This window comes from Amaranthus tricolor, chromosome 13 (assembly GCF_026212465.1).
Source record: "Amaranthus tricolor cultivar Red isolate AtriRed21 chromosome 13, ASM2621246v1, whole genome shotgun sequence".
NCBI classification, from domain to species: Eukaryota; Viridiplantae; Streptophyta; class Magnoliopsida; order Caryophyllales; family Amaranthaceae; genus Amaranthus; species Amaranthus tricolor.
Window position 1 is genome coordinate 746113 of NC_080059.1, and position 55972 is coordinate 802084.

A 55972-nucleotide genomic window follows, 5' to 3' on the forward strand; every position below is an offset into this window, starting at 1 on the left:
TGACCAAAATGTCTCTCAAAAGAAGAATGTGACCAAAATGTCTCTCGACAATGAGATGGATGTCTATGATATTAAGACATTAATGTTTAATCACTACCTAGTAAAATAGTTTTTCTATTTGAGTATATTTTATTTGAACAATATAGAGTTTATAAGAAAATGTGGCAAATTTAATGATATGGCTGACTTAAGAGTTACTTGGTTACTAAGCATTCAAGTAGTTGTGTACAAAGAGGTGTAGGAGTCAATTTTTATAATAAAAAGGCGTGAAGTGAGGCATAACAAAATTTAATTTTAAAAGTTTCAATTTTCTATGATTATTTACAGATTTGATTTTTATTTACGGTTTAAAAATTTTGACTTTTGTATTACTTATTATTATTTGATGATTCGATCTTTAGAACATTTAGAATCAAGTTCTACACGAATCGCTCCACATCGATTATTGTGCAATAAACCGATGCACGCAACACATCGACCACACACCCTAGTCGTGATTAGGGACGGCGACATTTTAGATTTGGTTGGGTTTAAATGAACCCGAATCCAAATCCGCCATTTTTAAGTGAGTCATATTCCAACATCTCTTTTTTAAGTGAGTTTTGGATTAGAGCCTCTTCTCAAGATTTTGTTAAATTATATGGAGTAGTAATTAATTTTCTTATTAATTATATATATATTTTAAATAAACCATATTTACTTGGAGTACATTTTATTATTTCCAAGTAAAGAAAATTAAATAAAGCCTAAATTATAAAGTTTAGTCAACAAAGTGTATATTTATTGAGTATTCTTGTTTTGAAAAGGTACTAAAAGATTAGATTGTTCCACTTTTCTTTAATAGTGGCCTTATTCCTTTATTTTCTTATAAAAAATTCGCCCATGCCCTTAATGCTTTACGTACTCTGATAAAAATTTTCTTTTTACTATAACAATAAATCAAATTTATAATCTAATGAGACATGTAAGATTAGCTAATACTCCGTATACTCAAAAAAAAAGTCAATACTTAATTTTACATTAATTAAATCAAAATTTAACTTAAGTACTCCTCTGTCCCCCTAGTCATTTAGCTTTATTGTTTGTTTTTTTTTTGGAAAAATGAGATTTTCTTTAAACTAAACAAATAGTACAAACTAAAGCAAAGGCGAAGCCTTCAAAGGGCCAAAGGAGCCTATACACTCTCCAAGGCGGACAAGTTAATCAAGCAAACCCATTGACAAGGGGTACAAACTTTGCAGCCGATGCTTTACACGAAATTTAACATCACTAATAAGCTTCTGAACAGACGTAAGCTCTAGGTTCCAAATACAATCATTTCTCACTTTCCAGATCATATAAATAAGGCTGCATACTGAAGCAATGATAATCTTCCTCTTGAACCTTGACTAGGGCTGCACACGATCCGGTCTGGTCTGGTTTGACAGAAAAATCAAACCAGACCAGAAATTCCGGTCTGAAAATTTTTCAGACCATACCAAACCAGTCAAGACAATAGACCGGACCAGACCAGAGACAGTTCTAGAATGATCTGTTCTGGTCTGGTCTGGTCCGGTCTAGTCTACGATTTTTTTCTTTATATGTATTTTTTTAATTGAGAATCTAAGATAAATGATAATTTGTAAACAAAATACATCACCAAATCCGAAACATTACAAATTTTCAATAGTTAAGTACATCACCAATTTTATAATATAGAACATAAAGTAAATTTATAGTAGTCACTAGTCAGCGCTTAGCAATAGCGACTTCATTCATGAATAAGCATCATTACATTAAGGAACGTCGATAACTGAAGGAGCCAAATTGATCTTCGATAACTCTATACAATAAAAACAAACATCAAAAAAATATGATTTTATAAAATAAACATAATACTAATCATGATATGAACGATCACATACCGTTCTCTAGTTGTGCTATATCCTTCAAGCACTCCTCAACTTTTGAAGAAGAAGCACGAAGCCAATCTTGACAAGAAATAAGAGTTTCCGCCATCTTTGGACTTAATGAACTTCGAAATGAATCTAGAACTTGACCTCCAGTGCTAAAGGCACTTTCCGATGCAACTGTGGATACAGGAATGGCTAGCACATCACGAGTTACAAGAGAAAGAATGGAAAACCTTGAACTATTGTTTTTCCACCAGGTCAAAATAACAAAGCCATCTCCTTCTTCTACTGTAACCTCATCTAAATACTTGTTCACCTCTGTTTTAGTCAATTCCTCATCCTCACGAGACTCTTTGAGTTTTTTGAACTTAGATCTCATAAGTCCTTTTTTCGGAAGACCAGATTCTACATCTTTGCTAGAACTTGAAACACCATCACTTTGGTTCGTTGTTGCGGGTGTGAAAGCCTTTGTATTCATCATATAACTCATAAAGGACATTCTTTACCCGCATACAAACAACAGAAGCATCATTATCTTTTGTGTACATTTGTCTTATCCCAAATTCCACAGTTTTCCGTTTATATTTAGGATCAAGTAGAGCAGTAACATATAACATAACATTTAGTTTTTTAGGATCCTCCCAATACTTATCACACTTCTCTTTCATTTTCTTTGCCATTTCCTTAAACTCATAATCAGGGCTTTCACACCATTTTTTTTAGCAAACAATCAACATCAGTTATATCATCAAAACTACCATTACAAGTAACATATTCTGAACCAGACACACGCAAAGTTAAATTATAAAACACTTCTTATAATTGAACTAAGTTCTTCACTTGGTCCCAATCATCAGTAGTAGGCTTTCCTAAACCATTCCCATAACCATGGGGATCTACAAGAAGCTCATGAAAATTTGGATCTTCCCCATCATACCTCTCAAATGCCAATATAAACTTCAAAGCAATGCTTAACATCAAATAAGTTGAGTTCCACTGTGTGACCACATCAAGAGACAACATGTTTTTTGATGGAATCTTCTCATCCGAAACACACCATGAACCCAACGAACCCAAATAGATTCTTGAGGCTATTAATATGCCAAGCAATCTTGCCTATCGCAGTAAGTTTCCAAAATTTCAAGTTGCAAATACCCAAACCGACCCCCTTCTTTTTTAGGCCTACAAAAAGCATTCCAATTCACATTCCCAGGTCTAGGGTCATTCTCATTATAATGCCATAAAAAGCTCGACAAACACTATTGACTTGTTTAATAACCTTCTTTGGAAGAAGAAAAATTTGGCACCAATAAGTTGTAACACTCATAAGAACACAGTTAACTAGTTGAAGCCTAGTAGCATAGGATAAATTTTTGCCTTGCTAACCACGAGTCTTACTAGTCATTTTATCAACCAATTTCTCACAATCAAAGGCTGAAATGCTCTTGGAATTCAAAGGGACACCCAAATAACGAAAAGGAAGCTTACCAAGAGGTAAATCAATCCTGCTAAGAATATCAGATTGCTGCTCTTTATTAATATCGACAAGATAGATAGTTGATTTGGAGGAATTAACATGAAGACCAGAAGAATCAGCAAAAATCTCAAGCCCTTGGAAAATAATACAGATGAATGTATAATCACCTTTTGCAAAAAGTATAAGATCATCAGCAAAGCACAAATGAGTAAGCTGAATTGGCTTGCATCTAGGGTGAAATTTAAAGGAATCATCTTGACTGACACACTTCAGAATACAGGAGAGATATTCCATTCCCGAAGCAAATAAGAGAGGAGACATGGGATCTCCCTGTTGGAGGCCTCTCTTAGCCTTCAAGAACTTGAGGGGGGGCGGGATCTATTCAGAATCAGAGAAAAAGTTGTAGAAGTCAGACAAGCAGTAATGATTTTCACAAAGTGATGAGGGAAACCCAAAGAAACAAGCATGTCTTTAATGAAGTCCCAATCCATAGTATCATAGGCCTTCCTAAGATCCACCTTAATCAAACAACTAGGGGAACAATGCTTCCTAGAATAATGACAAATGATATCTTGACACAACAAGATATTATGAAAGATACTTCATTCCGAAACAAAAGCCCCTTGATTTGGACTGATCAAATGACGACGAACAACAACAAGTCTAGAACAAACCAATTTGGATATACATTTATAAATGGTATGACAACAAGCTTTGGGCACAAGGGTTATAGCAGTATTACTCCAAGCTTGAAGAAGTTTACCATTTCGAAAGAATGATTGAATGGCAGCTACAACATCCTCACCAACAATAGACCAAGCTTCTTTATAAAATTTACTATTATAACCATCTAAACCCGGAGCTTTCCCATCAGGAATACTCCACATCACCTCTCAGATTTACTGTGAGTGAACTGAAGGCTAAGCTTTGATCTCAAGTCATCATTAAGAATAGGGCTAGAGTTTATGATGTTAAAATAATCTAGAAAAATCTAGGATTTTAATTAAATATAAAAATATCTAAACTAAAGAATTTAAAAATAAAAATATCTAAGATAATATAATGGAAGTAACTAGAAAAGTAATTAAAAAATTAAAAATATCTAAGATATTTTAGTAAACTTGCACTATAAATACCCATTGATGTAATCAATTTTTTGTGCAATGAAGAACAATATCCATTCTACATACTCACTCATCTTCCTCTCCAAATAAATCCATTCACTATTTTACCATCTAAATTTTCCTACATTTGGTATCAAGAGCTATAAAACCAAGACCTCCAAACAACCTAAACACATTAACCAACATACTCCACAATAAAATAAACCTCTAACCACAAAATAAAAAATGACCTCAACCACTAATTACCCCCAAGTTAATTGGGTTCCCACATTTAAGGGAGAAAAATATGAACAATGGGCTATGCAAATGAGGTCAATATTTATCTCCCAAGATTTATGGGAATTAGTACAAGAAAGTTACGAGCAACCACCCAAAGATGACACTAAAGAGTCATCTTGGGATGAAACAAAAATAAAACAATATAAACAAAATAGGATAAGGGATAACTATGCCCTATCCCTATTATATCGTGGAGTCGACGAGGCAATACTTACAACGATCATGCCTGCAAAAACAGCTACGGAGGCTTGGAGGATCCTGGAGACAAAATACAGAGGTTCCGAAGAGGTAATTCTTTTTAAACTCCAATCACTATGGAGAGAATTTGATAATCTATTAATGGCAGAAAATGAAACAATACATTTATTTTTTGACCGAGTCACTAATATAGTTTATCAAATAAGATCAAATGGTGGTAAAATAGAAGATGAAAATGTGATTCGAAAAATATTAAGGAGTCTTTCACAAAAATATAACATTGTTGCCACAACAATAGAAGAAGTTAACAAGAAAAATTTATCTCAATTAAGTATGCCCGAATTAATGGGATCACTACTTGCACATGAAGATAGATTAAAAAGATTTAACGAAGAACCACTAGAACAAGCATTTCAAGCTAAATTAAAATTTTCTAATGGTGAAAATAAAAATAGTCATTGTAAAAATTATGAAAAAGGACAAACATCAACTAATTGTAGTAAGGGGAGAGGAAATTTTAAAAATCAAAGGAGTCGATTAAATAATCAAACTGACCTTTATTGTAAATTATGTAAGAAAACTAACCACAATACTAATGATTGTCGGTACATATGTAAGAGCTGTAAAAAACACTCTCACCTCGAAAAAGATTGTTGGTATCGACAAAAAGAAGAAGCAAACTATTCCGAAAACAATAATTCCGGAGAGCAAATATTTTACACTGGATTAAATGCACAAGAAAAGTAAGTGACATATGGTATATTGATAGTGGTTGTTCAAATCACATGACCGGCAAAAAAAATTATTTTGTCACTCTTGACGAAAATGTTAAAACACACATCACACTTGGCGACGGTAAAAAAGAAGATGTCGCCGGAAAAGGAACAATCGCCGTTAAAACAAAAAATGGCTCATCAAAATTAATTCATGAAGTTTTTTATGTTCCCGGACTTGCACAAAATTTATTAAGCGTAGGCCAATTAATTAAAAAAGGATATATGGTTAAATTTGACAATAACAAATGTCAAATCTATGATAAAAATAAGGGTCAGATAATAACAACGGTTGAAATGGCTCCTAACAAAATATTCCCATTAAAATTGCCATTTGAAGAAAATTTGGCTTTAAGCTCAATAAATAATGAATCCACCTTATGGCATTTGAGATTCGGCATCTAAATTTTAACAGTCTAAAACTATTAAAACAAAAGGAAATGGTAATTGGACTACCATCAATAAAAAATGAAAGTAAAATTTGCGAAGGCTGTATATATGGCAAGATGCACAGATTGCCATTTCCTACCGCACCTTGGAGGGCCAAGGCTCCTCTAGAGCTTGTTCATGCAGATATCTGGGGTCCTATCAAGAATCCGTCTCTTGGCGGAAAAAGATATTTTCTTCTGTTCGTAGATGACTACTCCCGCATGATGTGGGTATATTTCCTGGAGAAAAAATCAGAAGCTTTTTCCCACTTCATGGAATTCAAAGCCCTCACAGAAAATCAAAGTGGACATTCTCTTAAGATTCTTAGAACGGATCGTGGCGGAGAATTTACAAGCAACGAATTCAACAACTTTTGTAAGAAGCATGGGATTAAAAGAGAACTTACAGCAAGGCGTACACCTCAACAAAATGGTGTCGCGGAAAGGAAAAACCGCACGATAGCAGAGATGGCCCGCAGCATGATGCAGGGTAAACATCTACCCAAAGGATACTGGGCCGAAGCTGTTCACACGACAATATATATCCTCAATAGATCTCCCACAAAAGCAGTTAGGAATTTAACGCCATATGAAGCCTGGCACAAGAGAAAGCCAAGAGTAGAACACCTAAAAGTGTTCGGATGCGTAGCTTATGCCCACATCCCGAAGGAGAATCGGGAAAAGCTCGATGAGAAGGGAGAAAATGCATATTCATTGGATACAGTCACGAAACAAAAGGATATCGCCTTTACACGCCTGAATCTAAACAATTAATCATCTTTAGAGACGTAATTTTCGACGAAGCAGCCGAATGGACGTGGAAAGAAAAAGAAACTGAAGCTCGCGAAGGAGATACTCTCTTAAGAGATCCAAGTGAAGAAGACGGAGCAGACCAACCAATAAACCCATCATCTCCGAGTCCAAGTACACCTGAAAGTACAAGATCATTCCCAAGCTCAAGAAGCCAAACATCACGTTCAACTCCTCAACATCAAGAAGCCCGAAGATCAACACGAGATCGGCAACCGCCATCATGGTTACAAGATTACCATTGTGACCAAGCAATGATGGCTCTCTTCTCTAGTGAGCCACAAACATTTCAAGAAGCAGCACAAGAAGAAACATGGATTGAGGCTATGAACGAAGAAATCAAAATGATTGAGAAGAATCACACATGGAAACTTGTAGAAAAACCACAAGATAAGGAAGTCATCGGACTCAAGTGGGTCTACAAGGTGAAACATAAGGATGATGGCTCCATCAACAAGTACAAAGCAAGGCTTGTAGCAAAGGGATATGCGCAACAACCAGGAATCGACTTCAACGAAACATATGCACCAGTTGTCCGCATGGAGACAATCAGAACAGTCTTGGCATTAGCAGCACAGCATCAGCTACCAGTCTTTCAACTCGATGTCAAATCAGCATTTCTAAATGGAGAACTCTAAGTAAGAAGTGTACGTCGAGCAACCGCAGGGATACGTCATCAAAGGCCAAGAAGACAAAGTATATCGCCTTTGAAAAGCTTTGTACGGACTCAAACAAGCACCCCGAGCGTGGAACAGCAACATCGACAATTATCTTCTCCAGCATGGTTTCATCAAGAGTCCGAGTGAACCTTCACTATACATCAAGACACAAGGTAACAACTTTCTCATTTTATGCTTGTACGTGGATGATCTAATCTATACAGGCACACACCCAACGATGATCGAAGAATTTAAAAAGGCTATGATGAAGGAGTACGAGATGACAGACCTTGGTACAATGAAATACTTCCTTGGCATACAAATCAAACAAAGCCCAGGAAAAATATTTCTATCACAAGAGAAATATGCAGAAGACCTTCTCAAGAAATTCAACATGGGTGAATGTGAACCGCTGGCTACACCAATGGCAATCAATGAGAAGTTATCAAAGTACGATGGCAAACCAAAAGTCGACGGAGCAATGTATCGAAGCTTGGTCGGCTCTCTTATCTATCTCACACATACAAGACCATATATAGTCAACGCTGTCAGCATCGTATCCAGGTTCATGAGTGAACCGAGCAAGGATCATCTAACAGCAGCAAAGAGGATTCTCAGATACATTAAGGGAACAAAAAGCTATGGGATCATGTACGAAACTGAAAAAGATTTCAAGCTCACAAGATACACCGATAGCGACTGGGCTGGAATCGTGGATGATAGAAAAAGTACAAGCGGGTACGTATTTCAGCTTGAAAACAAGGTGGTCTCATGGTCATCAAAAAAACAGGCGACAGTAGCTTTATCGTCAGCAGAAGCAGAGTACATTGCAGCAACAAGTGCAGCACGTGAAGCAGTCTGGCTGAGAAGGATATTAATCGATCTACAACATAAGCAAGAGACACCAACTACAATGTTCTGCGACAACATGTCAACAATAGCAATGACGAAGAATCCAGTGTTTCATAGCAGATCAAAGCACATCGAGATACGACATCACTACATTCGTGAGTTAGTAGATAAGAAAGAGATCGAAATACAATTCTGCAAGACGGGGGAGCAGCTCGCAGACATTTTCACAAAACCCATATCAACTGATAGATTTATCGATTTCAGAAGACGACTTAGAGTTCAAGATTTTTCAGATTAGGGGGAGTGTTAAAATAATCTAGAAAAATCTAGGATTTTAATTAAATATAAAAATATCTAAACTAAAGAATTAAAAAATAAAAATATCTAAGATATAATGGAAGTAACTAGAAAAGTAATTAAAAAATTAAAAATATCTAAGATATTTTAGTAAACTTGCACTATAAATACCCATTGATGTAATCAATTTTTTGTTCAATGAAGAACAATATCCATTCTACATATTCACTCATCTTCCTCTCCAAATAAATCCATTCACTATTTTACCATCTAAATTTTCCTACATATGACTGACATGTTAATGAGCTTCGTATTACTCATAGAACAACAAAGAATATCAGAGTAGAAGGATAAAAAAGCATGCTGGATAAGAACAGGATCGCTGACCAATTTTCCATCAATGTGTAGTATATTGATGGAATTTGCAACTCTTCTTCGCCTCAAACTTCGATGAAAGATTGTGGTGTTATCATTACCATATTGAAGCCACTGAATCTTATTTAGCTTTATTGTTAAATGGATAAAAATTTAGAAATTTAATATAGAGAAGTAAAGTAGTGAAATATTTAGAAAAAAATATATAAAATATAGAATAAAAGTAATGAGATAATATTCAAAATAGAAATAAGCTAAATTGGTTGGACCAAATTGGAATCAAAGTAGTGACTAAATTGTAATTCATCGTCTATTTCTAGTTCCATCATTATTGTGGACCAGACACAACTACGTGAGATGTCCGATTGATAATTAAAAACAATATACTTCCTTATTCCTAATTATTTTTAGTTTACACGTTTACATGCTTATTTTTCATTTATTCTACATTACAAGTAGTAAAGTACACTATCGTTTATATATAGCAACTATTTTTTGGTATATTGTCAAAAATATATGATTTTAGTTTGATTGATTTAATATTCACAACCATGCAATGATAGGTGATCATGTAGTTGTATTATTTATGTTTATTAAAATTTTAGAGATATTTATTAATTAAATCAACCTAAAATATAGTTTTTTAAATCAAATTTAAAAACATTTACAACTTGACAAATACGATATAATAGGATCTTTATTATATTGATAGAGTACTTTTCTGTTCTCGTGAGTTTGCTACTTAAGAGAATTGCATACAAATCATGAAAAAGGAAAAAAAAATATTTAATGATTGGATTATTATAGGTGAGGTCATGCATATTTACTGGAATAATTTTAGGTTTTAATCTAGGTGTTCAGCCGAAGAAATAAATTATAGATTTAGTTAGGAATTATTAAAGTCATCCAAAAAAAATAATGTAACAAATTAAGTTGTACGCTGAAGAATAATCTTAAAAAAGATAAAAAAAACTTTATCTAACATATCCTTTACCTTATTACTATAATACATGAAACTCTTTAATTTTGAGCCAGCTTGTATACTCCGAATTCCACTTGGGTACCGTAAGACATTATTAATTTTTTAATTGAGTTAATTTTTTGACATGATATAATAGATTTCTTAAAACCCAATCCATGATCCATTCGTTGAAACAAATAAAAAGGCAGCATTACTTGCGTAAAACCCACTTTATTACTTCACCATCCTTGTTTATTCTTCCTTCTCTCTTGTTTCTCTCTCCTGATCAGTCCTCAAGCTTTCTTCATACATACCCTTAATAACTTGAATTCTAAGTATGATTATTATTTAATTCTCCCTTTTACATTTTATAAATCTGTTTTTTCAGCTTTATTATTTCCATTAATAGTGGTGAGTAATGATAGTATATATATATATATATATATATATATATATATAAATCCATAACACTTGTCATGTGTCTGACCTCTCCTACAAGCTCAGTATCATAAAACCAGCCAGGTGATCGAGTATTGCTAGTCTGGTTTCAAATATTATTATAGAAGTAATTATTAATTATTAAAAAGTAAAAAAATATTTTTTTTTTATAAAAAAAAAAAAAAAGTAGAAGAATGGGACGGCATTCTTGTTGTGTAAAACAAAAGTTGAAGAAAGGATTATGGTCTCCCGAAGAAGATGAGAAGCTTTTTAATCACATTACTCGTTTTGGCGTCGGTTGTTGGAGTTCTGTCCCTAAACTTGCTGGTACTTTTTTTTGTTCCTACTATATCATTAATTTCTTCTTCATCTTCTTTTGCTTCTTTTATTTTCCTTTTTTTATTTTAATTTCTTTTAGCTTTATGGAATTCGAATTTATGAGAAGGGCATATATTGTATTTTCTACCACTTTTAGCTCAAAGGCATTTGTGCTGACAGTGACACCAATATAGAGTGTATCATAATATTAGATATTATTGTGCTTCAGCCACCAATTTAATTAAAATTTTGTTGAATTGATCACATTACATGTTATTAGATGCCGAAGTAACATAAACAGTTATAATTATAGAGTATAAAATATATTTTGATATTACGGTGATTGATTAGAACCCCATAATATGTTTATTCTCTATCAATTATGTGATTACATCTATTATATTAAATTTTTATAAATTTTTGGTTGTTTTAGTTTTTTTTTTACGAGTTAAATCCAAGTCAAATTTTATAGAAGATAAGAACCTTTTAATTTTCATCACCCGTCCTATTTATGGAGTTTGTAGTGATTAGATGTATAGCATTCTATAAGAATAAAGTTGTTTATGATTGAGCCTTTATAGCAAATATTATATGCTATCGTAAATCAAAATCATTTTCATATAATTCATATTAATTGTAACCAAAGAACTATGAATTGGAAGTATATCTTTAAATATATTGGAGAAAATTTTTTGAGTATGATATACATGTTCATTTACGGAATTATTTGACGTTATTGATATTGTGCTATTAAGTATAATATACATGCTAATCAATGAAGCTTTGAGTTTGTTTCAATTCTTCTTCTTATTATTATTATTATTATTATTATTATTATTATTATTATTATTATTATTATTATTATTATTATTATGATATTGCATTGAATATGCAGGTTTGCAAAGGTGTGGTAAGAGTTGTAGGTTGAGATGGATTAATTACTTAAGACCAGATCTTAAGAGAGGAATGTTTTCTCAAGTTGAAGAAGACCTTATTATTAATCTTCACCAAATTCTTGGAAATAGGTATTTACCCCTTTTTTTAATCTCTTTCTTTCTATGTTATTTATTTATGTACAATTCCTTTTCTCCATTTAAAATATTCTTAAACAACTAAAATTATTAATTACTCCTAATTCATGATAGAATATATAGCATATTTCATTTTGTTAGCGTCATAAAGTACTATATAACTTGATATTTTACACCTATAAATATAAGCTTTATTTTTTTATTAAATAATTTGCATTTTATGTAATAGATCATAATAAAATATATAACATATATCCAAATTTCAACTATAACTCAAGCAAGTTTTTGATTTGAATTGGTTAGTAGACATATATTCTACACATTTGATTATTATATTAAATCGATATTTTAGTTTTCTTAGGCTTTTGAGATACTCATAATTAATTTTGGACATTTGGAATAGCATAGTCAAAATGTATAATAGTAGCCTTTACCTTTTTCTTTTGTATAGGTTGGCAATTTTGTATAAATATATACTTTTAAAATTTTTTTTTATTCGTATTGGCATTTTTCTTTATAACATATTATTATTAGTAGTAATTTTTAGAGTAGAATTATATAGAATCAGAAAATAAACTATTACGGTATAATTTTTTTTGGCAATTAAAATTCTTTCATTCACTAGAACAAAACTATATACAACCCAAATAAGGATTTTTCACCCTTACTCAATTTGCATTTGTATGGAAACGAGACCCATCTTCTAGAAAGGGTATCTCCGCCCCACTCTTTATTTGACTTGTTAATTTATAGTAACACCCTATTTTTAATCAATCACACTGACTTTAACTTGTTAACTTATTGTAAATTTCATCATATTATTTAGGTGGGCACAAATAGCATCACAATTACCAGGAAGAACAGATAATGAAATCAAAAACTTCTGGAATTCTTGCCTCAAAAAGAAGCTAATAAAGCAAGGAATTGATCCACAAACTCATCAACCTCTATCATCTAAACCCCAACCCAAAAACACCACTAACACCAACACCAACACCAACACCAGCACCAATAACAACAACAATGTCAACAATAACAACAATAACGACAATAGCTTCAAAAGCGCGACTGAAAACGACAAAATTACGCGAAACATTAAAATCGAAACTTTATTTCCTATCAATAACAACAATGTCAGAGCATCAGCTTTAATCTCAAATGATTGGAGTCCACACAACACATCAGAATTAAGCAACTCGAATGCTTCAGTTTTCAGCAGTTTATTACAACAACCTGCATCTACATTTGTAGGGACATCTCAGAGTTATTTAAGTCTTTTAAGACCAATGATTGATGCATCACAATTACATCAATACATGGACATTCAGCTGCCAGTATGTACCAATTTTAATGGTAATTTGGAGAAAGAAAATTTGGGTTCAGAATCTTTGATATTCAATGAAGGAAAAGAATGTTCTAGTAGCAGTAATTCCAATAATAATACTTCTAATATTATTATTACTAGTTCTATTAGTAATAATAATGGAAGATTTTCTTGGGATGGTCAGTCAGAAAATTTCCAGTTTCCTGTAAATTATGGTGGGTTGATCAAGATGGAAGAATTTAGTCATGATCAAACTAGTTCATGGGATGAACAACAACTTAAGTCATTTTCATTGCCTGAAGATTTAGTGACAACAAGTGGAGGAAATTTTGATTATTTTTTGCAGCAAATATCTTGAACTTTAGTTAATCCCTCTGTTTCTTTGATTTTTGCTACGATACATTCAGAAAGTCATCGTTTTAATTTGTATAAAGTAGCAAATTCAAAAAGACAGACTATAGAAGAAAATAAGTTAGTGCGGAGAAAGATACAATTAAAGTGGTCTTGTCATTTTATGAGCTTTTTGGTTACACCTTGGATTATATTGCTGGTTTTGGATGAAGGGGGAGTGTATATGCTAGCTCACACGGAAAAAAGTGATTCGCCGAGTAAAGTTATACATAGTCAAAGATTAAGGCTTTGACATTATTATCATGTCTGGTAGTAGGAGTGTGAGTCACTAATTCCTAGCTATGAATAGAATTCCTAGACGAATAATTTATCTAATACATGATTTTCAAGAGCAGGTTCAGTTATTATCATATATATTGTGTATTAATTAGTTTTAAGATAAAACCTCGACAATATATAAACAGGTTGGCATGCATAAGATGGAAAACGCATCATTCAATTGGTGTGCTACTAATGTTATTTATCTCTTTACAAGGACTCTACTACTAGAAGTTCTTGAAAGAGAATTTATAGTACTAATAGAATAGGAAAAAAGAAAACAAATTATGTACTACTACTAAAGTTTTTTTTTACTTTGAATTTTTACTATTTTTTGGGGTGATTGGGGGTAATGATTATTCAGTTAAATTTCTTATTTCTTTGTCAATTGGTGGATAATTGTTGATTTTGACTTCTAATGGTGAGGAAGTCTTAGTCAAGGTGTTTTTCTCATTTGTGATTGTTTAATGCATTCTTTTTCTTGGAAAATGATGAATAGAAAAATATTGTAATAACGTTTTAATTTTTTAATGCATAAAAAGTCTTAGATTGATTGATAAATTTTGTAGTATGTTCAGTATAATTATAAAAAATATCAATACAGAAAAACAACGTCTATTAAAAACTGAGTATTATACTCCTTTAGTTCTTTTAAATTCTTTCACTTTTGGTTTTTCACACATATTAAGAAAAAGAGAATCTTTGGTTGTAGTGGGTATTATTTTAATTAAATAGTAGTGTGAAGTAATGATTGTATTGAAAGTATGAGAGAGAAAATAATTATAAATAAAACAAAAAAAGAACTAATTTTATTAAATTAATTAAAAATGAAATAGAACCTTACAATAGAGGTAATTTAACCAACTTTTCAAATTGGGAAAGTTTGGAGCTCTACAATAAAAAAAAGGAAGGGAACTTAATCCCTCCATACAAAAACCAAAAGAATCAGAAATTTACAATCATGGATCAGCAAATTACATACATTAGTCAAATTAAACTAACATGGATCAACAATTACATGTACTCTAATCAGAAATTATATCAAATAATCTGAAAAAATGACCTTATGAATTCCAGTTTAGCCTATAAAGGCTGTTGTTTGTGAAAAATCAGTAGCCAAACAGATTGTGAAAAAATCAGTAGCCAAACAATCTGGAAAAATCAGCAACATTATCTTCCAAAAATCAGTAGCTTTTCTTAACAGCTTACCAATTCTTCATATATATTCGAAAACAGTAGCCAAACAGTTTGTGAAAAAGATCATCGCATCATTAGCCTTCAATGGCTTCAGGAAGTGAAGATGAGCAACAGGGGGCTTGGTACTTTGGATCGAATTCATACGTTCCAGAGTCTAGTTCTGAATCAGAAGAAGAGCCACAGAAAATGGAAGAAATAGGACCACAGCAACAAAATCAGCATAAGCCAAAAGTCACGAATGAGTTAAGGCAACTTATTTTCCAAGAGATGTTGTCACTAAAAGTTAGTGACTTACTTCCTCATGGTACATTCAAATGTATAGCTAAGAAATACGGCTGCACACATAGAACCATCCGAGATTTATGGAAACGAGCAATACAAACCAAGGAAGCAAACAAACCATACATTGTGGAATCTAAGTACAAAAATTGTGGAAGAAAAAGAGTGGTCGTACCACCAAACTTACTTGAGTCTAGACCCATTGGCGAACGCACTTGCATTAGAGATGTTGCAACATGTTTAGATTTGGCACCAACAACGGTGTGGAGGTTGATAAAAAGAGGCGAGATAAAGGCTCATTCAAATCCACTACACCCGGCTTTAACCGATGCCTTATCCAAGAAGACATCATTCAAAGACACCCGATTTACAAAGTAATGTACGATTATATTCACATTGACGAGAAGTGGTTTTATTTAACGAAGAAAACACAAAGTGTTTATTTAGCACAAAAGAAAAGGTCCCATATAAGGCAGCGAAGTCATCAAAGTTCATACCTAAGGCCATGTTCTTAGGGGCCGTTGCTAGGCCTAAATGGAATCGTTTTGGTCAATGTACGTTTGATAGAAAAATTGGAATTTTCCCTTTTATCAATAGGGTGGTAGCACCAAGAGATTCAAAGAATCGACCAAGGGGTTCAATAGAAATTAAACCAACTGAATCAGTTAATCAAGAAGTTTATAGGAGTATGCTCATACAACAATTGATTCTGGCTATACTAAGAAAATGACCAAGTGAAGGACCTTCCATTATTTTTATTCAACAAGATAATGCAAGGGTTCATATCACAAACGATGATCCAATATGGCAACAACACAATAGGCAAGGGGGTTTAACTTTCATTTTTACTCAACAACCTCCAAATAGTCCGGATTGTAATATTCTAGACTTGGGTTTCTTTAGGAGCATAGAATCACTTATGCATAAAAAGATGCCCAAAAACATGACAGAATTAATCACAGCGGTTGAGGATGCATTCAGAGAGCTATATCCAAAGACCTTAAGTAATGTGTGGATCTCATTACAACATCATTTAAATGAGATTCTAAAAGTTAAGGGGTGTAATGACTACATACAACCACACTTTGAAAAGAAGGTTTAAAGAAGACAATGACAGGTTAAGGATTCAAGTGAGAATTCCAACACAATTGGTTAGAGAAGCTGTAGCTTTTCTTAACCCAAATAGGAATCAGCAACAAACACAAGCATTAACAGAAAATGAGGATGTTGCACAAACAACAGAGATCATTCAAGAAGCTTATGATCAGGCAGTTGAAGAAACTCAAAGATGACAAACATCAAAGCCCCTCAGTTTATTTTGTTCAAATCATCATTAAAATTGTAGCTTTAAAAACTTAGGAGCAACAATTTGTTAATCACAACCCATATTAACGATTAATGTGCATGTTCTTGATTAGCTAGTCACTTCATTATTTTACATAATTTCAGAAAAAAAGCCCCCTGATTCTTCAGAGAGTTATGAAACCTCTCAGATTATAATTGATCATCAACAAATGAAGTAACTGAACATGCTAAAAAATCAAGTGATGGGTTTTGGTTTACCAAATGCTACTCAACCAATTAATCAAAGTAAATTTTTCAGAATTTAGAGGTTCAACAATTTGACATCACAGGGGCTTGTACACATAAAACCAGCAACAAACATCAACCCTAAAACCAGCAACATAATACCAACAGTAGAATGAAAAAAACCCAAATAAACCAAAAGAACACAATATCAACAACAATAACACATAAAAAACAAACGAAAAAACAAACATCAAACATAAATACAAGATCATCATAATCCAGCATCAAACAACAACACATAAAACCAACTCCAAGTTTTCAAATTTAATTAAAAAAAAAAACAAACGAAAAATCAGAACAACCTTACAATCATCAAGTACGTTTTTTGGGGTTCAATTTTGCCCTAGAAGCAATAACATCTTCAGGAGTGTCAGGGACAACCAAATTGATTTCATCTTCTTTCACACTAGTTGGAGTTAATGGATATAATTGAGATGGTTCCTTTTCAACAAAAGGAGAAGTTGGTGGAGATTCATGATACACAGATGTGGCATCATCTTCAAGTACCTTTTGATATTCCTCAAGATCTTTTTTTGACCACTTTAAAATTTCATTGGAGTAAGAATGGGAACGACCATGGAGGGAACAAGAACACAACTCACCATAATCGCATAGACCGTCATAAAGATATGAAGGAATTATGGAGTCACTCTTAGATTCGTTGTTTTCCATTGCAAAGACTTAAAGATTCAACAAGAAGATAATGGCGGATTCCAGAACAGGGGGCTTTAAATTTCAAAACTTTGCCAAAACAAACAAAAAAAATCTCAAAATGATGAGAATAAATCGATCTACATTTTAATGCAGTTAAAATACACTAAAAATGAAGAACAAACAGGGGGAAAAACCATGAAGATGGTGTTCATGAAGAGAAAGAAATGACCGTTGAAGAAGAGGAGGAAGAATAGGAAGGTAGTAGGTGTAATAATGAAAAGTCCAACGCCCAAGAACACAATAAATGAATCCGGATGATTCCGGGTATATTAAAAGAAAAGGGGGGTTGTTTAAGGTGTAAAAGTGGGATAAAAACTTTCTAAAAATAGAAAGTATTTTAAAGTGGAAGAACTTATGAAATTACCCGTTATAGTAAGGTGGAAGAACTTAAAAGAACGGAGGGAGTATATAAAAATAATGAAAAATTAAATAATAATATACGTATTGTTTATTTTATTTTATAATTAATATCCATATAATATATATATGTTGGTTTAGGTATATGGATATTATAAGAATATACTTTCTAAAATGATTATTCATGTGGTCCATATGTACATATTATCTAAGCTTAGCTCCTAAATTATGTGTAACGAGCAATTTGTGGTCCAAAAATGTATTTAATCATTGTTGAATGGTGATAATGATATAACAAGTAGCTAGTACTTCACTTGCTTTGCTTAAGCATCTAAATTAATTAAAACAAGTTGTAAAACAGTTCAAATGGAAAGTGGCTTTCTCTTCTCTTGTCTGGGTTTCCATTTCTTTTTCTAATCATTTGATCAATATCGGTAATTGCTTAACCATTAATTAATTCACATTAACATTTATGTATTAATATGACTTGTATTTAATCATAAGGAAACCATTTGAATTATTTGCAGCAAATATAGGTCATATTTGAGTTATTAATTTTCAATAAATACAATTTATACGTGTGATTACAAGAGAATAATCAACTTTTAATACTTCAAAAGATCGAGTTATATATTTTCAGAAGAGGTACAATAAATATATTTTAAATTTTCAATATTGATAAAAAAAATAAAGAATGATGTTGAATCTAAATTAAAATGTCCCATACCATTATTTCATATTCAATGTTTTGATATCAAAACATTAAGAGTAAATTAAATTAGTTGACATTCAAAATTTATTGCAATATTTATACGCATGCTTAAAAAAATTTTAAAAATAGAAAAAATAGAAAGAAAAAAAAATAGAACAGAAAATATGTTGAAATGGTTGAACAATTTTGTGCATATAAAAAGTAAATTTGGACTGGTATATAGATGCCTAGCTGGGATTAGCTAAAACTTTGATTTTTTGTCTACTGCTTACTTATGCTTTGGATACGATGGAATTTCTGACCTGGCATGTCTTTTGCTTGTGTAATCCGTGATTACTTTATTTCCTCTTTTTCAATTGCTTTTATTTACACTATTATAATTATTATTTATTCATTCTCTTACAAATTAAAAGATATACTTCTTTCGTTTCAAATTAGTAGTAATATTAGAAAAATGATACTATTTATTAATCACTTTTAATTTGTAATTAGTTTTTAATCTATAGGTTAAAACATATTCAAGTGAGATCTTGTTTAATTCGTCTCATTGCAATGATTATTAATATTAAAGTTTTTATAATTTCTTATTATACACAATTAGAGATATTAAAGATTGAATTATTACATTAGACTGCGTGAAAGCAAACGTTGCAAGTAAATTGAAACGGAGGAAGTATGTAGGTAAGATAGTTTTGAGGGAGCGATAAGTTGTCTATTTACTCAACCGAGCGCTAATCATCTTTTATAATCGCGTTACTTTGTTGAACACTAATATTTTTATAAGAAAACGTTCAATTCAAATTAAACCACTAAACACTACTTAAAACGCTAAACTGAACATACCCACAATTACTTCCTCCTTCCTAGTTAGGAGATATTGTTACGAAAAATATTTCTCATAAAATGTTTTTCATGCTGATATGTTATTTTAAGCCTAAGAGCAAACATTAGATGATATAGAGTATTGGTGTATCATTTTCTTATATATATATATATATATATATATATATATATATATATATATATATATATATATATATATATATATATATATATATATATATATATATATATATATATATATATATATATATATATATATATATATACTTATAGAAATGTGTGTCGTCATTAATTAACATATTTCCTTTAATTTTAAAGATTATTCGTATTAATTGCACGGATAAATTTTAAGAGTGTTTGATAAAAGGATAACGTAAGAAAGTCTTAGTTTGGTGTGAAGAGTTTGGTTCGCTATATTTGTCAACGTTTCCTGGTTAATACTATACATAAAATTCAATGAAGTTAAAAGTCTAGTTTGAATAAATATTCATGATAAACAAATTTTGTTATTTTGTTATTTTTATCTATCAACCTTTTTTTAAAAAAACTTTAATGTAGACCCATTTTTTGGGTGACTTATGTGAGAAAAAAATTAATTGATTGAATTAGCTTTGTATCCTTTAGACTTTTTAAACATAAATTTTTTAAAGCTCATTCTTTATTTCTTCTTTTATATTTTTATATGATTCTTTACAATAAGCTTATCTTTTTCAAATCTAATCATTCAAAAGTTTTCATTATCATCTTTAAATTTTAAATTAAGATTCTTAATGTCTTCAAAATGTTAGATACATTCTATGTATACGGATGGAACTTAGGAGTTAAACTAACCTAATAAGGTCTATGATTGTGCCTACCATATGAAGTATTTTATTTTCTTTAATCTTCTATAATCTATTATTTACTATATAAGTTATTTTCAGTGATACGTTGCTATATATTTATCTTTTCCGACTAAAACCTTTAATGATAAAAAAAAAAAAGATAAATTTTCAATAAATTAATTGATATTCATTTTCAATAATATCAAGCGAAATCATAATAAATGTCAAAATATTTTCTATCATAAATATATATTCAGATTTGATGCATATATTACAACAAAAATCAATATAGCAAATATCTATATCATAATAATCAAATCAATTTGATTTATTTATAAGAGATAAATAGTAGTCATTGTATTAAGATATTTAATTTGTGCATTTAATAATAAAAAATATTATCCGTACCATACTTTAATTTATATTTTACCGCAAAATATGAATTTTTTCTTTCAAAATTGCACTCTAATATATTTATGTAATAAAATCGTTGTCCTTATTTTAAGATGTGAAATGGTTGTTATATTGGACTCTAATTCATTAAAATAATTCAGTTAACTTTTTCTTTTCAAAAACCATTTATAATTCCAGCTTGGTTTGTGTACCCACAAGTTTGCTTCATTTAGAAACCCATTATGATTATTGCTTGTCTTTACAAATACTTCTACCATACGTACTTATGTCTAGAAGAGGCAAATAATTTACAAAACATACAATTTGATATGTATTTCTACGTGACTAACTGCTACTATATTCTCTATCCATCTAATTTGTTAATTTCTTTTAAAAAAACTCATATATCAAAAAAACTTAGTTTGATTTAAATGAAACAAAGAAATACGTATTGATTAATTCATCTACATATAAAACTAGTGCAAAAGACTCGTGTAACTTACAGGAATTTATTATTTTTGGAGGTTGTATTAGCTATTGCATGAGCAACATGAATGATAGTTTAGGGCCCATTATATTAAAGGCCCAAAATATATATATATATATATATATATATATATATATATATATATATATATATATATATATATATATATATATATTCGATTTTAAATTAAATATTCAAAATTATAAAATTTTTAACAATTTATGTTAATCTTCATATAATCTATGTCCATAATTTTTCATAATTAATAACGATTTATTAGCCTGATAATAACTACTTATTTGATAATTATTTATTTTAGATTTTAGGCTAGTAGATACTATTTGATTTATTTTTTTTCATTCATAATTACTCAATTTAGATAACTAAGTAATGTTATTATTCATCTTAAAAAATATTGTTACTATTATTTTGTTGTATTTTCTTTTTTAATTAATTTAATTGAACAAATTGATACTTAAATTAATAAAATAAAACAATAGTTTATTATTACTTAAAAAATGGACAAACACATTTGTATACAAAAAACTCATATTTAACTTGAAAGAAAAACCCTTCTAAATTATGAGAGAAAGAAAAATCTTTAACTATTAGACTTACCCGGAATTCTAAGAAGAAAATTTAGTAATACCCCTAATTGATTTTGCTTGTAATTCTATTGGATAAATTAATGAACTTACTTCAAGTAAGAAATGAGATACAATGAAGAAAAATGAAATTATCAATAGTATTCTTAAGTTTTCATATTTGTCAATGATACCTCTAAATTTTTTTAATTATCAATAGTACTCTTGTGTTATTAAGCTTCTTACAAGTGTAACCTTTTTTTAATTTTTTCCGTCTAAAATTGTTCAAATTTGTTAACTTTTTTTTCTTTTTCTTTTATTTTTTAATTTAAAACATAAAAAAATAAAAGAAAAAGAAAAAAAACAATTTTGGATGATTTTTGACAAAAAAAAATTAAAAAGGTTACGATTTTAAGATGTTTAATAACACGAGGGTATCTGATTGAAAAAACCTAAAAGTATCATAAATAAAGTGCAAAAAATTAGAGATAACATTGATAATTTTCTTAAAAAAAAAAATAAGCTACTTACAACTTCATCTTTCTGTTTACGTGTACTTGAGATGAAAGTGGAATACACAAATGAAGAAACCGTAGAAAGATGCATGAATGCATCTCATAGCTAAAATTATTGCAAAGGTACGGTCCATTATTATTATTATTATTATTATTATTATGCTTTGGACACCTTCTAATCATGAACTAACTAAGATGTTGCAACTTTCGTAGCTTGTATTTATTTGGAAAATAACAACACCAATACATTTGTGGTTGACAATGCCAACTCGTTATTGTATTCTTTCCAAGACAGCTCATCGTCGTTACTTTCTCCACCCTTTAGAGTTTACACTATTTAACAGAAAAGGCTGTGACATAAAATAATTAAAAGAGACAATTTAAGAAAAAAAAAGTATAGTAAATATTTTTTTCAACTTGTAAGGAATATCTTATATAAGAATAAAAAAAAAATAAAATACATATTTTTCATGAAAATTTGTTTCATGTGAGAAATTGCAAACAATATTATTTTAAATTCGTTTGTCTACTAATCCAATAGTCTATCTGCTAGATGTGAGCTTGTGGGCCTAGGGTTGTTCACTAGAGTGTTGGTGTTGAGGTGGTGAGGGAGATGTTTGTAGGGATACAATTTGGATATGGAGGCACGATGAGGATGGTGATGGTGGTGAAGGGTAGGGCTGAGATAGGGGCTTAGTCGACTGGGGATGGGTCGTGGTGAAGAATAAGGGTTACTATTTAAATTCTTCTGTTTTCATGCTCTTTTTTTAAAAAAAAAAAATATTTTTTTTATTTAAAGATGATCTATTACAACAAGTTATCAAGTCAAGTCACCAAGCCCAGGATATGTTATAGGTAAATACAAACTAGAAATTTTTTTTATTATTAAACGAAACAATAAAAAAATAACATAACTATTTCAAAAAATTATTTTCACCAAATAAAAAATTGTTTTAAATGTCATTGTTTTGCGCACAAGAGAAGATAAGTCATGGAGTGCGGATCGTAATAGATGTCCAAAGGTTCATTCTCCCCAATCAATTCTTCATGTAGTCTCAGTTCAGTCATGTTCATCATATACTAACAACTACAACAATAATGCTTAAGTCTTAAATCGCAAAAGATTATAATATTAGGCCGTGACAATTCATCATATAATTACCCTATGGCCTACTCGTGTGGACACACTAACACGGCACCATGGGCTTAGGCCCACAAACCCATGGGCAATAAACGTTGACTTACATAGGTCAATTTTTTTTTCAAAATCATATGGTATTAGGAGGATTACCCACCAAACATTATACGTAAGTACACAACCCAATATTTTAATTATGTGGAATCTTCCTCACATTGTGAAGTATTTTCAGGCTATAATAGACTACTTGAACTAATATATCAGTTCTAATGATCATTCACGTGGAATCAGACATATATTAACAGCTGAAGTAACAAAACTGAGTTGAAAAAAATTAAAACGGGACACTGAAAGAAAGTTTGGGAAGCAGAAAGCCTGGAAAGCATTGAGCCTTAACCACATGATTCTGTTAAATTTTTACCAATGAAGTTCATATACAACTAAGTGTTTCAACAGTCAATGTTAATTGTTGTAACTAAAACTAAATAATATTAATATAATAAACTAATAAAGCCTTAAGTCACAATCACCAAAACCAATTAGATGGGTCTACTATGAATTTTGTTGAAAACTACTCCTTGCCAAGGAGTAGAAACTAGCCCAGAATAACTCTGCTCTTTTCCCCACCAACCTAGTATCACCTTTTTTAACAGAAAGTGGACCATACTTTCTGGCAAACATACATCACACATCATTGCAAGAACTAAGCAACAAAAGCTCTAATGACTATGCTCTTAGCGTACACAACCTTGCCCTTCTACTAAACAATGTGGTCTTCCAAATGATGCTTGAATCACCATCACACAAATGATAAGCGCATATGACTCAATGAGTCATTTTTTACTATAGGGTCAAATCTGACAGGAACCTAAGTAAATAGGCATGATTTTAGTTCTTACTCTGTTGAATGACTGATTGGGTTCTATGGAACTGTATTTGTATCCCTTTTATCCAGCACCATCCATGTGTTCTTTTCAATTCGACTTCTAAGATTGTTGTCACGCGTTAAGAATCCAACAGCGAAAAGTCGATGACAAGAAACAAAAGTCCTGGATTGGCAAATTAAGACGTAAAGGCAAAGAGGCTAAATTCTCATCCAATAAGATGATGAAATATGCTTAATGAAGATTAAAAGAAAATAAATGAAATTAGAAGCATCCAACAATTGCATATATACCAGCCTAATCGTGTTTTTCCATACTCCTTGAAAATCCATTCTACCATCCGAACTGTCAACTTCTTGCAGCATGCATTCCATGTAATTGCAAAAAAAAAAAATAAAATAAAATAAAATAAAAATAAAAATAAAAAATTTAAAGAAAAGAATGATCGAGCTCTGAATAAGCTTTCTGACTTAATACTTTGTACAGATAGTGTAAGTTTCGATGGAGTACATAGTATGATTCACTTCCTCTAACCCTTTGAATTTACTACACTTTATCCTTATTTTAACTTGTGTAATATAACAAATTTAAAAAGACTGAGGAATAATAACTTAAAATAACAACTCGCTATCAAGCACAGATCTTAATTTGAGTAATATAACAAATTTAATACTTTGTCTAAGTCGATTTAGACAAAAAAAAATTATCACGGCCTTACTTTACTGAAACGAGACTTCATAAGGACAATGGATTATTAGAAGCCTGCAGTGGTTGATCTATTATTGTCTAAGCTATCACATGTCAACACTTCTTAGAGTAGCTTCCAGCCAAAGGCACCCTTCAACAACCCTGCATGAAAAAAAGTTGGATGTTTTTAATGCAAATCTGATGTGCAAACCAAGTACAACTAACTAGAAAGCATCCAGCAAAAGGATTCCAAATAGAAGAATGGACAACAAGCAATTACAAAAAGATAAATTAGGTAGGTGCGAACAGAAAGATATATCACCAAAAATCATTACCATTTTCTCAAACGATACTACATGATCGCTTACTTGCCTTCTATTTCCTTCCTGTTTAAAAGAAATAGAAGATGCATTTCACCAGGACACTTTACCTATCATGACATGTAAACATCGAGAGCGTAGTAGTTGTCCATCCATTCGAGTTCAATAATGCAAAAATGCAATTTCGGTGACGAATGCAATAATGTCATCGTACCACCAAATATCAGCCGAGGCCATGATATATCGTTTGTTTTAAAACTTTCTGAAGCAGTACGGCAGATGAAAAGCTTTACAACTCAGTTGATTCAATGCAGCCTTGCTTTTGCACTCTGATGGGAACTATCAGATGCTTACTCGCATCAAAAAATATTAAATAACTCGTTTTAACACACAACCAACGAAAATCGTATCATTAGAGCGCAAAAGCTTATAAGGTCTTGAATATTCGCCTGCAGGACAGAGGTTATAGAAAAGATCCAATCTCACCCTCAAAAAACAAAAGCTAGCAGGAAACCTGTAAGCTAGAGGCATACAGTAGTGGAATAGCATGGTCAAGGTTTAAATAAACATTAAACTGTGATTTAACTAGAGATATGCCATCCTCCTTGTTTTGCACGCAACAACCTCACTGAGCATGAATCAAATCTATTGTTACCATTCATGCATCAAAGGTATCAAACTTCAAAAACAAAAAAAAGCATCAAGAAAAACCTCAACAATGAACATCACCAAAGTAGTGCACCCTTCTTTAGAAATCAGAAGGCACTAGCTTCATGTAGACTACTTGATACTTCATCAAAATCTTGGATAAACAAATAGTAAATCAATACGTAAGAAGTAAGAGAAAACCTGAGTACCTGAGGCTGACAACCTTTTACATCTGTCTTTATGATAAATGCAGGCTCCTCCACACAGCACAACTGCCTCAAAACTTAGTATGATGACGGTTGCAGAAAATTTTGCAGATGAGAAAATTCCAATGTGGAAAAAAAGTGCCTGCATAAAAACAGAGGTAGAGTTACCAACAGGACACATAAATTCCACCTCTATATGAAAAGAGTAGAGTAAGATTATGGCAAAAAATCATGACCAGCAAATCTTTCCCCATAGCAGACTAATAATACACAACATATCACATACACATTAGTGATGGAGTGAGAAAGAGAGAGAGGGAGAGGGAGAAAGAGAGGAGTAGTGACTTACAAAATGAGCAGAACACACATAAGCAACAACATTTTGAGCATAGAATTCAATTATAATTACAGCTTGAACTCATTGTTCTTTCTACGTGCTGGAAAGCAATTTTAACTGTTTATGGGAATGCTTACAAAGACAGGGCTCAGGGGATGCATCTGCTGCATCCTAAGTTCCAAAAGGCCATCAAATTAAAAGGGTATTTAACCAATTCAGCTAAAAACTATGTCATGATCATTGACAGACATAAAGAAATGGCGTAGCTGAAGACAGAATAACGTTGACATTCAGCTGCTATCAAAATCTTAGAGCTTCTGTAATGAAATCCAAAGAGAAAACCATAGGAGTAGAACAAATCAAAGATGGGTATAGGTAAATTTACCATAAAATAGAGGTGAAGAACACTTCCAGCACTCTATGAATGTTCGCGGACAACTATCTTTCAGACAGACTACAGGAGGAGGATTTAAAAATGAAGGATAACCACAGAAATTTTAGCATGAAACAAAAAAATGCGCTATAATGTGAAAGGGAAAAAATGTTGGCAGACAAGACCTGTTGGTAGATCGTTCAACCTTGCTGTGAAGGCCTTCAAAGATCAGCAGAAGAACATGCAATGCAGATCCAGCCAAAGAGGATAGCAAGATATTGCTCCAGAGAAATCTGATCAAAAAATAAGGGGGAAGCCTTTTATTCCCTTGTTGAATGCATTGGTGATGATCAAGAGGAGAGGGAGTTGAAAGCGATATTACATAGCCAAATCAGAAAGCCATGAAATAAAAACTACAGGATAGTAATCAAATTAACTACTCCGTATACAAGTACCAAAGTTTAGGATAAAGCAATGCATATGAAAAAAGTACACAAGTACCACAAAGTAGAAACTAAACATCTTACCCCGGATACCTCTTCCTCTTGAGCAATTTAACAGTTTATATATCAAGCAGATCTTCTAATTCACAACCTTCAAGTTGGTATGTATACATTAAAGCAACAATTATTAGGCTTAGCTAGAATGCAAGGGAGTTCGAATGAATACAGAATATCTTGGAAAAGCAAAGATGTATGCTATTAGCAGCAAAACAGGAACTAAGGCATCCATATGGAATTCTATGAAACATAGACATCACTGAGAAGCTCTAGAAAACTGCAAGGGATAAAAGTGGAATTGTGTTGATATGATAACTTGAATGACATGTATAGAAAGCAAATGTGGTATTATTAACAAATGAAAAAAACACCACTTTACATTTTCAGAAATCAAAGGTTGGATCTGCTCTATGCTTCAACTCTTCCAGCAGATATCCGCAAATTCACTACAATTTTCCATCCAAGATTGAGAATGTAAAATTATACTACAATGATTCACAATCACATTTCGAACATATAACAACTACAATATACAAGGCAGGGCTTCAATCTACGGATGGCAAGCATCGAGGAACCAATCATTAGCCCTTTGAAGTTCAAACCATGGCTAAAGCATTATTGTGAGAAAGGTTCCCATCTTGAAACAACATGAGACAATGCACAGCTCTAGAGAAAATATCTCTCATATCAGCATTTTGGGCCATTCCAGAACGAACTGCACTCTCGAGTGTTCTCAAAGCCCTAGCATCCGCAAGCTCCTTGCTATTGCCAACATGCGTGGACAGGTAACAAAGCAAAACAAGCCCATGTTTCCTAGCAGGATCACTAGCACTTAACAATTTCATCAAAGGAGGGACACCATTAAACTCAATTATTGTCTTCGAGTGCGCAACACAATTATGGTTATCAGGGCAAGCAAACTTAGCCAAGGCAACTGCAGCTTCAGTGGCAACACTAATATCCTTATTCCCAAGTTGACTGACAATTGAACTAACAATCCCTGTTTCCTTAGCAGCGAAAATCCTTGCTAAACACCCAATTGCTCTAATTGCCGGAATTTGAAAATCCTTGTTACTCTCTTCCTTAATCACTCTTAAAAGCTGATCTAAAACCGCCTTAGCAGGCGGGGAACTTGGTTTCCAAGCTACTTTCCTAAGGTCGGCATTTGCCTCAGCAACTTTAGCAACCTCCATAATCGTCATCAAACAATTATATTGCAATTCCCCTCTTTCAGTTTCGATAATTTTCGACAAACAAAACAATCCTTTCGGCTCAGCAACCTTCTGACTATTCGTCACACTCCCTTCACACAATCTCCATAAAGCTAATGCGCATTTAGTTTTAAGCTTAAGCTTAACGTCAGGGGACTCGTTCACTCTATCTTTCCTACTATAATTCAAAGATGAACTTGAATGCACCTTATGATAACTATTACCAGCATGATTACTATAATTTACATGATTCTTAGCAGCTAATTCCTTCTGAACAATAGAATGAATACTAGTCTTACCTCCACTGCCATGAAATCGTTTGTATTCTTCCATATCCACGTCCACAATCAAGCACGAAATCAAAGGTTTGAGCACATTATCTTTCCCAAACTCCTCCCTTGCAAGCGAATCTATCTCTGCCACTTTCGCTACCAATTCCGCCACCACAACCTGAACACTCATACACGCTTCACTAAGCACCTGCACCATAATCGGCACTCCACCTTCTAGAGAAACGATTCTTGTCCATTCTTTTTCATCCACAAGCCATAACAATGCAGTTGCGGCTGCAATTTGACCTTCAATTGAACCTCCACCATCCTTCAAAAGCTTCAACAATGGAGGAACCGCACCTTCTTCAACAATCACCTTCCTAAACCTCTTATCACTCGCTAACGAACATAGACTATTCGCCGAATCAATTCGATCTTTCAACTGACGGTTCGTTTGTAACGATGCAATTGATGACCATACCCAAGCGAAAATCGGATCATTATTTACAATCGGGGGAAGAGCATAATTAGCACCGCCTTCGTCATCATTATATATCGATAAAAGCCAACGGAAATCGGCAATAGAAGACTGTAAAAGATTCGAAACCTTCTTGAAATCAGCAGCAGAAGAAGTGATGGTGAGAAAAACGTGGCGAAGAAGACCAGAATGCTTGCACTTTCGAACTAGGGTTAGAGCTCGTTCTAGATTCTTCGTTACATCAGCAGTGATTCTTCGAATCGGACGATCATAAATTAAAGATGAATTTGAAGTTAATCGAACCGCTGCACGAAGTTTCTGTGAAAGTTCTTCTACTTGTCGAGCGATTTCCGCGCACTCGGTGCGAGATGACTCCGCTTCACCGACCGATTTGATAATTCGATCGGTGAGTAGAATTGGAAGAGCGAGTTCTTCATGGAGGGGTTTTTCTCTCTCTAAATTAATGGTAGGTGCAGTAGGAGTAGAAGCCGCCATTTGTGTGGGAGATTTTGGGTATAATGGTCTCTGGCAGGAAGAAGTATTTTAGAAGGGAATGTTTTAGTGTTTGTGTGTTTAATGTATTTAATATACTATACGAATATTTTATGATATATCATTTCTTCGAAATTCACCATATACCACGCAAAATGTTTTAACATCATAAACCATTGAGTTTTCGTCCGTTAACAAAGAATATTATTAATGACAACTGCCGTCAGTGTGTCGTTTGTGGTAAATTATTAATTCACTATATGCCATTAATTTTTTTTTGCGTCAAATACCATTTTTTTTAAATATAGCCGTTGGAATTTTGATAAACAAAAGAAGTGTCATACAAATCAAGTAGTTAACATTTTGTTCAAAAACAACTTGACATTAAACACTATTCACCAAAAAATAACACTAAACTATTAGTTCAAAAAATGTCGGTTTGTGGTAAATTATTAGTTCCTTGTATAATGGTTTCGAACAGCTGCTTTGATTCCAATCTTAGTCAGCTGGTTTATCATCTGTTCTCATGCTTAGCTCATGGATACCGTCTTTTTGTTGTTGTTTTAGGGAGACATGCAGGACTTATCTTCTGCATCTAGTACTTCTGGTAATGTGCGTACCATGAATTCCTCTACCATTTTCTCCGTGTCAACTGCTTCTTACAGCAGAACTGTTGACTTAGTAGATAATGTATCGGTTCAAAGTAATATTGGGTCAGATAATGTACACTTGCATGATGAGAATAGGCTTCTTCCTCACCCTTCACAAGACACAACATACCCACCTTCTGGATTTCAAGGTTATGCTATTCCCCCAGGAACTAGTGCCGCCCAAAAGTTTATTCCAGTGCATCAGTCGTTCATTCCTAACACAGGGCTGGTACCGATACCTCCATTATATGCATCAACGGCCGTCTACATGAGTTCAGGAAATCATTTTTACCCAAGCGTTCCGCAGCCTGGCTTCTCTAGTCCACGATTAGCTTTGGGTGGGTACGGCGTGAATTCCATGTTTCATCCTCCGTTCCAACTGAATGGACATGCATCACGAGAAGACGCTGATGCAGCTTCTTTGACAACTGATAAAGAACTTAATCTTTCCGCAATGGAAAAGCCGAGCTTTTCCACTCCCGAAAGTAGCACCCACATTGTGTTCCCTACTATGGCTATCCTCCTAGTTTAGGGTTGTCACGATTTCCAGCTCCTTCTACTGCGTTACCAGGATCGTCCTTTGCTAAAAATATTCATCAAGGGCTAGGAAATGACGCCAGTGCTTCACTGAATTCACCGAAAACTGCGTCTACATTTTCAGGATGGAAAGGACAAAGAGGATCCGAGAGTTCTGATAATCCTAAAATGCAGAGCTTTCTCGAATTACTTAAATTCTGCAGTTCGAGGACCCTCGGATTCTCAGATATTTCTGGCCAGATTGTTGGGGAAGTCAACCCTAACAATGGCGCCAGTTGAATGTGTCTACATTAATGGTGTTCTATGCTAACGGACGAAAACTCAATGGTATATGGTGAATTAAAACATTTTGTGTAGTATATGGTGAATTTCGAAGAAACTCGATGGTAAATCATGAAATATCCGTATACTTTAATATAATTAGAAAATACTACTCCTATCCTGTGCTCTACACTTCTACTTATGATGAATGAATATTTTACTCATTGCTTAGGAGCATTTTGAAATGGTAAATAAGCTTATGTTTGTTTTTTGAAAATTTTACATGGTAGTATTCAATTCTTATCAAACGTCAGTGGTAGCATTTTTTGTAAGTTTGTTCTACATAATAGCATCCAGTTTATGCACTATCTAACTGCTGTAGCATTTTCCGTTTAAAATCTTGTCAATTTCCGTTTAATTCATCATTTTGTAAGATTTTTCCACATGGTAGCATTCAGTTCGTACTCTCAAATGTGAAGACTTGTAAAGATGGATTGACACCTAAGCAAAACAAAGGTAAGAGTCTGACAAAAGATAAAAGGAAGACTTCTAAGCCATCATCTTCAAAAGCATCTAAAATGTAGTCTTGATTTTTTTTTATATATATATATATTAGTGTTTGCAATGCACCTTTGAACTTTAATGATAGTAGTTAAGTACATATATATTAGTGCTTGAAATGCACCTTTTGAACTTTATAATCCTAGTTAAATACATATATAGTAGTGCTTGGAAATTGGAATGCACATTTTAAACTTATGAAATGCACATTTTGAATTATGTATTAGAGCTTGATATGCACCTCTTAAACTTTATAATGCCAACAATTTGAATGAAAATAAAATTATTACAACATTTGAAAGCACTGATGAATTAAACGGTAAATTAAACATTAAAATGATGAATTAAACATTTGAGAGCATAAATTGGATGCTACCTTGTAGAAAAATCTTGCAAAATGGTGAATCAAACGGAAATTGACAAGAATTTAACAGAATATGCTACGGCAGCTAAATAGTGCATAAACTGAATGCTACCATGTGGAAAAATCTTACAAATATGTTACCACTGATGTTTCATGAAAGTTGGATGCTACCATGTGAAATTTTCCCTTATTTTTGTTACTCCTATATTATTATTATTATTATTATTATTATTATTATTATTATTATTATTATTATTATTATTATTATTATTATTAAAAATTACTTAAATTAATGTAATATTTAATTGATTTTTTACAACAATCTCAATTTTTGATTAATCATGAATATTCTAATTTTAGGTTCACATAACCAGGGACATTGTTGTCAAAATGGTGATCAATTTTGCAACTTAATTGCTAAAAAAAGAAAAACAAATAAAAAATTTAAAATATTAAAAAGTATAAGTTAAAATAAAAAATTAAACTTACTTGATTTCTCTTTTTATTTTTTTTATTTTTCAATATTTTAAATTTTCTTTTGCTTTTACTTTTTTTATTTAAAATGATCATTTCTTTGTTGTATTCTTAGCAGACATTCCTTATAGTATGGATTTCATCAAAAGTTAAAATTATTGTAGGAAAATCAATAAATTTTAGATTATTCTAAATAATTCTAAATTAATAACAATTTTAAAAAGTAAAATTTAGAATTTTTCATTATTCTCGTTAAATTAGTAAGATAACAGGAGGAGTATATTAATCTCTTTTAAGGGTGTGTTTGGCCTAACTTTTAGAAATCAACTTTTGTTTTTCCTAAAAGTAATTCTGTAGAAATTGTTTATAGAAAAACACTTTTTAGAAATAGATGTGTTTGGCCTCATATTGTTAAAAAGAGTTTTTGGGAAACAAAAAAATTTATGTGTTTGGCCTTTTTTTCCTATGTTTACTTAAAATTAGTGTTGTTATATGATGGAAAAACATATAGCATACACTAAAAAATAGTCGAGCTGAGTCACAAAGCATCGATTTTAAGAGAAACACCCAAAAACATATAACATATGCTAAAAATGAATCACTATAATGTTAGAAAAAAATTTCAAATATAGTAATTGAAAATAAAAATAAATCTCAAATTTGACAATTTACTATATAGAAAAACATATTTAAATGTGTTAATAAATTTAAAGATAAAACATATATAAATTTTGATGTAAATTGATCGCATAATATTAAATAAGTGTAGAATTACTTAAAAATAATTGGGATGTTGGTTGTGATAACAAATGAATAATTATGCAATAAAGTAGGAAATTTTGAATTTGGAGGAAGATATGGGGAAAGAAAAAAAAGTAATGAAAAAGATTTTCATAGTTAGTTGGAGAAAATATAGGAATTTTTTTAATATAAAATGAGAAAAGTATGAAGCTTTTTGAGAAGTTAGAAGGAGAAGTTATTTTTAGCTTTTTTCAAAATTGTTTCAATTTTTGGTCAAATTTTGGCAAAATCATTGCAGAAATTATTGTAAAAACTTGACTAAACACTACCTTTGTGAGTTGGAGGAACCCCCTAACATTTACTCCATCGGGAGAAATTAAATAGCGGAAAAAAAAAACAAACATTTATGATAGCGCTAATGATAGAGCGAATTAGAGTGGTAATATCTATTTAAGGGTAAGGATAATCCCCCTTCTAATAAATATTCAATGTCCATTTATCCCAACTCTTCTAAAATGTAATTATTAAAACAAATGTTAGAATGTAATTATTTTATTTTTACATTTAGGGTTTAAAAGTAGTTTAATTAAAATAGAGTGTGATTTGGAGAAAATTATAATGAAAATTTGGCTACGATGCAAGAAGAGTAAATGAGAAGCCATTGATGATTAATATTTGGTTGTTTCTAAGCAATTTCGGAGCTTGCAATAAAATAGAATATTTCTTTAACTCTTTCTTGAACATAAAATTATTTTATATAAGAACTTTGATTTGCAAAAGACAAGTGAAATTATGAGTTGAATGGACTAGATATATTTTGGAAATAGACATATACTCCTGGTACAAGTGGGACTATTATTTTTGTATGCGAAAGAAAAATATTAATTAGGGAAGTTATTAGTACCATTATTAAATTAAATATAACTAATTACTTTTAGTTATATCATCTTAATTTGTCCTAAACCTACATTTTACAAAGAATGATTAACAAGAAAATGCTCAAATCTAATCCAAAATCTTGTCATATTTTGCAAAGTGTTATTATTTAATCAAAATCAAACCTAACTTGATTTATTTGTGATTGATAAACGCCTCTAAAATATTTAAATCTAAGAATGAATTTTTTTTTAATTACATGGTACACTCAAATAAGGACATATTAGATGAGAATCAAACTTAGGAATTTATCTAAAAAGATAGTATTTTTTAATAGAGACAAAATCCGATTTTTAAGACATTTCTCTTTAAAAATCCATAAACAGATATATAAATCGAATCGTATTATTTAAATAATTTGATAAGAAATAATAATATTCTTTGAATATTCTAAAAAACAGCCCTTTTGTATATGTTCCAAAAGCTCATCAAAGATGTATTGGACCCAAGCATTGATAATTGAAGGAGGAGCTACTATCGGATAAACGCAATCCTAAAAAGTTATCTATTATTAGAGAATTACAAAATAAGATCTATATACACTCCAAAACAACTACAACCATCAATATTCTCCTACCCATGATTTTGTTCGTTCCCTGCCTTAGAAGTACTTACATCTTAGTTTTTGTTGCTACAAAATATTGAAGAGGCACCTTGCCTACAAATTGCAACTTGCCAATAAAAATTTTATCAAAAAATTCTAGATTTTAGTAGGTGTAAATTTTGTAACTGATCAAGTTAGATTTTTATTAGTATTATGAATGTCAACTAATTTAATGATGAAGTCATAGTGAAAAATACTAAGTCATGGAATTTATGTAATCTTCGTTATAAAAAAAGTGTAACCAATTTAATTGATAGTCATGTTGATATAATTATAATCATGTTGTAATCAAGTTAGATTTTGTAATTAAGTTGATAAAATTATATTGGTGTAGTGATCAAGTTGAATTTATATTTATCTCAATCAACTTAGTAAATAAAATGTTGGTGTAATGATTAATTTAGATTTTGTGTCTCGACTATTAGTTTAGTTGATAAAATCTTAGTTTGTATAATGATCAAGTTGAATTTTCACAATTAACATCGACTTAACAATTTGAATGTCGATTAGGTTAGTTGGTAAAATGACGTGAGATCAAAACTTATATATTTTACAATTGATTTGGTGTAAAATGATTACTCTTGTAGCTCTCTAATGCTAGTTTGCAACTTCGATTATTTTGGTGATTGTAATTAACTTACAATGTTTATTGTACAATAAAATTTATTGCTTAAAATTTTAAACATTTATGACATTATTTTAGAGGATGAATGCACAAAAAATTGCAATTATAAAGAAGAAAATTAAGTATAAAATAAATAAACAAATAAAAAATTAAATTCATTTGACCCAATTGTTTAATTAGTTTAATGACTCATGAGAAAATGACGTGTTAAAGAAAAGGATGGTTATCTTTAAAGCTTGACAATTATTAATTCTTGGGTGGACTTGACTTTGTCGCAACTTATTTGACATTATTTGTTGCCTTGACTTGTTATATTCAATAATTTGGTTGTACGTCTAGGACGGGATAACCCTTGAAGAAGAAGGAATAATATGCACCATATATGAAGTATTCTCTTCGCTTTTTTATTTATTTTTTTGTACAGTTTTAAAAAAGTTTTAAAAAAAGTTTATTATATGCATTATAAATATTATAAAAATATATGATAAAAAAGTATATATTAAAATAAATTTAATAATATTTCACATGAATATATTTTATCTTTTATATATCTCTCATAAACCTAGTCAAATTTCTCTATCTTTAAAGTGAAATATTTTAAATGAAAAGAACATTAGAAAACGAGAGAGTATTACTCTCTCCTATTCATCATAAGTGTCTCATTTGCTTTATACACTCTATCCAATATACTTATTTAATCCTTGATATCTCTAATTGTGCATTATTCAAAATTATAAAAAGTTGATATGAATAATCCTTGCATTGAGACGAATTAAATAAGATCTCACTTGACTATGTTTTAATTTATGTATTAATAATAAAATACAAATTAAGAGTAAGAAATAAATAATGTCCAAAAAATAAACGAGGGAGTATATTTTATTTGAGCTTGAACAAAATACCGGTCTTTAAGCAAAGTGCTAGGATCAAAAATGTATTTTTGATAGAAAACTTTTATTTCACTTAAAATTTTTTCCTTAAAATCAGACACTTTTTTATTTAACCAAAGCTAATCAACCTAAGTTATATAATTTGGATAATTGTGGAACTTATATGCATCAAGGAGCTAGTCTTGAAGATCATTTATCGATCTCTTATAATAGAAAAATAATTAAACAAATAATAATAATTTATTTTCTGCAAAATAAGCTAAAAAAAGTAAAAATGTATCAAGGAGCCAATTTGGTTCTTGTTGGATAGTCTTAGGGTGATTCTATACAAAAATGGACAACCGCACATTACTCTCAAAATTGAAGGGACTATAATTTAAATTTATGTTAATTTTACTTTTTGTAAATTAAATTACTTTATTTTAGTTCCCATATATACCTTACAATTTATTGTCGGTTTTTGGTATTATAATTATAAACATGCATTAGAACAATAAAACATTTTTTCTTATTCTTTGGCAATCTAATAACTAAATTAGATGAGTTTTTCTAATATTAAAAGTGTCAATTTTAACATACTTATAAAATACAATGTTAAACATAAAACAAATTAAAATGAGTATTTTAAATACGAGTAGATGTTTTAAATTATATTGGTTGGACTATTAATATCAGTCTCACTTTGAAACCATCTTAGTTATTGGTGAACTTGTGTAAAATAAATTTTAACTATTTAAACGACTATTTCAATCTGATTTAGAAGTGTTCATTCGAATCTTCAAATTGATTTCATATGAAGTGTTTTAACTCGCGTTAAAAGGGTCTTAAGTTTTACATATATTTAAATTCATTTTTAATGGCCGGCGAAATAGAATGCCGTATTCCCATTGGCTGTTTATCAGATTCACGAAAGGTCCGTCCACATAGCACGAGGTAGAATTTTAAGATGCAAAGTCTACTTCTACTACACTGTCGAATTTCACAAGTACGACTACTTATTACTTAGCCAGCTATTTGTAATTTGCGTGGAAAGAAAATTAGGCCGGTCAATCTCATCATTTTCTATAAAAATTGAAATGCATTCACGTATGAGGTAGGATCAATGCATGTAAACAAAACAAAAGGGTAATAGAAGGATCGAGTCTAGCTTACTACGTGGAGTCGATACCAAGCGGACCGCCTTATGAGGTTCAAGATGAAATATTAATTAAAATTTCTAATTACTGAATATACTATTATTAACTACTAAAAAGTTAATTTTCTAATATTTTTGAATGGAAACGGAGCACAAATCCTTCTTACCCTTTACGTGGCCAACCCTAGCACCAAGTCGATACTTGGAGTGATACCAAGTCGGAGTAGGCTCATGTCCAAATCAAGTGATCAAATTGAAGCTTGATACATATAAAAAGCCAAAAATTGAATACAAAAAATGGTCTAAATTTCATAAATTAAAGAATAAAATTCAATTCTAATTTTAAAGGTGTTAATTTTAACCTTAAATATATCAACTTTAATTTAAATAAACTTTATATAGATCAATTAAAATAAATTTTTTTAATTTCTACGTACTAGTTTATTTCAAATAAATCAATCAATTATTTTAAAGTCTTTAATTTTGATATTAAATTGATCAATTTAGACTTAAAGAGGTCAACTATATATAAAGTTATAATTAAATGATCAGTTATAACTTTTTTAAAAAATCAATAAAAAATTCAATTTTGATCTAAAAGTGATCAATTTTAACATTAAAGTAATTAATTTCTACTTACAAGTTTATAACTTAAAATGAATCAATTTTTTAAAGTCTTCAATTTCGATGTTAAATGATCAACTATATATAAAATTATCAATTAAATGATCAGTTATTTATACAATATACTAATGAGTAATGACGAAATGATTAGGACATATGTCAACTTTACAATATAAAATTTCCCGCTCTTTTCATTTTCTTATTAGGAAAAAATATTTTTTAGCATATCATGTAATATCTTTCTGATTAGATTTGTTTGATTGATTAGTTACAAAAGATTTTAAAACTTTACCTTTTTACTAATTTTTTACCATATTGTTTTTTGAAATGAATTTTTAACCGTATACAATTATTTAAAATATGTGATATCTTTTAATTACAATGGATAATTATCAAATAACATCTTAATTATTTATATAAATTATATTAAATTTCATTAAAATAAATTTGTAATAAATTAAGAAAAGAAAATAATTTTGAAAGTTTTTCATGAATAATCATGTATATTACTTACATAGCTATATTAAAAAAACTGCACAAATTAAATAGATTACATATTAATTTTTTAAGTAAATAATAATTAATAATTAGGATAAGATATCGGTGAAATAAATTTCAAATGATAGTTTTATCACCTATGTTTGACAAGTTTATAATAAATAAATACTTAAATTAAGCTATATGTTAAAATATGTTTTTTAGGCTTAAAACTTAATTTAAGGTTCTACAAAGAAATTGAACATTTAAATCATTTTTAAATTATGTTTTATGTGTAGAAATTTTTTATTATTTTATGTAATTACTTATAATCTATATTATTTAGTGCATAATTTTATGATTATGTTTTATATAGTAATATATTAATAATATGTATCTCAATCTAATAGTAATACTTTTACAGTTTTTAAAACAAATCAATTTATAGTTTTAATATACTTAAGAAGTTAAGAATCATATAATCACTTAATTATACATATAAGATTACTAATTTTTTATTTAAATAATTTATAAACCGTGATTGACACGGAACTCTATACAGTAACTTATAAAAGAAATCAATTTTGACTGAGATGGTTAGTGGTCTCATATTGATCACATAAAACTATAATTTAACTGATTAGGTTAATGGTCTCATATTGAGATGGTTGTTTATTTTGCGACGTGGTTCAGGTAAGTCCAACCTCCTAGGGTACGCATTGTGTCACTTTCCAAATATCAAGTAGGGCTTGATTTTCTTGAGAGTCAAGAGATAAACATTTTGATAATTACAAATAGGTAAATAGAAAGTTTGATATATCCTATATGCATCAAAGGATGACCTTGTACAGCAGATTTCATCCATATTTTGAACAAATCATTTGTTAAAAAACAAATTTGAATTTCAAAATTGTCATCTAAATATATTCACTTTTTAATCTTATATATACACTTGTTTTTAGATTTCACCACTATAATTGATTTTCACATGATTCAAGTCATATGTGTGGTGAGTCATAACTCAATCTTTAAATCCATAAAGTGTATTAATGATTTGGAACAATGAAGGTATATGTTCAAAGGAAATATGCGAGATCAGTCTAATTGTAGACCTGAAATAGTTATAAAAACGTCTGTTAAAAATTACTATTTTAATAAGTAAAATGAGTTTGTCATTTTAAAAGTAAAATTTTACTACGATTTTTAGATATCAGATTTATTTTTTGGGGATAAAATAATTTATAAGACGAAAAATACGGGAATATTAACCACCTCATATTTGATGAATATGTGTAGAAAGCCATTATTACTCTTACTTTGCCACGCGCACCTTATGACTCACCCAAGTAAATCACTCATCATCTCACCCAAGTAGATCAAAATTAGAAATTAGGGTTCTTAAGGTTTTTATTTTTAAGTGAGTCTACCTTGCCATACATTTTAGGAAAAAAAAAAAAAAAAAAAAAAAAACGCACAAGCCCTTCCCTCCTTTCTTTTCCTTGCCTGCTAGACCATCTTCCGTCGGCTGCTGCACCACCTGGACCACCGGCTGCTGCACCACCTGGACCTCCAGCCGCCAGCAGCCACGGCTGAGACAGCTGACCTGTGCAGCCATCAAGCACACCATCACCATGAATTTCACTTGTTTCTTCACCCTCTTCTAATTCCATCTTTATTTTGTTGGGGTAGAAGAATCCACGTAGTCATCACCATTTTTCCTCCCTTTTGTGTTAAAGCGAATTCGGTAAATCTTCTTTTGATGTTTGAAGTTAGATTTTGAATTTTGATTGAAACGTTGCTCATCAAGGTAATCCACAAACTATTTTATTTACGTATAAATTGAATGTTTTAAAGTAGTTTTATGTTCTTAAGTATAAACAATGATTGTTGAATTTTGGTAGTAGTTTAGTATTTATGGTTTAATTTGGGTCTTTAATTCAAATTTAAGCAACAACTTGAGTTTAATTGGAGTATATGAGTTCAATTGGCAATTGGGTTCTTGCTAGTGTTGATTGGTATTGGTTATTTGGGTTATTTGATTTCTAGTATAAAACTTGGTATCTTGGATTTTGAAATATCTGTTTCGAAATTGAACTTTCTGTTTTGGCTATTTTGGGGCGGTTCTGATTATTTTTGGGTTCTGTTGTCTTCATAAGATTGTAGAGCTCCGAATCGCGGTCACGTGGGCACTTGAATCGCCCCAAAATGAGTTCGTATAAGGAACTTATGTCCAAAATACTAGTAGGCTGTCATGAAAATCGACAATGAGGTTTATGTTCTGTTCTATTCGAATCTGTTTGGCTATTTTTGAAATAGTTAGAATCATTTCTGGGTTTTAGTGTCCGCATAAAAATTGTAGAGCTCTGAGTCAGGGTCGCGCAGCCACTTGAATCGTCCCAAATGAGTTTGTATGAGGAAGTTATGTCCAAAATACTAGTAGGTTGTCATGAAAATCGACAATGAGGTTTCTGTTTTGTTCTGTTTGAGTCTGTTTGGCTATTTTTGAGATAGTTAGAGTCATTTCTGGATTTTAGTATCTTCATAAGAATTGTAGAGCTCTAAGTTAGGGTCGTGTAGCCACTTGAATCGTCCCCAAATGAGTTCTTATGAGAGAGTTAGGACCAAAATACTAACAGACTGTCATAAAAATCGTGAATAACAAATCATGAGATTAATTGTTCAAATTGGGATCAATTTACGGTTATTATTCTTTCTTTATTGATTGGTATTGCTAAGTTATGGTCCTTAATTGATTATTATGAGTGTTGGCACAAGTATCAAATTTGGGAATATAAGTATCAATTGGGTATTTGATTAGTTGATATTATTTGGATAGGATATAAGTTGGATATTGGGATTTAAGATTGGTGAAAAGTTTATCTCCATTGATAGTAACTCAAATTCATATATGATGATGGTTCATTATGAATTGACTTATATTTAAGTAATGATTGTTGATTTCATAAGAAAATTTAATGAATTATTGTTTTGTTTATATTGAAATCGACATTATAAAAATGTTCGTTTTTCGGAATTAGCAACGGATATTTATATCTGGATTATTGTGAAATCCTATAACTTGATAATAGGTAATGGTTATTCGAATTGGTTTCGAGCCCCTAATCCTGTTTCGTTCTTGCAAGAACCGTATATTCGGTGATGAAGATCACCCATGTTCTCAAGATTTAGATCAAGCCTACTTCCTGACGGTCCATTATATTCCCACGTTTTAAACTGTTATTACATTATTATTTTTAGTGAGTTTTGAATAAATATGTTTGGTATATAAAGTTTTGTTTGTTTTGCAATGAAAGCATATGTTTCATTTGCCGTATTATTTCGCTATTAACTTGTAAAGTTATAGCCGTATTTGATTCGTTATGAACTAAAGGTTCATAGCCGTATTTATACCGATACCAAACGGTCTTTTAAAAGAGCTTGAATTTGGATAAAATGATGTTTATAAATGGTTACCAAGTGAACAAGGAATTTGATTGGAGATGTTTGTTAATGACTTGTATATAAATGTAATAGTTTGTTGGATTACTCAACAATTCAATTGTTGACAGTTTATGATAGGGCCTATCTCTTACGGGGGATAGGTCAATTTCAGGTTGCCAATTTTAGTGCGGATGGATGTGCTGCTCCTTTATGTGTTATGTGTTGCGATAGCGAGGACATCGTTTTTGGAAAGTTAACTTATCATGATATTTTAATAAATCATGTGTTGTAAAAATTTGATAGAGTTTAGATATTTGTTCGTTTCCATTATACTTTTGCATTGTAAACACATTCAATAGTAGACATAATAAGCCACAACACAGAAGATTATTTGATCATGTAATTGGAGAACTGAGAGAGAAAGCCACAAACATACTTAGGTATCTCGAAAGAGGAAACCCAGAATTTATCTATTGTTCGAGTCAGTTTTCTGAGGCCCAAAACTCAAATCCATTAAACCAGAAACAGTCCATTAAGCAAATCCAGAAACACTTGCCCTAAATCCTCCATATAAAAACCCCATATCAATTCATTTCGCATTTCGTACCCACAGAAACCCTAATCTCTCCGCACTGCGTTCCCCATTTCCGCCTCCTTCAACCATGTCTTCCACAACCGCCGCTGCCCGACCTCTGGTCACAATCCAAACCCTAGAATCCGACATGGCTACCGATGCTTCTACCACCGTCGCTCTCCCTGATACCATGAAAGCTCCCCTACGTCCTGACATCGTTACTTTCGTTCACTCCCAGATGAGCAACAATTCCCGTCAACCTTACGCCGTTTCCAAGAAAGCTGGTCATCAAACATCTGCTGAATCATGGGGAACAGGACGTGCAGTTTCTCGTATCCCCCGTGTTCCCGGTGGTGGTACTCACCGTGCTGGTCAGGGAGCTTTCGGTAACATGTGTCGTGGTGGGCGTATGTTTGCTCCTACTAAGATCTGGAGAAAATGGCACCGTGCTATTAATGTCAATCAAAAACGATACGCTGTCGTTTCTGCCATTGCTGCTACTGCTATTCCTTCCCTTGTTCTTGCAAGGGGTCATAAGATTGAGTCTGTTCCTGAACTTCCTCTTGTTGTTTCCGACACTATTGAAAGTGTTGAGAAGACATCATCTGCTTTGAAGGTTTTGAAATCAATAGGCGCTTTGGATGATGTTGAAAAGGCGAAGAAATCGATCGCGATCCGTGCAGGGAAAGGAAAGATGAGGAATAGGAGGTACATTTCCAGGAAAGGACCATTGCTTGTTTACGCAACTGAAGGTTCTAAGTTGGTGAAGGCCTTTAGAAATATCCCTGGCGTGGAAATCTGTCATGTGGATAGGTTGAACTTGCTGAAGCTTGCTCCAGGAGGTCATTTGGGTAGATTTGTGATTTGGAGTAAGAGTGCGTTTGAGATGCTTGATTCCATTTACGGGTGCTTCGATAAGGTTTCTGAGATGAAGCGGAAGTATGTTTTGCCGAGGCCTAAAATGTTGAATGGGGATCTTGCTAGGATTATCAACTCTGATGAAATTCAGTCTGTTGTTAAGCCTATTAAGAAGGATGTTTCAAGGGCTCCATTAAAGAAGAATCCATTGAAGAATCTCAATGTTATGTTGAAGTTGAACCCGTATGCCAAGACCGCAAGGAGGATGGCTTTGTTGGCTGAAAATGAAAGAGTTGCTGCTAAGGAGAACAAGCTTCAAAAGAAGAGGAAGGTTCTTTCTAAGGTAGCTGTTTTGATCTCGTATTTGTTTAATTTGTTTTATGATTTTGATAGTTGATTTTTATTCTTTTCTTGCATTTTAGTATTATTTGTCGTCAAGATTATGTTAAGTTGGGTTATTTTTATCGTTTATTGATTGATTGTGGTGTGATTAAGCTAGTTTACTCGTGGTTTTGCATTTTTACATATTTAAATAGTTTATTTTACAGTTTTTCTTGAAGATTGTGTTTGTATTGTTCATGTCTTGCTTTGCAATATTATTTCTTGTTTGTTATGGTTTGGTACTGTTAAAATCGGTTTCCTGTTATTAGTTGATTGATTGTGGAAATGATATTAATTGTTTGCTCACGTTATTACTTATTAGTAATATCTGTTGTTAGTTTTGATTTTTTACTGTAAAGTTGGGTTTCTTAAATCATTAGTTGATTGATTTTGGAAATGATGAATCTTGTTTGCCGTGTATGTTACATAATTTGTGTCACTAAAATGCATTTAATCTAGTTCTGTTCCGATTTGATTTCGTGTTTCTTTTTATAAGTTGGTATTTGGTATATAAAAATTTGATTGTTGCTGGGCTGTAAATGTCCTGATTATTCAACATTTGTTTTGGGTAAACTTAGATGTTTTTATATTTTGTGGGATGGTTTTAAGTATTGATTTCAATGTCTTAATGAGCTGCTCAATTGTTTGTTCTTGCTTATTGTTCTCATCGGATTTGCTTTCTTATTTAGTATATTGATTTTAGCTCTATTCTTATCATCTTTCCAATTGAGTTTTTAGTTTTTCCTTTCTAGAAATCGAAAACTAAACTGTTTGTGTTATGTTCTATAAACTGTTGTTGCTTCTGTCTAGGATATTATGTAACGGATTGTATTGAAAAGTCATGGTGTTGGAATTCATTTGTGATCATGGTGCCTAGAATTTAGTCTAGCTTAAATTAAATGTTGTAGTGATCATATGTGGTTGAATATTTGTGTAATGTATTGTTGAGCCTGTTTTCTGGTATGTCATAGTGTTTACTTTCTTTCTAGTTCTAGTATGTTTTTTTATATATGTATATTATGTTGTTTCATCAGTATATTCCTCATTGTTACCCATGTTTGGTGTATTTTCTTTTTGTCATTTGCTGGGTATGTGAGTCTGTATCTGTATGGTGAATACTCTATTGTATCTGTATGGATACTTGCTGGCTTCATTCAATACTTTAAAGTGTTTTTTCGTGATATTTTTATGTGGGAAGCTTCATTCAGCATTCTTTTGTAGCAAGTTTTATTCTTGATTCTTTGGTAAATGTATACGCTGGAGCTGTCCTAAATCAAATATAGGGGTTGCTAACTGTACCTATTTGTTGCTTTGTCTATTCTCTTCAGGAGGAGCGTGCTAAAATCAAGGCTTCTGGACGTGCTTTCTACCAGACTATGATCTCAGATTCCGACTACACAGAGTTTGAGAACTTCTCAAAATGGCTCGGTGCTTCCCAGTAATTTGAATCATCGTCGTAGATAAGTTTTGTTAGACAAATTTCTTAAGGCTTGTTGCAATCTTTTTTACTTTGGTCTTGTGAAGACACTTCAATTTTAAGAGTTATTGCACTCCACCCTCGTCTTCAAGTTTGTGACAATAGTCATAGCTAAAAGGCTTTTCGTCAGACATTATTATTTGTTTTTTGTTATGATATGGATTTTTGCCCCATCAATACTTCATGCGTGTCGTTTCTGTTGCCCTTTGCTTTCCCGCCCTTGCATTGGTTTTGTGTTTGGGCTCTGCTGTAGGAGTGTTATACTGTGTGGATCTTTACGGCTTCATAGAGTGAAAATAAGATCTATTTTGAAGGCCGAGCCTGGTTACATTTTTCGTTCTTCAACGTGATGTGTTTCTGAAAATGTTGGAAAGTTCGATCTACTTAGTGGCGTAGGATCGAAGATAAAGTTATTTTCTTGCTCGCATTCGGAATGGTTATTTGCTGGGAAGTGCAACCTGCAACTACATACAAGTGTGCTTCTGTTTCATTTGCTTTAATTTCTCTATAAGTTTCATTTCCGAGGGATACCTGAGACAAAATTTGTGCGTTAATTTCTACTGTTATTTGCTCTTCGTCTCTTTTGTTGTGTATCAAATTAGAGCTACTTCTTTAAAGATTAAGAAACAAAAAATAAATGAAAGAAATATTTTAGAAATTAAAAGAGATAATGATTTGTGAATAAGATTAAGGCTAAAGACGTATCAACTTGTTTTTATTGTTTTCACATCCTCCTTTCTTGGGAATCAACTTTAAACATATTTTTGGGAGTAGAGGGTAGGCTGATGGGAGTGGAGAACTATGGGAGAAGCAACGAAAAAAACTTTATACACCCGGTGGCCCGGTGTGTAGACTATCCGGGTGACATCACAGTGGTGTGGATGAATACATAAATGACATGGCAATATAATGTGTAATATATATTGAAAAAAGCATTAATTACTTATGATAATTAATTAAGTGAATTTGAAAGGCTATTATTCAAATTTCAAAGTCGTTATTGAATATCAAATTATAATTTCATCATTTTTAATTTTATTATAGTGAAAAAAGCATTAATTACTTACTAGAATAATGCTTGATTGAGTTGAGTTGGTGAAGGAGTTTCTACACAATTACATTGAAATTTTATCATCTTATTAGAGTTGGAATGAGCAAAGGATGTAGGATTCCCTTGTATTCGGCAGAAGGTTTCTTTGGGGATGTGTGGGAATATTGTTGAGAAGCAACTTGTGAATACTAATTTCTTACACTTTTCTAAGTTCTCAAACAGTCAAAAATGGTGAATATCATTGTTTTATCCGCCAACGTTCTGAGAAATCATCATATCATCAATATGGATTGTTGAGTTCGGTGGACCCGGAGGATAATATTGGTGGTCATGTGAATACTAATTTCTTACAGGGAAGGGGAAGAGGAATGGGAATGGGAAGTCTAATGGTTTCCTCGTTTTTAGGTGTTAAATTCTAAGTTTTCATCTTTATTTTTCAAATTTAAATAAAAATACAACTCCAATTATATTTTTCTAAGACACTGCATAGTTTTAGTAATATTATTCAATTGAGCATAAAAATATAACTTGTTTATTAATATAATGTTGTAACATAATTAATTTATCAAGTAATTTAGATTGAAAAAATATTAAAATTCACGTTAATAATAGAAAAAAAAATTACAACGAAAAAATATTAAGTATATATAAAGTATTTCTATTTATCTTGTATGAGTTATTTAACTTGTACATTTTTTCAACTCGACACAACCTAATTGCAACATATTTTTGTATCAGTTATTCAAGTTTTACATTTTCAAATCGATCGTATTTAAGTCATTTTAGTATAATGAAGCTTTAAACGAACTTAAATAATTCATTATATTAACTAATATCTATTAAATATTGACCCGATTTCAACTCGACATGACCCGACCTAATTGCAATAATATTCTTGTATGAGTTATTAGTGTTTCATTACATTTGTTTTAATAGATTAGACACTTAAACATAATTGAATAATAATATTTGTTGTTATAATAATAATAATAATAATAATAATAATAATAATAATAATAATAATAATAATAATAATAATAATAATAATGAGTAATTATTTTTTTTGGGCAAAGTAAATTTTAATAAGGAGTTATTATTATTATTATTATTATTATTATTATTATTATTATTATTTGTCAAATAAAAGATTTTATTATTTACCAACAAAAAGATACAAATGCTGAAGGAACAACACCAAGTGAGAATTGCATCAGTATGGAACAAGGTCCACCTTCTAAAAAAGGGTTTTCCAAGCCCACTCTTCATATACATCACAAAGAGAGCCAACAACTAATCAAAACTGTACAGTACAAGACAGAGCAAAACTGAAGCTTAGGATAAATAACTAAGCATACATGAAACTATAAAAGCCAACGACTAATAGAATCATCGACTATCACTGAGTGCAGACTAAGAAATCTATGTCGCACATCAGCTCACACCATGGCACTAATATAGGAAGGTGATCTCACAAAGCCATTCCGAACCGCATCATTTCTGGATCTCCAAATGTGGTAGACAGTAGATATATATAGATAGCACAGAGCGTATTCCGTTGCATTGTATTTTCTTTGAGCTTCTTGAATTTCATGTGAGCAATTGGTTTAAATTTGAGGTCGAACCAACTGCGAATATCTTGCAGACATCTCTGACTGAAAATACACTCAAAGAACAAATGAGCATTGGATTCAAAGTGAACACCACACAGAGGGCAAAGATCATTATCAACCACTTCAATAAGCTTTAGTTTGTCCTTTGTCATAAGCTTCTGAATAGCAGCCATCCAACAGATAAAACGAGTCTTTGGAATTGAAAGCCTATTCCAAATGACGTTAATCCATCTAAACCTCATATGAAGTTCCACCTGAGCCATGTATGTTTTCTTGATCGAATATATATCCTTACTAATCCAGGTCAAAAGATGATCTTTGACGCCACAAATTTTCTTCAATGTCCAACTAAGCAGTTGTAGGGGCATTGAAGATCTCCCAATGACCACCATTAGTAAACACCATGCACCCATCTAACCCATAAGGACTCCCTGAGATGCGAGATATAGCAAGCTATTTTTCCTAAAACCGCAATATTCCAAGCTTGCAAATTTCGAATACCAAGACCACCAGCTTTTTTCGACTTACAAAAAGTATCCTAACTAATATGCACAGCTTTTTGTGAATCATACACACAAAACTATAAAAAAATCAGTAAATGGAATTAACAATCTTAATGACATGTCAAGGGAGAATAAACATTTGGCACCAATAGGTGGAGATTCCCATCAAGATGGAATTTATTAGTTGAAGATGAGCAACATAAGAAAGATTCTTCGCACTCCAGGCTCTAATCCTCCAAGTCATCTTGTCAACTATTTGCTCACAATCAACCATACTGAGTCTTTTGGAAGAAAAAGGAACGGTAAGATACTTGAAAGGAAGATAACCACAAGCAAACTGGGAAATAGTCCTGAACTCTTCTCTTATATCAGTAGGAATTCCAGCGGTGTAAATAACTGACTTAGCTGAATTAGCTTGCAATCTAGATGATTGGGAAAATAAAAGAATACAGTTACACAAGGCTCTAATAGAGAAAATATTTCCTTTACAGAACAACATCAAATCATCTGCAAAATAAAGATGAGAGAGTTTAATAGTTTTGCATCAAGGATGAAAATCAAAGGTACCTTAAGCATTCCTCAAAATTCTGGACAGATATTCCATGCCAATCACAAAAGGTAAAGGAGATAGTGGATCTCCTTGGCGAAGGCCTCTCTTTGCACTGAAAATAGGTGTAGGATTACTATTAAGCATGAGCACATAGCTTGTCGAAGTAATACACGTCATAATGACCTTGATAAAGGTAGGAGGGAAGTTCAAAACAACCAGCATCTCCTTGATAAACTACCAACTCATAGTATCATACGCCTTACAAAGATCAATCTTCATAAGACAACCGGGGGCACAATTCTTCCTGGTGTAATACTTCACAAGATCTTGGCAAAGTAAAATATTGTGCATGATATTTCTACCCGCCACAAACGTACCTTGAGCCTAATCAATTAGGTCACCCAGCGCTAATTTAAGCCAAGAACAAATAAACTTTGAAATGCACTTATAATTAAAATAACAATATTCAGAGTAGCAATTAGTGCCTGGAAGCTCAGTAAAAATTTCAGTCGAAATAAAGAACCCCTAAACAAAAGTGTTGAATTTCCATTGAGATTAATCATGTCTTTATTGAAGTAGCAAATAGCAGTATTATGAATACAAATGACAGCTCAAGACTTGATTAATTCCAGAACCAAAAAGAACAAATATGACAATTAGACACCCAATGAAAATCAAGAATATCAAAGCCTTTAAGAACAAGGAAATCAAGAACGACAATTAGCTAAAGAATTCAAATGTTGGAAGAAGTAGAAGTTTTTAATTGATTTTAATTTTTTGGGTTGTTTTATTATTAATTTTGACTTTTAATCTAAAATCATGAGATTATTTAATAGTTTTTTTTATATATTTTTAAGCGATTTTTTCCAAGACATTATTGATGTATGAGTATGGGATTAATTTAATGTATTTTTGTTATTGTATAATCATTGTAGTGGGTTATTTTCAAGACTTCAAATCACATTTTATTTTTTATCAATTTAATGCCACTTCATCTGCCACTAGGCACCACATTATTTGCCACCTCAGACAAGTAAGTGACCCGATGGATAAATTAAGTTGTATATTCATACGGTGAAAATTATTTGTATTTTTTGATTGAGGGTAAATAATTAAGAGAAGATTAAAAGTTAAAGTAGGAAAACAAAAATAATTAAAAATAAAAATAATTGTTAGGGAGGGTGGGGAATACTTTTCTTTCATATGAGGGAAATTTTTCTTTTTTTTTTTCATTTATTTTGTTTAATTTACTCTTATTCTACTTCTTTTACAACTATATCAATTAGTTTATATCAACTCTATTTATCTATATGTCATTAGTTTGACTTTTTTTGCTTCATTAAATATTAACATTCAATTCAAACATTTCTCTTAATGATGTTGTAATGAAAAAGATCTAAGGGTCGTAGCCCATATGGTTATGGGACATTGTCCACGCAAGTTATATATCTTGCAGGGAAATTAATGTGGTTTATACATAGAGAAATATACTTTCTCATCAATTTCTAATATTAGAGCCGACTTAGAGTAGCAGCTTAGGAGGTAACTTATGAGAATGTTGAGGCTTTTGGCAGTTTAAATGTAACGAAATAAATTTGACAACATTATAAGGATACGTGATTTTGTTCAATATCAATTGTATGGACTACTAATATGGGGTTTAGAGTTAATAAGAACTCTTACCTACTTAGCGAGTTTTTGGGTGAATTTTCTCATTTGTTCTATGACAAATGTTAATTAAAAACGACTTATTTAATAATCTCAATTGATAGTATAAGGTTGTGTATGTGATATCTCTAATCCTAGTAGTTCTATTTCTTTCCAAGATTGACCTTTCTTGTTCCAATTTTTTTTAGTGCTTGCGAAACAGGCTGATAGTATGATGTGTTTAGCGTTTTTTCTTCGTAAATGTATGAGACAGTTTTATTGTGAGACGTGCTTAATAAATGGGCTAAATAGTCTAACTACTATACTTCATAAAGAAAATCAAAATATAAACTCTTTATTGTAAATTTTTTTCATCGTTGAGACAATCTATCGCTAGAAAAACTATTATATTATCTTTGTTGTGTGAAGTTGAAATTTTAGACACATCTCAAATAGAGTTACCAAAGTCTTTACGAATTTTTTTTGCTCGAAATTTCGTTGATGTAATGAGTATGTGAACGGGTATTTTTTATATCAAAATGGTGTAATTAAGCAAAATGCAAGGTTTGATTCAAGTTAATGTAATTGTAGTTATATTTAATTTTATATAATTTAACCAAGTACAATTAGATATATTTAGAACTAAAATAATACATTGACAAAGATTCAAATTAAATGTTATATTTGATTAAAATAGAAAAAAAGATTTACTAATCTTTGTCATTACGCCTGGTGGCTGCTCCCATAAATAATGATAGTGATCCAAATTTTACCTTATTTAAAAATGTAAGCACAGCATAGAGAACAAATTTCAATGGAAAAAAAATCCTATAAATACTTGACAATCAAAAATAAATGCTGAAAGTAAATGGAAGAAAATAGTGGAACCGTTTGATAACTAGTTTTTTACTCTGATTTTTTGAATGTTTTTTAGCTTTCGGCTTTATAATAGGTCAAATATCCATTAAGTATTTGGTAACTTAAATGTAAATAATAAAAATTGTAATTCTAATATTATTAGTGGGAAATGGGATATAATTATATAAAAAGTAATATTAACCATATTTTAAAATCTTATGAGAAGTTCTATTAAAAGACTTATTATAACAATAAAACAAAGAATTTTGAATGAGATAGTTTTATGGTTAGACCATCATTGCGATGAATTAGTTAATTATATAAGTTCGTCTAATAATGATAGTTAATTATATAAGTTCGTCTAATAATGAGATGATTTCATTCGATATTACACTATTTTATTTTCGATCGTTATTGTTCAATATACTGCTCTATTCTACACCCTTCGTACATGAATAAGTTCCCTTTTATTATTTTAGTGTTTTATTTGTTGTTTTTATGAAGAATCTTTATATTTATATCACAAATTTTAAACAAAATAACCTTATTCATCCTCAATTTAATATTTTTATAATGCTTATGGTCTCATATATTTTTCACTAACTTCATTTAATATTTTGATATCTCATGTGGTCTTTACATGTTACCTATTAAATTTATAAAAACACTTTTTTATTAGTTGTGGTTTTCAAAATTTTCACATCAATTTTCTTTTAATATTTTTTTAATGCTTATGGTCTTTAATTTCTTATCAAATTTATTATTTAATTAAATAATATAGTACTGTCTAAAAATTTCTACTTGTCTTAATTCCTATGAACATTCCTTGTGTGACTTCATTATAGAACAAAAACAGTACTTTCTATCGTTGTAGTTCAATTTTCCGAGGCCCAAAACTCGAATCCATTAAACCAGAAACAGTCCATTAAGCAAAACCAGAAACACTTGCCCTAAATCCTCCATATAAAAACCCCATATCAATTCAATTCGCATTACTTACCCACAGAAACCCTAATCTCTCCGCACTGCATTCCCATTTCCGCCTCCTTCAACCATGTCTTCCACAACCGCCGCTGCCCGACCTCTGGTCACAATCCAAACCCTAGAATCCGACATGGCTACCGATGCTTCTACCACCGTCGCTCTCCCTGATACCATGAAAGCTCCCCTACGTCCTGACATCGTTACTTTCGTTCACTCCCAGATGAGCAACAATTCTCGTCAACCTTACGCCGTTTCCAAGAAAGCTGGTCATCAAACATCTGCTGAATCATGGGGAACAGGACGTGCAGTTTCTCGTATCCCCCGTGTTCCCGGTGGTGGTACTCACCGTGCTGGTCAGGGAGCTTTCGGTAACATGTGTCGTGGTGGGCGTATGTTTGCTCCTACTAAGATCTGGAGAAAATGGCACCGTGCTATTAATGTCAATCAAAAACGATACGCTGTCGTTTCTGCCATTGCTGCTACTGCTATTCCTTCCCTTGTTCTTGCAAGGGGTCATAAGATTGAGTCTGTTCCTGAACTTCCTCTTGTTGTTTCCGACACTATTGAAAGTGTTGAGAAGACATCATCTGCTTTGAAGGTTTTGAAATCAATAGGCGCTTTGGATGATGTTGAAAAGGCGAAGAAATCGATCGCGATCCGTGCTGGGAAAGGAAAGATGAGGAATAGGAGGTACATTTCCAGGAAAGGACCATTGCTTGTTTACGCAACTGAAGGTTCTAAGTTGGTGAAGGCCTTTAGAAATATCCCTGGCGTGGAAATCTGTCACGTGGATAGGTTGAACTTGCTGAAGCTTGCTCCAGGAGGTCATTTGGGTAGATTTGTGATTTGGAGTAAGAGTGCGTTTGAGATGCTTGATTCCATTTACGGGTGCTTCGATAAGGTTTCTGAGATGAAGCGGAAGTATGTTTTGCCGAGGCCTAAAATGTTGAATGGGGATCTTGCTAGGATTATCAACTCTGATGAAATTCAGTCTGTTGTTAAGCCTATTAAGAAGGATGTTTCAAGGGCTCCATTAAAGAAGAATCCATTGAAGAATCTCAATGTTATGTTGAAGTTGAACCCGTATGCCAAGACCGCAAGGAGGATGGCTTTGTTGGCTGAAAATGAAAGAGTTGCTGCTAAAGAGAACAAGCTTCAAAAGAAGAGGAAGGTTCTTTCTAAGGTAGTTGTTTTGATCTCGTATTTGTTTAATTTGTTTTATGATTTTGATAGTTGATTTTTGTTCTTTTCTTGCATTTTAGTATTATTTGTCGTCAAGATTATGTTAAGTTGGGTTATTTTTATCGTTTATTGATTGATTGTGGTGTGATTAAGCTAGTTTACTCGTGGTTTTGCATTTTTACATATTTAAATAGTTTATTTTCCAGTTTTTTTTGAAGATTGTGTTTGCATTGTTCATGTCTTGCTTTGCAATATTATTTCTTGTTTGTTATGGTTTGGTACTGTTAAAATCGGTTTCCTGTTATTAGTTGATTGATTGTGGAAATGATATTAATTGTTTGCTCACGTTATTACTTATTAGTATTATCTGTTGTTAGTTTTGATTTTTTACTGTAAAGTTGGGTTTCTTAAATCATTAGTTGATTGATTATCGAAATGATGAATCTTGTTTGCCGTGTATGTTACATAATTTGTGTCACTAAAATGCATTTAATCTAGTTCTGTTCCGATTTGATTTCGTGTTTCTTTTTATAAGTTGGTATTTGGTGTATAAAAATTTGATTGTTGCTGGGCTGTCAATGTCCTGATTATTCAACATTTGTTTTGGGTAAACTTAGATGTTTTTATATCTTGTGGGATGGTTTTAAGTATTGATTTCAATGTCTTAATGAGCTGCTCAATTGTTTGTTCTTGCTTATTGTTCTCATCGGATTTGCTTTCTTATTTAGTATATTGACTTTAGCTCTATTCTTATCATCTTTCCTATTGAGTCTAGAAATCGAAAACTAAACTGTTTGTGTTATGTTCTATAAACTGTTGTTGCTTCTGTCTAGGATGTTATGTAACGGATTGTATTGAAAAGTCATGGTGTTGGAATTCATTTGTGATCATGGTGCCTCGAATTTAGTCTAGCTAAAATGTTGTAGTGATCATATGTGGTTGAATATTTGTTTAATGTATTGTTGAGCCTGTTTTCTGGTATGTCATAGTGTTCACTTTCTTTCGAGTTCTAGTACGCTTTTTTATATATGTATATCTTGTTGTTTCATCAGTATATTCCTCATTGTTACCCATGTTTGGTGTATATTCTTTTTGTCATTTGCTGGGTATGTGGGTCTGTTTCTGTATGGTGAATACTCTATTGTATCTGTATGGATACTTGCTGGCTTCATTCTATACTTAAAGTGTTTTTCGTGATATTTTTATGTGGGAAGCTTCATTCAGCATTCCTTTGTAGCATGTTTTATTCTTGTTTCTTTGGTAAATGTATACGCTGGAGCTGTCCTAAATCAAATATAGGAGTTGCTAACTGTACCTATTTGTTGCTTTGCCTATTCTCTTCAGGAGGAGCGTGCTAAAATCAAGGCTTCTGGACGTGCTTTCTACCAGACTATGATCTCAGATTCCGACTACACAGAGTTTGAGAACTTCTCAAAATGGCTCGGTGCTTCCCAGTAATTTAAATCATCGTCGTAGATAAGTTTTGTTAGACAAATTTCTTAAGGCTTGTTGCAATCTTTTTTACTTTGGTCTTGTGAAGACACTTCAATTTTAAGAGTTATCGCACTCCACCCTTGTCTTCAAGTTTGTGACAATAGTCATAGCTAAAAGGCTTTTTGGCAGACATTACCATTTGTTTTTTGTTGTTATGATATGGATTTTTGCCCCATCAATACTTCATGCGTGTCGTTTCTGTTGCCCTTTGCTTTCCCGCCCTTGCATTGGTTTTGTGTTTGGGCTCTGCTGTAGGAGTGTTATACTGTGTGGATCTTTACGGCTTCATAGAGTGAAAATAAGATCTATTTTGAAGGCCGAGCCTGGTTACATTTTTCGTTCTTCAACGTGATGTGTTTCTGAAAATGTTGGAAAGTTCGATCTACTTAGTGGCGTAGGATCGAAGATAAAGTTATTTTCTTGCTCGCATTCGGAATGGTTATTTGCTGGGAAGTGCAACCTGCAACTACATACAAGTGTGCTTCTGTTTCATTTGCTTTAATTTCTCTATAAGTTTCATTTCCGAGGGATACCTGA

The 55972-nt window shown here is 31.6% G+C and overlaps 6 protein-coding genes across 6 annotated transcripts; 4 read left to right on the top strand and 2 right to left on the bottom strand.

Moving 5' to 3' along the window:
• Positions 1-10313: 10313 nt before the first annotated feature.
• On the top strand, positions 10314-14417 carry LOC130798330 (myb-related protein 330-like). Its single transcript, XM_057661266.1, has 3 exons — positions 10314-10890; positions 11777-11906; positions 12739-14417. The coding sequence occupies exons 1-3, from the start codon at positions 10758-10760 to the stop codon at positions 13592-13594; spliced, it is 1119 nt and encodes a 372-aa protein (XP_057517249.1). The 5' UTR covers positions 10314-10757; the 3' UTR covers positions 13595-14417.
• A 769-nt stretch (positions 14418-15186) lies between these two features.
• On the top strand, positions 15187-16673 carry LOC130798203 (uncharacterized). Its single transcript, XM_057661092.1, has 4 exons — positions 15187-15755; positions 15829-16067; positions 16122-16390; positions 16434-16673. The coding sequence occupies exons 1-4, from the start codon at positions 15187-15189 to the stop codon at positions 16671-16673; spliced, it is 1317 nt and encodes a 438-aa protein (XP_057517075.1).
• Positions 16674-27610: 10937 nt separating this feature from the next.
• Positions 27611-30014, bottom strand: LOC130797931 (uncharacterized). Its single transcript, XM_057660729.1, has 2 exons — positions 27873-30014; positions 27611-27770 (listed from the first exon to the last, which is right to left on the bottom strand). The coding sequence occupies exon 1, from the start codon at positions 29947-29949 to the stop codon at positions 28090-28092; it is 1860 nt and encodes a 619-aa protein (XP_057516712.1). The 5' UTR covers positions 29950-30014; the 3' UTR covers positions 27611-27770; positions 27873-28089.
• Positions 30015-42631: 12617 nt separating this feature from the next.
• LOC130798247 (60S ribosomal protein L4-1-like) lies at positions 42632-45733 on the top strand. Its single transcript, XM_057661160.1, has 2 exons — positions 42632-44041; positions 45408-45733. The coding sequence occupies exons 1-2, from the start codon at positions 42929-42931 to the stop codon at positions 45519-45521; spliced, it is 1227 nt and encodes a 408-aa protein (XP_057517143.1). The 5' UTR covers positions 42632-42928; the 3' UTR covers positions 45522-45733.
• A 2875-nt stretch (positions 45734-48608) lies between these two features.
• On the bottom strand, positions 48609-49447 carry LOC130798204 (uncharacterized). The gene is made up of 3 exons (XM_057661093.1): positions 49327-49447; positions 48920-49227; positions 48609-48755 (listed from the first exon to the last, which is right to left on the bottom strand). Exons 1-3 carry the CDS (start codon positions 49445-49447, stop codon positions 48609-48611), a joined length of 576 nt encoding a protein of 191 aa, XP_057517076.1.
• Positions 49448-52758: 3311 nt separating this feature from the next.
• On the top strand, positions 52759-55616 carry LOC130798251 (60S ribosomal protein L4-1-like). The gene is made up of 2 exons (XM_057661164.1): positions 52759-53942; positions 55286-55616. Exons 1-2 carry the CDS (start codon positions 52830-52832, stop codon positions 55397-55399), a joined length of 1227 nt encoding a protein of 408 aa, XP_057517147.1. The 5' UTR covers positions 52759-52829; the 3' UTR covers positions 55400-55616.
• Positions 55617-55972: the final 356 nt, after the last annotated feature.

Bases quoted from the DNA above. Each gene is read 5' to 3' on its own strand.
- LOC130798330 (XM_057661266.1), top strand. From the start codon at position 10,758: ATGGGACGGCATTCTTGTTGTGTAAAACAAAAGTTGAAGAAAGGATTA. The intron at 10,891-11,776 runs GTACTTTTTTTT...TTGAATATGCAG, and splicing joins TTCTGTCCCTAAACTTGCTG to GTTTGCAAAGGTGTGGTAAG. The intron at 11,907-12,738 runs GTATTTACCCCT...CATATTATTTAG, and splicing joins CACCAAATTCTTGGAAATAG to GTGGGCACAAATAGCATCAC.
- LOC130798203 (XM_057661092.1), top strand. From the start codon at position 15,187: ATGGCTTCAGGAAGTGAAGATGAGCAACAGGGGGCTTGGTACTTTGGA. The intron at 15,756-15,828 runs GTAATGTACGAT...GTGTTTATTTAG, and splicing joins AAAGACACCCGATTTACAAA to CACAAAAGAAAAGGTCCCAT. The intron at 16,391-16,433 runs GTGTGGATCTCA...AGATTCTAAAAG, and splicing joins ATCCAAAGACCTTAAGTAAT to TTAAGGGGTGTAATGACTAC.
- LOC130797931 (XM_057660729.1), bottom strand. From the start codon at position 29,949: ATGGCGGCTTCTACTCCTACTGCACCTACCATTAATTTAGAGAGAGAA.
- LOC130798247 (XM_057661160.1), top strand. From the start codon at position 42,929: ATGTCTTCCACAACCGCCGCTGCCCGACCTCTGGTCACAATCCAAACC. The intron at 44,042-45,407 runs GTAGCTGTTTTG...TATTCTCTTCAG, and splicing joins AGAGGAAGGTTCTTTCTAAG to GAGGAGCGTGCTAAAATCAA.
- LOC130798204 (XM_057661093.1), bottom strand. From the start codon at position 49,447: ATGACGTGTATTACTTCGACAAGCTATGTGCTCATGCTTAATAGTAAT. The intron at 49,228-49,326 runs GCATGGAATATC...TTTATTTTGCAG, and splicing joins TCCTTTACCTTTTGTGATTG to ATGATTTGATGTTGTTCTGT. The intron at 48,756-48,919 runs GTTGCTCATCTT...CATATTAGTTAG, and splicing joins GTGCGAAGAATCTTTCTTAT to GATACTTTTTGTAAGTCGAA.
- LOC130798251 (XM_057661164.1), top strand. From the start codon at position 52,830: ATGTCTTCCACAACCGCCGCTGCCCGACCTCTGGTCACAATCCAAACC. The intron at 53,943-55,285 runs GTAGTTGTTTTG...TATTCTCTTCAG, and splicing joins AGAGGAAGGTTCTTTCTAAG to GAGGAGCGTGCTAAAATCAA.